We start from the raw sequence: 72,089 nt of genomic DNA on the forward strand, positions 1-72,089 counted from the left end.
TAACGAATAAATTATGGCCAATTAACGCAATTCAGAATTAAAAAACAAACAAACAGAGCCTTAGAGCCAAGCCAGGCGGGAAAAACGGCTCGGCTCGGCTCGGCTCGGCGCCGCTCAGCGCAACTCGGCGCGAGTCGGCTTAAGGGGCGGCTCGGCGCGGCTCGGCGCTCGGCTCCAGCACGCGGCGCGCGTGCGAGGCGCGGATGGCGTGCGTGTGGACAGCGCCGCTGACGCGCCCGTGATGGCGCGTGCAGGCGCGTCTGCAGGGGCGTCTGGCGCGTGAGGGCGCGTGGCAGCGCGTGGGCGCGCGTGGCTGCGGCGTGGTGGCGCGTGCATACCACGCGCCGCCTTCCAAGGTACTGACTGGTTCGATTTTTATACTGCCGGACTCTTTTTTTTCAAAATAAAACCGTTCATGGTATGAAAAAAGACATTAATGAACATAAAAAAATATTTATGCTCTTAATCTAATCAAAGTAGATTTTTTTTTTCTCCTTTACAAACATTCATGTATATAATGTAAACATACACATGTAAAAATATACACATGATTAAAAAGAAACACGAAAATATCCATCAATGGCTCTGATACCAATGTAAATCAAAGTACAAAACATGCAGCGGATAAAATGTTTAGATCATACCTCTTTGATGATAGAACCTCGTGGATAAATCACGTCCTTCCAGAGTCTGATAAACCAACCCAGCAGTGAAGTGATATCACAGATTGAATATCACCCACACAAATCACAGTGCAAATGACTTGATCGTTGTTTTTGGGAGAGAGTCAGTATATGGTTAGAAACAGATCCTACGTTGTTTCTCTCTTAATTACCCATAACCATATATCAGATATATAATATATTATTATATTTATCCATATCAGTTAAAACTGATAATATCTGTATCTTGAGTGGTTATCCTAAATAGGTTTGAATTCAATTTCAAAACCTATTTGGATAGGATTCCAAATTCAAATTCAAATGGTCATGCCACATGGGCGCCCATTACTAACATCTTTGTTTTACAAAACCAATTCCATTGGTATAAAAACCATAACTCAACTCAACTTTACATGATTAGTCTAAAACCATACCAACACCGTGGCTACTTTTCCTTTTATTTTCTTTTGATATAAACACAATTATACGACCCATATTAGCAAAATATAAAGATTATTCAACTTCCTCCCTTTTAAATCCATTATATCAATAACATTAAATTAGGGCATTCCTCCCTTTTAAATCCATTAAATCAATAATAATAAATTATGGCTTTCCTCCCTCTCTTCACAAACATAATAAATCATTTTCCCAAATAACCCAACAACAAACAACTTAACAACTCCAATCATAAATATCAAACCCTAGATCCCCTTTCATGGCTTTCAAGAAAATCCATAATGAATATGGTTTTTATACAATAAAATCTACCATATGTCTATCTATAGACGAAGTATTGGAAATGAGCAAAGAAATCCCTACCTCTTGAAGCAAAGAGATGACGACCCAAAAATCATTGGCGACGAAACCACAAACCATTCGAACCAAAAGGAAGCCCTTGATGAGATCTACACTCTTTCTCAAAGGACCAAGGTGAAAATATCACTCTAGGTGAGTAGATCTAGAGATTTAAGTGAAAAAATTTGAGTTTTAGAGAGAGATAAGAGAACTTACGGTTTGAGAGAGAGAAAAGAGAAGAAAAAGTGAAATGAAATATGTTTGGAGCCTATTTATAGTAGCAAGGTAATAATAGAATACTAGCCCCAAGGTCAAATGAAAGGAACAAGTCAAAACTCCTAAAAAGTAGGGCCCAAACCAGCTCAAAAATCTGGAAAAAAAACACGCAGGGGTCGGCCCTTCGGGCAAGGTGGTCGAACTTTCATGTAGAAAAGGCAATCTGGCAGCAAGCAAGGGCATTGACCCTTAGACAAGAGGGGGGTCGACCCTAATTTCCAGCAACTAACACACAGATTCTGCAATATAAGAGGGTCGACCCTCCCCAAACTGGTGTCAACCCTATTTTTCAGCAACACTTCCAGAAACTTCACCAACAGGTAAAAGATGACCCTTAGGAAGACTGGTGCCGACCCTAGAATAGAATTTCTATGTCTCCACGGAACTTTTGACAAGAACAAGTACAAACAACCAAACCCAACAAGTTTAAATCGATTTTCACTCATCCAAAACCAAGATACAACAACACCAAAGATCCCCAAAATAAAATAAAGGATTCAAATAAACTTCCCAAAAGTTCTAAAATGGTACAAGTGCTACATTCTGTTAGATGAAGAGGGTTGCTTTACCAAACAACAAATGCTCATGCAAGCTTAATAATATTTTCAAGGAGAAATTTATTATAGATATTTGCATATCATATGTATTTTTAGTTATATTATTATTTTTTAATTGTGATCAATTTTCTTCTTTAATTATGACATATTTTGAGATATTTGGTTATGACTTTTTTGTGTATGGTTATAATTTTTTTTTTTTTAGTTATGACTTAGAAAGTATGAAATTATACAATTTTCTTCTGTAGTTATAAAATGCATATGATACATACTTTTTAATGAGTGAGTGGATGTGTGCCATAATCTTTCCCTATTTTCAAATGATTATTATGTGCTTCCCAAGGTTAAGAACTAATTTAAAATTAGAAATGGTAGAACTTCTCTTTAACTTCAAATTTATACTTAAGAGAATTTGACAGATGGATGGAGTCTATCATGAGTGTTGTTTCAATAATTTGAGCAGTTCATTTTATAAGACTTTTAATATATATTACTTATAACAAAAATTAAGAAAAATTACTCATAAATCCCATTTTAGTAAATGTTACTCTAGTTAGTCCTAAGTGTTTTTTCTTAAACCCATTTAGTCCTTTTTATTTTTGGTATGATATATGTTTTTGATATATTGTATATAGAGCTTACATTTTTACTCATATTGATTTCATTTTGCAGGTCTCCCAATCTCTTCAACAATAAGAGAAACTTTCTAAATCTGTACTTGAGTGAATCTGTTTAGCAAGATTACTCTATCGCCATCCAATGCATGTGGTGGTTGGTAAACCAATTGAAGTTAAACAAAATTCAAAACCCACCATTGAAGAGGTATTGATGCTCATTATACCTTCTTAACCATATTGTATATGTTATTCTTGCATCTAGATTGATGTATTTGTTTTTTTCCCAACTTTTTGGAATGCAATGCCATTTCTAATGGGTTGGAAACGTCGACATGCGCATCCGCGTCAACGGCAGTGACCACACCTCCCAGATCTACGCCATCCGCCAGAGCATCGCCAAAGCACTCGTCGTTTTTTACCAGAAGCATGTTGATGAGCAGTCGAAGAAGGAGATCAAAGACAAGATGTTGCTGATGTTTGATGATTTTGATGATGTAGCTGATATTTGATGATGTTCACAATGTTGATGATGTTTGATGATGTTTGTTGATGTTTGATGATGTTGATGTTGCTGATGTTTGATGATGTTAACAATGCTTTGATGATGTTTGATGACGTTGATGATGTAGTTGATGTTGCTGATGTTTGATGATGTTGAAGATGTTGATGATGTTCACAATGTTGATGATGTTGCTGATGTTTGATAATATTGTTGATGTAGTTAATGTTGTTGATACAGTTGATGTTTGATGATGTTGTTGATGTAGGTGATGTTACTGATGTAGTTAAAGTTGCTGATGTTTGGAAAGGAGTGAAATCTAAAAAAGGCCTATAGTAAGCTTTTTTGGGTATTTTTGTCATTACAACATCAGTAAAAACTTACATTTGCCCTCCATCAAAAAAAAAATTACGTGTTAAATAAATGGGTATATACGTAATTAACATTCAAATAGGACTTATTAGTCTACAAAATAAAAGGCAGGACCAAATGGTTTAACAAATTAAAATTTGAGATTTATTAGGATTTTGTCCCAAAAATTATGTCAATTTGATAATTGTAACTTTTTTATTTTATTGTTTTTGTCTTGAAAAATATAAATAACAAGTATATTTTTCAAAATAGATCGTCTATGTTTTTTAAAACAAACATAATAAAATGAAAAGATTACAATTATCAAATCAATCCAAAAAAAAAAAAATTCATGAATGATATAAAAGAAGAGTCCTAAAAAATAACGACTAAAATCATCAAAATGAAATCCACAACAGATCTCGTTAATCCATTAAATTTTCTCAAATTTATATATTTTTTTTCTCTCCCAATTCAATGTATCTACTAAGAAAAAATGAAAAAGAAAAACATCACATGTTTTGATATTTTGAATGAAATTACTTCTTTCTTTTTTTTTTTGTCAGAGGAAATTTAAAGGAAACAAAAGAAAACAGAAAAAATTGGAAAGCAAAAAGCTATAACATCTGCCAACAAAATCGCAAGACTAGGCGGTGGATGAGACACCCAATGTAGAGGTGGGAGATCCTTGAGGTAAGCTTGGACCACCCAATGGGAGACTCTTTGTTCAAACCCATCTTGGATGTGACAAAGCTTTTCACATTTACACAATTAAAGTCAATAAATCCTGTCAAATTGTAAATCATATGACTTGGAGGACTAAGTTGTTTTAGATTATATTTGAATTATAAATTTATAGAAAGATTTATAAAAAATAAAAAGAAAAGTAAATAAAATATAAGTTAATTTGTATTCATTTTTCCTTTGTTATTCATATTTATTAGCAAATTCATTTCAAATTTATAATTTAAATACAACTTTCATGTTATCAACATGAGAAAATATAGGAACCCAATTTTTTTGACCAGGGAAGTGACAAAAAAAGTGTATGAAGTGTGTAGATGAAAACTTGATGTGTTGTGAGCCTATCTCTAACTAATTTAGTCCACATATATCAAATTTTGAATCATATGGGGAAAAAAAATTCTAAATGTTTCAACGAAAAGTTTCAATTACATGAAAGAAAATGTAGAAAAGTTATGGACTCCGTAAAAACACTCCATAAACTTGCCCAAATTATTCTTGGATGATATAGATTCAATTTTGTATAATAAAATTCATTTTTAACATGCATTTCAATCATCTAATATTTTTTTAAATAAATATTTTGAATCTCTAACATTGCTGGAGGTAATAGGACATTTCTCCTAACAATTTATTTATTTTTAAAGAGGGAATAATTATTATTATCATAAAAGAAATTCTATGACATGGTCTCCTTTGAAATTCTTAATTAAATGGTCTTCTATAAAATTCTATTTATATCGCACACTCACGACCTGAATAGCTTATTAGTAGTAATGGATTAAGAGTTTCAATCTTCACTTCTTTTGAAAACACTCTTAGATTGCGATAATGAAAATTGTATAATTGATTTAGTGAAAGACAAGATATATACAACAAATTTTATTTGTAATTTATTATTTACTAATAATAATACACAAAATGATATTTATCTTCATACTCAATAATGAATCAAAATTCCATAGATCTAACCTGAGCAATTTATGTGAATAAATTGGGCCGAGGCTGTGGGTGTAAATAGCTCGGTTATGGGCCATCTATATACCGAGCTATGAGAGATGACGCCAAGGCGTTGACCCAGCTGTTTAAATCTAAGCCCTGTGATGGACCGGGGTATTAGTAGGAAAGCAAGCTGTGCTAAGTGTAGCTCGGCAGGGCACCGTCCTGCAGTGAGGTTTAACTCGATAATGCCCAGAGCAGTAATTGGCCGTGTTAGCTCGATTGATTGGCGTACCAGCCGAGCTAAAAGAGTTGAAGTCATCTCAATTGGTTGGCAGTGAGTAAGGTGTTGTTAGGATTAGCATTATCTTTAGGAGTGTGATTCCTATGAGAACTCTGTTAAGGAGAGTTAGAGTTCTTTTAAGATTGTGCCAAGCGGAATCTATAAAAGTTCATGACAAGACCTATGCACATATATTACAATTCTTATTCTCAAATACACAGAACTTATTGTCTATTGTCTACTTGCTGAATTAGGCATCAGGCATCAAAGGAGTTTTATGGCACACACCCGCCGGCTAACTCATGTTTGTGTTTTTAGATAGTAAAGAGACGGCATTTGGAGGAATGCAAACTTGGTCAACAAAGATTATACGAGACGATTATTCTGTGCTCATACATAACCTATTGGAAAACAAATAACTAAATAATTTTGTTAAACGAGTACAAGATTTTTAAATGGGGAAAGTCTATAAACTCATAAATATGGACCATTAATTGAGCTAGAAAAAGAATGTGTTGATGAGATTTATTATTTGTGAGAGGGTAATTTATAAGTAAATTGGGCCGAGCTAAGTAATGGGCCGTTCGATGGGCCACAGTAGAAAAGGGCTTGGCAAGTGGACTGTAGTAGTAGCGCGGTCCAAGTGGAATAACAGTTACCACGGTCAGAGTGGAGTTAGTTCGGTCATAGTGTTTGAAGCCAAGGTATGATGGCTTCACACGGTGGACCTCATTGTGGTTAGCACGGTTGTAGCAGGCCGTAGATTAGCCCGGTTTCAACAGGCTACCGAGGTATAACTAAACGAGAGCCAAGCTAGTTGGCATTTTGCATTGGAGCACCATGCTTGGTTAGCTCGGTCTTAAGTTAATAGCTCGGTTGGAGTATGCATAACCAGGGTACAGGCACTGAAGGGAAGATCTGAGCTAGGTTAGCTCGGTCGTACTGCCGTCCAACCTTGGTAAAACCATCTCACTTGGTTTAAGCAGTGAGGGGGGTGTTGAAGGATAAGCATTATCTTTCAGGAGTGTGATTCCTAGGAGAACTCTGCATGGAGGAATAAGAGTCCTACTAGGATTATGCCACACGGAATCTATAAAAGCTCATAACATCACCTATGGAGAGGTAACACAACTTTGATTCCTGAATTCACAGAGCTTTTGTGTCTATTGCCTATTGTGCTGACTTAAGCATCGGAGGGGTTTCCGGCACACACCCGTCGGTTAGCTCACGTTTGTATTTTCAAGTGGAAAAGCGATGATGTAAGGAGGAGCGCAAGCTTGATCAACAGGATTATACGAGAAGAATTATTTCGTACTCGTACAATTGGCGCTGTCAGTGGGAATCACAGAAAGAACAAAACCTCTTGATCAATGTTTTCCTCGCTAGAATAGACGCAATGGCGCACAATGAAGATTTGTCGCAGTCTGCCATTGACGGACAAACCCCAAAGGGAGGTGGGAGGCGCGAAGGTTTGCCTTCCATCCCTTCCATGGCAGATTTAGAGCCCCAGCGACAGAACCCCCGGAGGGATGCAAGGGGAAGGCGGGGTAACAGCCCCCGTCACTCTCAAAGCCCCGAAAGGCAGAGACGGAGGATTGACCCTCAGGTTCTGGAGGATCACGTGAAGGAACAGGATGAGTTGATACGAAGGATGGCGGTAGACATGGAGTTGATGAAGCGCCAGATAAAAGGAAAAGGGGTGGCGACAGGAGAGGGACGCAAAGGCAGTACGCCCCATTGCCACTCGGAAAGTCGTGGTAGACACACCACACCATCACAAGCAGAGAGTAGGAGCCTTAGAACAGGCAACACTCAAACAAGAACGTCCAGAACTCGTTACCCCAGGTCTGAGAGAACGAGAACTGAGAGGTTATATACTGAAGAAAGCACCTATCGGCCCTCGCGCACGCACCAGACGTTATCCAGGCAGACGGAGCTGCCCAAATCGTCTGATTTGCGAACTGTGCTTGAAGAAAGGGCACGATGGAAGGAGGATGTTAGGGCACGCGACCCGCGCAAAGTTTCAACCCTTCAGCAGTTGGCTCCTCAGACGCATGGAAGCGTCGAGGTAGGAATGCCAATACCGCACCTTGCCTACGAACCAACAGATAAAGCGTTGGCAAGGCTACATAGCTCGCCGTTCGTTCCGGCAATTGAAAACGCACCATTACCTTCAAGCTTCATCCAGCCTAAATTTACGACTTACGAGGGGAAAACAGACCCCTACATACACCTAAGCCACTTTCGCCAGGTCATGGCAGTATACCGGCGGAACGAGACTTTAATGTGCATCCTATTCCCATCCAGCCTTGGCGACCTAGGTTTAACCTGGTTCGAAAGGCTACAGCATAGCCTCCTGGGCGCAATTAGCGGAGGCGTTCGTGACTAGGTTCCGAACGAACACCAAAACGCCAGTGGAGATCGATCAACTACTCTCCATTGACATGGGCGACAAGGAGATGCTGAGATCCTATAACAATTGCTACTGGGAAACCTTCAACTAGATAGGAGACTGTCCCACCAATCTTGCCATCGCGCAGTACAAAAGAGGGCTACCAGTCGGAAACAAGTTGAGGGACTCAATCACAATGACACTCCCCTCATAATAGAGGCCTTGATGGAAAGAGTACACTAGCATATTCGGGTGGAGGAGGACGGCATCCGTGTTAAAGTAAAATCTGGCACAACAGCAATGCCAGATATAAAAAGACTACAGCAAAAGTCAACACGGTAGAACGCCCAAGCAGGAATGGGTAAGGCAGGTAGGCCAACAGAGAGGACTCAGACAAAAGGCAGCTAAGAGTCCGCACTGCCATCACCACGGTGTTCAAAAAACCGATCTACCAAATTCTCAGTGAAATACGCGATGAACCTTTCATCAAATGGTCAGCAAAGTTGGGAGAAGCACAAAAAGACTATGACGAGAGGTCCCGGTGCACCTTTCATGATGAAAAGGGGCATCGAACTGAAAATTGCACGCCATTGTGGCAGCATTTGGAGGAGCTAGTGGCAGCTGGGCATCTGGACCAATACATAGAAGGAGGGACACAGCCAGCCCCCCATAACCACAACATCCCTGATGGGATGCCAGTCGACGCCCCACCTCAAGGCGTGATTAACGTAATACATGGAGTATTTGAACTTGAGCGAATATATGAGCTCAGAGGAACGATCAAAAAGGCTGAGCACTTAAGGGAGGTATTAAGTGCACAACCTGTCATCAAGAAGAGGAGAACAGAGGCCACGAATGTCATATCCTTTTCAAATAAGACTTGGCAAGGATATATAGCCCTCACAATGATGCTCTAGTCGTTACTCTACGCGTCAAGGATTTCGATGTCAAACGGATTTTGATTGACCAAGGGAGCTCATGTGAAATTATGTATTACGAAGCTTTCAAACAATTGAAACTGGAGGATAAAGACTTGGCACCTGCTGTATCTTCGCTGATCGAATTTAACTCAATACCAGAATGGCCAGTTGGCAAGATAATCCTCCCAGTCAAAGCAGGAAGCATGACAAAACAAGTGAAATTCTGGGTATTGAAAGTCCCTTCCGCTTACAACATAATCTTGGGAAGGACATGGCTGCATGCCATGCGATCGGTAGCGTCAACCTACCATCAAGTATTGCGATTCCCCAACGAAACCGGAGTAATTGAAGAGGTCTTTGGAGACCAAATTATGTCCAAACAATGCTTCGTCACAGTAAACGGCAGCCGCGCTGCCAAAGGGTATGTATAAATGGTGGAAGAACCTGAGAGCAATGAACTGTTTGCAGATGTTAGCAAGGCCGCTGAACAGAAGGCAGTGGAAGACTTGGTACAGATAAGGATAGATGAAAAAGACCCAGAAAAGTTCTTTCTGCTCAACTCGTCTTTGTCCAGCACTGAGAGAATAGAGGTAGTGGAATTCCTAACCTCTAACATCGAAGTGTTTGCCTGGACGCCGTATGACATGCCTGGCATTGACCCTTGTCACCAATTAAACATCCACCCAAATGCCAGACCAATTATATAGCGCACTCACAGATCGGCACTCCACCATACCGAGATAATGGCAGAAGAAGTGGGAAACTTGCTTGAGACAGGGGCTATCAGAGAGGTGCACTACCCCAAGTGGATATCCAATACAGTGGTGGTGCCAAAGAAGAATGGAAAATGACGCGTTTGCGTGGACTACAAAACAGTCAACAAGGCATGCCCAAAAGATAGCTTTCCCTTACCCAGGATAGACCAACTGGTAGATCTTACAGCAGGACACAACCGACTTAGCTTTCTTGATGCGTATAGAGGTTACCATCAGATCGCTATGTATAAGCCAAACCAGGAGGTCACATCTTTTACAACTCCTAGAGGGCTGTATTGTTATAAGGTCATGCCCTTTGGCCTAAAAAACGCAGGGGCAACATTGCAACGGATGGTCACCAAGATGTTTGAACCATTGTTAGGCAGAACAATGAAGGCTTACATCGACGACATGGTGGTCAAGAGCAAGGATGAGAAGGACCATCTCAGGGACCTAGATGAGATGTTCCAGATCCTGAAGAAGAACAAGTTGTGCCTTAATGCATCCAAGTGTGCGTTCGGCTTAGGTTCTGGCAAATTCCTAAGCTTCTTGGTGACCAACCGAGGTATCGAAGCAGACCCCTCTCAGATCAAAGCAATCCAGGATCTAGAGAGACCCAACTCAGTAAAAGAAATACAGCATCTCACCGGCATGGCAGCTGCGCTCAACCGGTTCATAAGCCAGTCGTCAAACAGATGCCGACCATTCTTCCAAGCACTAAAAGGCAAGTTTGAATGGGATGAAGAATGCGACCGTGCCCTAGAGAGCTTGAAAGAATACATGTCTTCTCCACCGTTACTGGTAACCCCAATACCTGGAGAATAGCTCTTTTTGTACCTGGCCGTTTCACAGCACGCGATCAGCGCGGTGTTGGCCAAAGCGGAAGGAATCCAACACCTGCCCATCTTTTATGTCAGCAAGACATTACTGGGCGCAGAAACCAGGTACTTACCATTGGAAAAACTGGCCTTGGCCTTGATGATGGCATCAAGGAATTTGTCGCATTACTTTCATGCCCACACCATAATCGTCCTCACAGCTTTCCCATTAAAAGCTTTGTTTGAGAAGGCGAACTTTTCCGGGCGAATCTTGAAGTGGGCGGTGGAACTGGGATAGTACGATATTAAGTTTCAACCCAGAACCGCAATAAAAGCCCAAGCATTGGCAGACTTTGTGGCAGAATTTACCCCAAGAAGCCATCACATCTGCCCAGTTGACTTGATTGGTGCAACCAAAATAGGGATGGAAAGCGCTACAGGAAGCGCACAACCCCTGAATCAGGATGCCCAGCCACACCCCAAAACAGATTGGAGTAACGACAAGCAGGAAGAGGTGAACCATGCTACACCAGGCAAAGACTCATCAGCAAACAAAAACTTGGTACAATCAGATAGTGAGGGGCAAACAGCAGGTGTTGACTCGGAAGAAAACATCAGCAACACTCACAACCCAAAGACATCATCCGACCCCTCAACTTGCTGGAAGCTATTCGTTGGAGAGATGTGGAAGTTCTTTGTGGAAGACGCATCTAACAGACACGGTGCAGGACTTGGCATAGTCCTCATTTCACCAGATGGAATATTAATGGAATAGGCAGTCAACCTTGGCTTCCCAGCATCAAACAATGAAGCGGAGTATGAAGCGCTTCTAGCAGGACTAAAATCAGCACTCTACATGAAGGCCACCGGGCTAATGGTTTACAGTGACTCACAGCTGGTGGTAAACCAAATTTCAAGCAACTACGAGGCAAAGGATGAAAGGATGGCTAAGTACCAAGAGTTAGTCAGAAAAGAGATCATGAAGTTCGAAGTAGTGCGGATAAAGTAGATTGGCAGAGAAGAAAACAGCAAAGCAGACGAACTAGCAGGCTTTGTTTCGATGGCAGATACATCCATCCCACATCTGTTGCTAATTGACTACCTACCAAGACCAAGCATTGAAGAACCCGAAGTAGAAGAGGTATGTTGCGCCGAATTAGGTCCTTCATGGATGGATCCCATTATAATATTCTTAAAAGACGGCGTCTTACCCGAAGGAAAGAAAGAAGCCAACAAGATCAGAGCAAAGTCGCAGCGATTTTGGCTCTCACTATCAATGACCTTGTACAAAAAATCCTTCACAGGACCTTACTTGAAATGCGTCCATCCCAGCAAGGTTAAGGCATTCTTGTTCGAGATACACGAAGGCATATACGGGAGCCACCAAGGGGGAAGATCATTAGCTTACAGAGCGATTTCGCAGGGATATTGGTGGCCTTACATGCAAGCGGATTCAGAGAAGTATGTCAAGAAGTGCGAGAAATGTCAGAAGTTCGCACACCAAATACATCAACCAGCCAGAGAGCTTCTACCATTAACTAGCCCATGGGCCTTCGCAATGTGGGGCTTAGACATAGTACAGTCACTTCCAACTGCACCCGGCAACAGAAAGTTCTTTCTTGCAGCAACAGACTACTTCACAAAGTGGGTGGAGGCAAAAGCACTCGCATCAATAAAGGAGAAAGATGTGAAGAAGTTCATCTGGCAGAATACCATCACTCGATTTGGCATACCCAAGGCTCTAATATCTGACAACGGCACTCAGTTCGATGGTAAAATCTTCAGACGCTTTTGTGAGGAGTACAAGATAGAATTCTACAACTCTACACTAGCATACCCCCAAGCAAACGGCCAGGCAGAAGCATCAAACAAAGTCATCTTCGATGGATTGAAGAAAAGATTAGAGAAAGCAAAAGGAAAGTAGGCCGAGAAGCTTTCTCATGTTTTATGGGCTTACCGCACCACACCTCGGCGATCAACTGGAGAAACGTCATTCTCCTTAGCCTACGGTATGGAAGCAGTAATCCCCCTAGAAATTGGCCTCCCCACCATCAGAAGCAAAAATTTTGACCCAGAGTTAAATGGAGAAGCCATAGCCTTGGAGCTCGACCTTGCAAAAGAAAGAAGAGAAAGAACACTGGTTCACATCGCCTCATACCAACAAGAGTTATATAGAAAATACAACAAGACAATACATCCAAGGCAATTCAAGATTGGAGATTGGGTACTGCACAAAGTAATGGAAAACACCCTGGTACCCGAAGATGGCAAGTTAGGGCCCAATTGGGAAGGACTATACAAAGTGATTGGATTAGCTGGAAAAGGGGCGTACCACTTGGAGGATGAAGATAACAAAGCCATTCCCAGGCCATGGAACACTGTCAATCTCAAATTATTTTATTTTTAGCTTTTTAAGTACATGTAATTTTCTTTTTTTCAATAAAACAAGTAGTTTCTTTTCAGCACAATTGTTGTCCGCTGTAAAAGTTGTTTTAGTGAGCTAGGGGCATTGTAAGCAGAGTTGGCCGGAATAACCAACTTTGCGCTCTCTTCAGCTAAGATTAAGATCTGGATTGCAGAAGTTGGCTGGAAAAACCAACACCTCTCCTGAGCCGAGGATAAGGATCTAGGCTGCAGGACGTTTTGCTGGAAAAACCAAACACTTCCCTCTACATTGGCCTGAATAACCAACCTGGAGCTCTCTTCAAGCTAAGATAAGGATCTAGGCTGAAAAAGTTGGCTGGAAAAACCAGTACCTCTCCTAAGCCGAAGATAAGGATCCAGGCTGCAGGACGTTTAGCTGGAAAAACCAAACACTTCCCTCTACGTTGGCCGGAATAACCAACTTGGAGCTCTCTTCAAGCTAAGATAAGGATCTAGGCTGAAGAAGTTGGCTAGAAAAATCAACACCTCTCCTAAGCCGAGGATAAGGATCCAAGCTGCAGAACGTTTGGTTGGAAAAACCAAACACTTCTCTCTACGTTGGCTGGAATAACCAACCTGGAGCTCTCTTCAAGCTAAGATAAGGATCTAGGCTGAAGAAGATGGCTGGAAAAACTAACATCTCTCCTAAGCCGAGGATAAGGATCCAGGCTGCAGGACGTTTAGCTGGAAAAACCAAACACTTCACTCTAAGTTGGCAGGAATAACCAACTTTGAGCTCTCTTCAGCTAAGATAAGGATCTGGGCTGAAGAGGTTGGCTGAAAAAACCAACACTTGTTACTCTTCAGCCGAGATAAAGATCAAGGCTGAAGAGTGGTTGGCTGGAAAGACCAACACTTATTGCTCTTCAGCCGAAATAAGGATCTAGCCTGAAGAGTGGTTGGCTGGAAAAACCCACTCTTAGTACTCTTCAACCAAGATAAAGATCTAGGCTAAAAGAGTGGTTGGCCGGAAAAACCAACTCTTAGTACTCTTCAACCAAGATAAGGATCTAGGCTGATGAGTGGTTGGCTGGAATAACTTTTTGTGATCTTCAGCTGAGGTAAAAACCCAGGCTGAAGAGGTTGGCAGGTATGACCAAAGATTACAAAGACAAGACCGAGATAGGTATCTCGGCTACGGAATGTTATACTTCATTCAGATTACAGTTAGAAAATAAGTACAAGCATGGCAGTAAACCGAAACAACAGTTGAAACAAAAGAAGATTTCATTGATAAATGCAGATCAGAAGTATAAAAGGTGGGGCCTTAGCCCGGTTACAAACTCTTTTGCTTGGCAAAGAAAAGAAAAATCAGGAGAAAAGATCGTCCAGGTCAGCATCCAAAACAACCCGGTCTTCATCTAAAAGTAGCTCGGTTGTGGCAAGCACATCTTGGTTAAGTTCGGTTGAAGGCACCGCATCAGACACAACAGGCAAAAGTGGGATGGAGACCACTGGCGTTGGGGAGATAGACTGGCGCCCAGGCTGGGAGTTGTCTTCTGGAGCAGAATCTTCGTCCTCCTCTTGCAGAAATTTTTGCTGTATGGCAGCAGCGTACTCCGCCATAGAGCTCAGTATGAAATACGGAGGAGGGTTAAGGAAGACCTCGGTCTCTAGGCCATGACCAAGCTACACCGCAACTGTCATCCATCCACATTTGAAGAATAGATCTTTTGCAACTTCATATTGCTTGATGTAAATGGCCTCTCCCTCCTTGTAACCGCAGTCTTTCGCGTCCTCAACCTTCTTCTCGAGTTCGGTTATCTCGACGTTCTTTTTTCTCTCGAGCTTGGCCAGCTCACACAGATATCTATCTTTTATCACGACCGCCGCCTTTTGCTTGTCTGCTTCAGCCGAGCTGACAAGACCGATCAGACGAACCCTCTCGATTTGTAGCTTGGCTATTTGCTTCTTCGCCTCTCCTAGCTCGGCGGTTTTGGCATTGGCCTCTGCCATGGCCTGCCTTGTTGACTTGCGCAGTTCCAACACACGCTTGTGAGCGATGTGATTTTTCTGCATGGCCTGTAAAAGGGTGGTAAGAAACTTTTTAGTAAAACCGAACAGAAAGATGAACAAATTGGAAAGACAAACAAAGGGGCAACTTACCAGCACCATTGATTTTGTGGCCGAGCGAATGGCCTTCAGCTCGGTAAGATGGTTGTGGTGCTCCATATCGGCTAAAAGGCAAACGTTTTTAGCAAGATTGAATGCCATCAAATGGTCTTTTTCGGCGACCACTGAATCGGAATCAGTGATAGCACGGTTCTGGAATGTAATCTTTGGTGCCCACTTAGAAGAGCTAGCTCGCTGGGAGCGCTCAGGTTGTGGGCTCGGTGGAATGGTTTGGGAAAGCACTGTTTCATCCTTGTCGACAAGACGTGGCTCGGTTGTGGAAGTCTGAGCACGCTTGCTTGCCCGAGATGATGAAGGCTGATGGGTTGGCAGGGCTACCACGGTCTCTTGAGTTTGGGCGGCTGGTGGTACCTCGACCTGGTTTGTTTCGGTAAGGAGGGCCCTTACTGCTCTTTTCTTGACCATCTCTTGCTCCGCTGCCAATGGGATCAAGTTGACTTGAGGAAGTATTGGATCAGGATCAGGCTCAGGCGAGGGCTCCAATAAGAAATCGGTCGCCCTGGTCTTCCTGCGGCTGTTGTATCTGTATGTCGGTTCAAAATTTAGTAGCTCGGCCCAACTTCTATTGGGATATCGCAGTGCGGCGCGAAATGCGTTTAAGTTGGGGTAGCTATATTGTGACTTTAGAAAATTCAAATCTGCATGAAGTAAAAAGGACAATAGCTAGTACGGTTCAAGATATGAAAATCGAGGTAAAAGAAAACAGAAAACTGAGCCGAGGTAATTATACCGGCGACTCCTTTATTCCAGTTTATTCGGTCGCCCGGGATCTGGGCTTCTTGATCTTCGAAGTTCCCAGAAACCCAGAAGAAATCATCGTCGTTTACATCCTTGTCTGGGGTATTCTTTATTATCTTTTCACGCCGGAGCCTTATTCTTAAATAGTAAACCCAGCCATCTTCATTTGAACCTATGGAATATTGGTGGAAGAGCTCGGCTAAACCGAGGTTAAGGCCAGCCCGACGGTTTAGCTCAGCGATGCCATTTATTATGCGGTATGAATTTGTGGAAAGCTGGGAAGGGCAGAGGTTAGTTTGTCTAAGGAACTCGCAAAGAAGAGGCTGTACAGGGAATCTAAGTCTGGTTTCTACAATAGAAAGAAGGGTAAAGGGAACAAAGCCAGGGTTTCCCCAAGGTGTGGTATCTAGTTCGGCTAAAATGAGATGGACATCATCAGAGATATGGTAGTCCCTTCGGAACTCGGCCATGGCACCTGGTGAGTTTACTAAAAACCTATATTTACCCATGTGGAAATAAATTATGTATAAATTAGCCTCAAGTGCTAGCTCGGTGCTGAGATGAGGTCGGTTATCTCAGTCGGACGGTCAGAGGAGTGCCTGGGCAACCTAGTCAAAGTCTGCAAGTGAAAAAGAAAAGTATTAAGCATAGATCGTTAGACCGTGCTAAAAGAAACAAAGGCAAGATAAATGAAGTCCTAGCTCGGCTACGTGGGATACTGTCTATTCTTAGCCCGGTTTGAACAAGGGTCTTGAGCCCAGTTGAGCATTTGGGGCAGCATTCTTAGTTCGGTTTTGACTAAGGGAGCTGGTTTAGCCCCAAGTTGTGGCTCGGTCGGTAGATAGGGCTTTCTAGCGCGGTATTATGCAAACCTAAGGCAGATCGCTAGCTCGGCTAAAGTGTGGCAAAAGGTACTTAGATCTATTGTAACCACAGGTTTTAGTTCGGTTGATTAAGTTTGGCTAAGCTTACGCCTAAATACAAATAGTATCCTAGTTCGGTTGGAGTGAAATTTTAGATCAAAGGGAAAATTGTTCGGATTGTTCATGTATACGGTGGTCATGTCACAAGGTTTTTTTTCTAGGAAACACAAGGCTAAAGCAAAAATAGGAATATGTGTTTTTGCCAAAACATACAAATACGCATACTATGTTGTACAAAATAAATATGAAATCAACAAAGAGGAAAGAGGATTAAGTTACTTACAAGTATGAAGATGAAGGAGCTGGAGATGGAAACAGTGGCAACAACGAACACGAGCTTTGCAAAAAATAGTGGTTGCAGAAATCGAGGCTCAAGCAAGAGAGAGAGAAGGTGAATAGTGAAACGATGGATTCGAAGCTTTAGGGTTTGTTTTGTGAAAAGGGAAGGAAAAAATGCGGGACTGTTCAAATTACGCGAAGTACGAAGACGACTATGACAGTTGTATTCAGCCAGTGAGGGCTCGACACGTGTTTTTGGAAGAATAAGCGATTCAGATGACAACGTGACTGAAGAGACGTTTTTCGACCGAACCAATCGGTAGCCCGGCAGCATTTTATCTCGGTTGAAAAACTAAAGTTTTTAGCTCGGTTGATAACAGTTAATCCTAATCATGCTATGCAGATGGAATTAAGGGGCAATTGAGAGGGTAATTTATAAGTAAATTGGGTCGAGCTGAGTAATGGGTCGTTCGATGGGCTACGGTAGAAAAGGGCTTGGCAAGTGGACTGTAGTAGCAGGGCGGTCCAAGTGGAATAACAGTTACCACGGTCGGAGTGGAGTTAGTTCGGTCATAGTGTTTGAAGCCAAGGTATGATGGCTTCACACGGTGGACCTCGCTATGGTTAGCAGGGTCATAGCAGGCCGTAGATTAGCCCAGTTTCAACTAAGCTACTGAGATACATTGTACATGGGTAAATTTGTCACATAAATATTGCCAATCACTCTCAATTTGTGACTTCTAACACTACACGTCTTGAATGTGAGTTCCGATTTGTTCCTAATTTCCCATTTGTTCCCAGACTTCACATATGTAAGGAAGAGACTTGCTCATTCAGTTTGTTTCAATTGATAGCCTGAGTTATATTGATTGATTTTATATCAAGATTATTGTGATTATTGAAAAATTGAAATATTGGGGGAAATTAAAATTTAAATGTCATTATCACCCTGACTTATCCAAAAAATAACATTTTTTTTAGATGTTTCGGAAAGAAATACAAAGGAGCTACAAGATAAAACAGAGGGCTAACCCCTTACAAAAAGGGTTCCAACTATATTAGTGGCTCCTCAAACACTTCTTAATCTCCTTCTTGTTCTGTTCCTATCTTGGCAAGGGCATCCGCGTAGTTGTTGGCCTCGCCGAGGGCATGAGTGAAACTGGATGTCTTGCTTTAACACCTTGAAAGGAAAATTTTTCACTTGATCCTCATGAGTTGCGATTGATATGATGACGGTAGATTATCCCTTTTTGCTTGGAGTTTTCAAATCAAATTTTGAGAGCCCAAAATTGAATTATTTGTTTAGAATTTTTCCAAAACTATTTCAAATTTATCACTCTTCCCAGCAACTAGGGTTTCTACTCCTCCATTCCAAAAACCCCACTCTTCCAATCTCATTACCATGCTCTTGTCTTTCCCATTCTTCCCTCCAGACTAAGCTCCAATACAACCCCTTCTCTCTCCCAAATTTCAAAACTCTTTATCTCTCCAGATATAACACCTTCTCTCTACCAAATTCCAGAACTCTTTATCTCTCTACATATTCATGGCAAAGACCAAACCTAACAAGAAAGACTTTAACAAGAAAGACTTGGGCTGCGTTTGGTAGAGCTTTAAAATTATGATTTGATAATAGAGTTGTATTTTGAGTTTATGAGTTTTGAAATTATGATTTAAGTGTAAAAAATTTGTTTGGTTATGAGTTTTAAAAAGAGTTTGAATTGAGTAATGTAACATAATATTAAAAAGTGAATGTTTTGAAAAGTGTTTTGAAAAATGGGTGTGGAATTAATTTTTTAAAGTTGCAACCAAACAATACGCTCAAACTAAGGGATAGAATTAAACTTTAAAAGCTATACCAAACAGAACCTTGGATTCTTACTCCATCAAAGGCACCAACAAAATCGTCAAATGTACCCCTTCTCTCTCTCTCAAATCTTTTTTTTTTTTTTTGAAGTTTTTTGAATTTTTTTTCTAATATTGTGTTCATGGATGTTTTTGGCAGCTAGAGATCGTGTGTTGATACAGCCATCGGACTCCCATAAGCCTCCATACGCGGCACGAAGATCGAGGCCGATCACTGGAACAACGTCAAGGTTCAGGTCCAGTGGTACTACCAGCCCGAAGAGTGACAATTTCACGGAACAAAAAAATTATTTTTGTCCACCCATTTATTCTAAATTTATCTCTATTCCCAAAAGCTATTTTCAATCAAATTTATCTCTATTCTCAAACAGTAGTGATTGGGGGCCCGAAAACGGGACCCCCGAATGCCCCGAATTTTTTTTTTTTTTCTTCAGCAGACGAAGAAGAGAAGGAGGGGAGGGGAGGGGAGGGGAGGGGGAGGGGGAAGGGGGAGGAGGAGGAGGGGGAGGAAGGACTGGAGGGGGCCTAAAAAATGGAGGAAGAAGACGGAGGAAGAAGAGGTGGCGATCGGCTACAGAGGCGGAGGCGCGGCGACGAGCAGAGGCGGCGATCGGCGACGGAGGCGGAGGCACGGCGACGAGCAGAGGCGGCGATCGGCGACGGAGGCGCGGCGACGCGATCGGCGACCGGCGACCTGTCTTCCCTCTCTCTCTCTTTCTCTCTTCTCTTTCTCTCCCTCTCCCTCTCTGTCTCTGCGAAGAAGACGAAGAAGAAGAAAATGGCGGAAGAAAAGAAAAAAAAAAAAAATCAAAACCCAAAACGACGTCGTTTTGGGTTTTGAGCCAAATTCGACCCACGAATTTCGGGCCCTCAAACATTACTCATTCTCAAAATACATTAATTGAAGCGATATCTATGCTGAAGTATGTGGTACATTTATTTTGTGAAGTTAATCAATGTTTTTTTGGATAAAACTTTGTAAAGAACTTATTTGCAACTTCATATAAAAATTTAAAATAAAATGAATTTATATTTCAAATTAATAAAAAATATTTTTCAAAATAGTGAAAAAAAATGTGTTAAATTTAAATTTGGAGAACCATCGTGGAATGAGTAAATAATTTTAAAAAACTTTGTTAGGTTTTGAAGTTTTCAAAAATAATTTTTGAGTTTTTAATCCTTTTTTTTTTATATTTATAGTAAATTTTTTTTCATATATTGGCCAATTTTTAAAATACATCTAATCTAGATTTACTTACAAAGTAAAAAAGAAATGTGAAAAAATCTTTACAAAATTCAATAAATACAAGACACATATGAAAATATATGAAATATTAGTGCATTTTTTTTCATATTTATTACTATTTAGTAATTTTTTAAAAGATTTCTTCATAAATTTTTTATTTAGATTGGGTTGATCTAAAAACTTAAAAACATTAATTAAAATATTTAAAAATTTCGCTAAAAACAAATAAGTTTTGGACCTTTAATTTTTTTAAAAACAATTTTCAAAATGTACAATCAGATAAATATTCAGATTTTGTCAACTTTCCAAAAAATTATCTAAATTATCTTTCAAAATTGATTTTGAAAACTAGACCAAACAAGGCCATTTTTGAAATTCAAACTATGCGATAACAACAATGATAGATGACCCGAAAATTTATGACTCGAATGGCTCGAAACACCCAAAGCGACGTAGTTTTGACACATTCAAGCCACACAAATTCGGGCCACCAAATATTTTTGATGCAATAATGTTAATGGAGTTGTTTTATGTTTTTTTAATTTTATTTTATCAGCGGAGTGGTTTTATGTCGTGTGGCAATTTATCATACTAATAATTGAATGTTTATTCATTAGGTAACTAACTTAAACAGACATGAAAAAAAAACAAAACAAAACAAAACAAAACAAAAATGCAGAGCTATGAACACTCCACAATACCTTCTCTCAATTCTATTTTCCAATCCTGATTTGCCTCCATTTCTCAGTCCACTAACAAAACCTAACAAACACAACCACATAGAAGAAATGCCAAAAAATTGAACTTTTTCTATCCTAAACAGAGACATGGCAAACCTATATCACAACGCTACCTTGAAGAATTAGACCTTTACAAATCCAATATGTATATCTGAACATGCTTTGTAATTTGTGTAAATCAGAGCAGAGCACTATTTAAAAGTAAAGACACTGTTTTTAATAAGTGCTAAACCTAACACATTTTTCACCACGAAGATCAAGACTCAATGCCATGGTGGCTGCATCAATCGGTTTCCAGAACACAATTGTTTTTCTTCCAAAGTACCGAATCACTCACTAAACTGTTAGTTGGCAATACTGGCCTTGTTCATTGATCGCAAATATCTAACTTTCTAAACGGCAGTACTCTCTCAACAACCAACTCATGAATTGTAGATCTGTTAATTTGTTTAGTGAAAATAGAAAAAATGTGATAAGTGGGAACATTTGGAGTGATTCAAAGATTTACGCGAGTGTTACATTTACTTAGAAGACAGAAAGATAAGAGCAATATGTTGAATTCAGCATGGTCAATGTATAGAACCAAGAAAATAGCGGTTCATTAAGAAGTAGCATACCTCATTTACCCAAAAACACACACATATATATGTATATATTCATCGGAATACATCTACTACTACTACTCATACATTCTCCGCTTGTTGGAGTGGCGGGGAGGGGTTTTACAGTAATGTCCGGTGAGGGGTGGCAGAGGCAGTTGAGAGTTACAAAGGGAAGAGGAGGGGTACTTCTGTCTACAGGACTAAAGATTCCATCCATTGAATTTTTTCCCCTCATCCCACTTCTATTACATTTTTAAAAAGTTTCCCACTGAATTATAATAATTACTTGCCCCACTTCCCACTATTTTGTTATTTCCCCTATATATTATTCAAAAGTGATTTTTAAAATAAAATAAAAAAATACATTGCATTACACTATTGGTGCTTCATCTCCTAATTCAATACAAGTCCTACCATATATTTCATTTCCTCATCTCTAATAACCACCAAATCCGACTATTCTCTCCAACTTCCAAACGTAATGGGTCGCCTCCAAACCTTTAAACTAATTTTATGAGTTTTGTTTTTGATTAAAAAAAAATGGCATTAAACTATTGATGCATTAGACTTGTATTTTTATCACTTTATACAACTCCTCTATTGGTGGGTTAAACTTTTTCTTTAATTTTCTCTATTTGTGCATCAAACTTATTCTTTAATTATCTTATCTCTAACCACATAATCCCGCTATTCTCTCCTCAATTTGCCAAACAAAATAAGTTTGGGTGGGCAGGGACAAAAATAACTAATTTTGTAACATTTACAAAATCAAAAAATGGTGTGGCATTAAACTATTTGTGCATTGAACTCCTAAAGTTTCAAAATATATATATATATATATATTTATGAGAGAAAAAATGGCAACAAAAAATAAAAATGTGTAATATTTTATATATCTTATTTTACTAACAATGTAATATTTTATCCCGTGCATAGCATAGGTCAACTGCTAGTTTAACTATTATAGTCTCCAAATATGTTTTGATTTGATGCAAGTCAATCACCAAGAAGATCCCAACCAATGCATTGCCGACTCTAGTCACACACACACAAACACAAACAGAGTCGATAACGTGGAATTTAAACATATGGCAATTTACACGAACAATGAACTTGACAGTATCTCTGCTTTAACCAATATGTGAACTGATTTAAGCCATTTAGCACATTAAAAACAAAAGCAAAAGCAATTTAAAGCACAATAGCATCTAATATATGATATCTGAAGACTAACCTTCCAAAACTAAAATAAAATGATCTTTTTGTGTTGCCCTGTGCCAAGCCTTCTATAAATATTGGATTAGCTCTACTGCAAACTTTCCCTTCTTTGTTGAATTTATTTCTCCTATCTGAACCAAAATAAAATAGAGTTGTGATGATGTGTTGCCCAATGCATTAACGGGATAGAAATGTTTCACAGATTCTAAATCTCACCTTCAGTCTTCCTTTTCCGCTAACTGAGATGATATCTCCGGTCTTGATTGTGGTATTACTTTTTGTGACAGTGGTCCAATTAACCCGCACATCCCCGTTACTAGGAAGAAGAAATTTGGTTACTTAGGTTCTACAACAAATGAGGGTAAGCAACATATACCTTAACTCATAGTTAATAGTACACAAATCATTATAGATATATCCACATATATGTACACACACCTCGAGGGGCAGGATCAAATTATTGCCCATGTAACAACTGTGTTATTCCTACAACCCTCGTACTATGATAATAATGAATATTCCTTGGAATAAATAATTTCAACCATGAAGAGGATAAGAAAATGAATATATCAACAAAAAATCATGGAGCAATCTAATCTAAAATAAAAGGGTGTACCTGATTAAATCAACTAGCTTTGTTCGTGAAATTCTGAATCCTGCACTGGCTATAGCATCAACCCTCAGTGACGCTTCCACGGTTTTGAAACTCTTAGTTCTGCAAAGTGTAAGCATTACATGTAGCGTATGACTGATGCCAGATGAAAAGTGCCAACAAACGATCGACAACGCAAAGACTTGCTACCTTGGTGGCTCATATTCAACAGCAACCAATGGTATCTTTTTACAAGTGACCGGAACATTACCAACCTGCAAAGGGAAAATATATAATGGCTTCTTCTTCAATTTGTATTTGAGGCACATTCTATTCTTATCATAACGAAGTTGCACCATGTAAACTAAGACATGTCTCCTTTCCTAGCTCAATCTTCTACAAGACTACAACCAAAAAAAAATTGAAAAAATTGGCAAAGAACAGGAATGCTATATATAAGAAAGCATCACTACCTTGTCCAATGCTGCTGTGATGAAGTCAACAAGTTCTGGAACAATAAGAACCTGAGCTCCCCTTTCTCCCTGGGCATAGCAGATGTATATTAAACCAAACTGACAATCATTAAACATCAACCTAAACATAATTCATAGGAGTACATTAAGGATGATAATAATTTCTTGATTATAAAAATCAAAAGATGCAAGGTAATAAAAAAGGAATCTCAAAAACTGAGGAAAATTATAATTAAAACATCCTCTACCAACCTAGTTTCTAGCAAGGATTATCGTACTAGGGATCCATTGTCCATTACAGGTATCAGTGACCAGTTTAAATGAAATAAAAAATCTTTACAAGTGTTATTTTGTTCTGATGATGACGATGATGATGATGAATGCATATCTCGAATTAATTGGAGATGATACCTGCAAGATAATATCCCCCAACTTCTCCCTAGCAATCCCTGTACCAAGAATTGTGCCAAGGAAGTCACCATGAGAACAAGGGTGAAACCCAAAGTTTCCTGTGATACTGGCAAGAGTTACCATTTAACAAACAAGGTTTTTTATTTCAAATAATAATAATAATAATAAATAAATATGTATTGCTACTACACTCAAAGAATGATGCACATTCAATGACTTGCCTTAATGCCGCAACAATATCTGGATCGGTTGTAAATGCTTGTGGATGCCCAACTGAAAGCCGACAACGCTCAGCCTGGAAGACTTGAAAGATATTTAACGTATAAGTGTGGAAAATATTTACTGAAAGAAAATCCAACAGAAATTCTTGATTCAATTTAACCTGTGGGTATCCTCCCTGAGCCACTGCTTTGATGTCAGCTAACTTTCCCAATACTATAATAGATTCATTCAGGATGGGTGGTGTGAGAAAATCAGTATGAAGGACTTCTCTCCTAGATGATGCCCGTCTTGCCTAAGAGGCAGAGGTAGATCAATAAATCAGACCTATCGTTCATGCATATCAAACAGCCAGAAATTATTCAACTTTTTCCTCCTCCTACAGTGCTCAGTGTAGTTGTCTTTGCAAGGCAATATATACAGAAATTATTAGTTGTCTTCGCAAGGCAATATGTACAGAAATTATTGAAACTAAGTAAAGCAAATACCAATTCGACGATATGCTTCACAGCTTCAATGGCACCCTTGTCTCTCACTCCTCCAAGCAAGCTGTCAACATCGCCTTTGATAGCTTGTGGCAAGCGACACGTACCTGCAGCTGTGTCACAAGAAGTATCAAAAAGGTGCAAATCAAAGACTCTATGGCGTATAGGATTTCTGCAATCATAATTTCTGTTTGGTGGTAGCCATTGTTACAGTGACGAAACATATCAGTGACACAAGTCAGGGCATCACCAATTGTCATTTCTGATAGTGTAGTTCCAACTGGGGGTGAGAACAGGTGAGAAATTTCTCATTTTGTTGCCCCGTAGGGATCAATTCACAATGTCTACAGCCAAAAATGGGGCTAAAAATGACCCAATATGTAAAAAATTTTGTAATGCTTATCAGCTACAAATTCTAACATAATTATCAGTACATAACTCAGTTCCACACACCATAACATCACATAATTTTCTACAATTCAGCACATGGGTATTCAACAATGCACATATTTAAACACAGTACTTGACTGGTAGCAGATGGGAGCAAGAACAGGTGAAATTTCACATTTGCGTCCCATAGGCTAAAAGTGACCTAACATATAAATTAAATCACATAATTTTCTACAATTCAGCACATGGGTATTCAACAATGCACATATTTAAACACAGTACTTGATTGGTAGCAAATGGGGGCAAGATCAGGTGAAATTTCACGTTTGTGTCCTATAGGCTAAAAGTGACCTAACATATAAAATTTTTGTAATGCACATCAGGTATAGATTCTAACTAACCTCCAACCCTTCACCAATTTTTTCATCTAATTTGATTCCAAATTTGAGAAAAAACCTTGATTTGATATGATGAACTACTCCAATCCTTTCATCAAAATCTATTTAAAAATTCCCCTCTTATCCCAAATTTCCCTTTTCATTAAATCTGATGAAAATATATATATATCATCCCCAATGCTTCATCCTTTCAAATTTTTAACAAATTCAAATTTGATAAAGGATATGATAATTTCTCAATTTGATGGAGAAAAAAAAATGACACTCCCACATACCAAAAAATCACATATTTTTCTACAAATCAGCCCATGGGTCTTCAATAACACACAAATTAACCATTAAAAAATCACAATTCTTGAATGGAAAGATATTAAATTGATAAAAACACAAGAACCTGAAGAACTGAGAGGAAGAGAGAGAAGGGTAGTGTAGTGAGAGAGTTTGTTGCTGGTGATGACAAGTGGACGAGGAGTGACAAATGAATGAAGGGTTCTTCTTAGAACCGAATGCGAAGCGAAGCTGATGGCTGCCATGGCAGGTGTGCGTACTGCGCACATGCTATGGCTCGGCTAGGAATTGGGGTTTCAGGTGCGCATTGTGCAGGCTCGGATCAAACCGAGGTCCATATGGTCCGGACTTCAAACCCGACCACCCAAAACCAACATTCGGATTGCAATTTGGGTCAATTTAACCCGAGTGCAACCCGGATTTATTATTATTTTGTCTTTTTACCAGCTTGTCCCAATAATTAAAGTCTATTTTGAGAAGATGGTGAAAAGTAATTTTTTTTGTTTTTAACCAAGCTTTTGACTTTTTTAAACAAATATTTGGAAAGTTAGTAAAAAGTTGTTTTTGACTTTTTTTATTAATATTTGTTTATGATGTCAAATCACAATAAAATGACCAAACTATCTCCATTAATTTAAAATATTTACAACTTCAATCATGTAGTACATTTTGACTCATGAGGGGTAGAATTGTAATTTTACTTGTAGCTAAAAATCAACTTCCCAAATGAAAAAAAAATGCAAAAAAGCCAACTTTTGGCTTTTGCTAGAAACCAAAAAAAGTTGCTAAAAGCCAACTTCCCAAAATAGCACTAAATCTATTACCCATTAGATTCTAAGTTTCTATCTCTTGCACAAGCAAATCCTGTTATATTTTTTTTATCCCAACTTTGTCCCTATTGTTATACTTTTGCCCTTTTGTTTTTTTTTTTTTTTTTTTCTTCTTTTTTTCCTATTTGTTTTCTAACTCCAAATTGTAAACCTCCAATTAGGAGGGTAAAAATAGTCCGCAGATTGTGGGCTACCCGAAGCCCGCCCACGGCCTAGGGTGGGCCCAATCCGTTTAGGCTCATTTGGGTCTGGGCCCAAGCCTAGCCCGAGATCTTAGGCCTGGGCTTGAGCCATCATTTTGAAACCCGTTCCGCCATGGGCCTGCTTAAGGCCCACTCAACGCCTGGTCTGCTCGAGGCTCAATGTTTTTTTTTAGTGAAAAATAATTAAATTTTGATAGAAAAAATATAAAACAAAAAACAAAAAATTTGTTCAAGCATGAGCCTAAGCCCATGCCCGAGGCCTGAATACTCTCTAGGCCTGGGCCTAATTTTCTGGCCTGTGGGTCGGGCCGGCCCAAATTTTGGTAGGAGCTAGCAAGGCGCGACATGGGTCGGCTCGGGCCTGGGCCGGCCAAATTTACACCCCTACCTCCGACAATATTTTTTTTGGCCATTTTTCATCTCCAACACGTCACTAACACATCCTCTTCCTCAGATTTGATGGTGATAGAAGAAAAAGAGGGAAAAAAAAAATGAAGAGAATGAAGGAGAGAGATGAGAGGCCATTACCAGAGAATAATTCTTATCATTTTACGCTGTCACAAATCAAGACAAAGAATCAAAAGTCTAATTCAGTGATAAATTTATCCTGCAACAAATCTCAGGCAGAGTTGTAGTGATAAATTTATCACTGTTGAATTTGTTAAAAAATTTACAAATAGCAAACTTGATTTAAGAGAAAGAAGGGCATCATAACAAATTTATCACTGAATTAATTAACAAATTTATCATTCATAAATTAAGTAACAAATTTATCACTGAATTAAGTAACAAATTTATCAAATTAGTTACACGTCTGTAGAAGATCAACAACACCTTTCAATGCACTGATTAGATACTTTGCATCCCAAACCAATGATGGTGGCAACAACAATGTCGAAGATGGTAGATCAGTGATGGAGGAAGATGGTGGCAACGACGATGTCGAAGATGATAGATCGATGATGGAGGATTGCGATGTTAAAGCTATCAAACAAATGATAAGAGGGGAAGCAAAGGTGATGGCAACGAAGGAGAAGAACGGTGGTGGTTGAAGTGTGTGAGGTTGAGCCGAGCGACATATATGGTGATGGAGAATGAGGAGATGGTATGCCAGTGATAGAAATAGGAGAGTGAGAGAAAGAGAGAAGAGAGAAAAATACAGATAGGAATGTGTTTGGGTTTAGGTTAAAAACACTCAACTGAATAAGGGGTAAAATTTTGGGTCAAGACTTCCTGAAAATTAAGTCCAGCCCAAAGGACCGGCCTGTAACTCCCCCTTATTATTTTTATATATGTAGTTGGTAGAATAATCAATAATTTGAAAAATTGTATACAAGTTCATTTTATAGACCCACTTTGTAGACTTAATGATGGGTAGAATAATCAATAATTTCAAAAATTGTATATAAGTTCACTTTATAGACCCACTTTGTAGACTTAATGATGTGTAAATAAAAGAATTAAAAAGTTATATGATTATAATATTTTTTATTATTAGCATAAAAATTTTATAAATAAGTTGTAAATTTGCTTGGAACAACTTTTCATAATTTGTAAAAAAAAATGTTTAGCTAATAAATTGTCACGTACCGTAACTTTTTTGTTGTGTAAAATATCCACCATGCCCTAAAAAATTAAATGCAAAAAAATATGAGACTATTTCATCCATATTTAAGGGTTTCAAACAAGTTTAAAAAAATTATAAATTATAACTTAAGAAAATCTTCATTTTTTTTTTAAAGAAAATTGTTAAAAAGTCCAAACTAAAGGTATTTTTTGATGGTGAGAGATTCACACTTTATGAATTAATTTGGTGAGAAACCTTTTTGTTTGTTTTGAAAGATATTTTGGGTTCGTTTGGTTTGTATTTCTGAAAAATTTTTGGGAAATTTTCTCTACAAATAAGTTTTTAAAAGTAATCAAATCAAACAAATTTTCCCAAAAAAATTTCTCAAAACTTGTAAACCAAACAAGTTTTCCAAACAAATCTCTCTCTCACACACATCAAATCAATCACTTTTTTCAAAACTCTCTCTCAAAATAATTTTCCAAAACATCTTTTGAAAAAAACCAAACCAAATAACTTTTCGTACTTTTTATCTCTAAAACACATCTCTCAAACACAAACAAAACATACCCTTTGTTTTTAATTTTGCCCTTAATTATTTTGTTGACTTTTTTTTTATCTGTTTAATTTTTTTCTACATGTTCAAATTTATATCTATCTGTTTAATTTTTTCCCTTATCTGTCAAAATTTTATTATCTACTTATTTTTTTTATTTTTTTTATCTGTTGAAATACCAAGCCAAATCAAATTCTATCTATTGAAATAAAGAGCCAAACCAACCCTTATCTGTTGCAATATCAAGCACCTATTTGTATATATCAAAATCCTATTATCTGTTCAAAATAGATATGTCTTATCTATTAATTTTTTTAATATCTTGTTACAATCTATTTCATCATCATCATCATCATCAACAACAAAAGCAAAAACAAAAACAAAAACAAAAACAACAAACAAGAAGAAAAAAATCCAAAAAATATATATGTTTCACTACTACATACATAGCAACAACAGACAGGAAATAAAAAATATCCGAAAAAAATCTGTTTCACCACTATATATACACACAGAAATTTTGAATAGATTTGAGGCTAAGTTCAAGCAGATCTGAGGCGATTTCCAGGAGTTCGATCAGATCACCATTGTGAAACCATTTTCTAACCAAGATCAAGACCAAATTTGGATTTATACAAGCATACAAGCGCGTGTGAGCGCACACTCACACTCACACTCACACATATATAACACCAATAAAACACTAGATCTGACCTCATATCTGAAATCTAAGGCCCCTGTGGCAGGGGAGAGAAAGAAGAGAAGGAGGGATATATATGCATACATACATATCTGCGTGTATCGTCAGAGCTATGCACCATCGTGTCGAAATGGCGGTGGCGAAAAAAGAGATCGGCAGAAATAAATGAACTGATAGAGTTTCTAGCGTTCTCTACCTCATAATTGCCTTTTTGAGCTCTCTATCTGATTTTCGAAACCGCTCGTCCCTTTGCAGCAGTTTCTGTTGATCGTTGCCAATCGGTATTAACTGAGGTTCCGTAAGGCAGCGGTGACCACCAAAGAGAGGAGGAAGAGGAGGAGGAGATCGGCAGAAGTGAAGAGAGAGCTCAATAGAGAGCACCAGACGGCTGCGGTGACCACCAAAGAGAGAAAGATGAAGAGGAGATTAGCGGAAGTAGAGAGAGAGAGAGAGAGAGAGAGAGAGCTCGACGTAGAACACCAGATGACTACAGTGTCGTATGGCGGTGGTGACCACTAGAGAGAAGAGGAGGAGATCGACGGAAGTGAGAGAGATCGACGGAGAGATCTACTTTAACTTGGCATGCTACAGTGACCACTAGACAGCGGCGAAGAAGAGCTGAGAGAGAGAGAAGAGGAGGAGAGCAGAGAGAGAGACAATGAAGGAGAGCACAGAGAGAAATGTTTTGGTTTGGGCAGAGCATCTCCGATGGCGTTTGTTAAAATAACATTATTCAGTGCGTTTAGTTTGAATTTTTTAATTAAATTTTTTGAAAATTGAATTGTTTAATTTTTGTATTTTTTTTGTTTTTAGTAAATATCTTTTAAATTTTAAATATTTTTTTTACTTTTTTAGATGCGCCTTAGTTACATGTATCTAAAAAATAAAAAATTTGTGAAAAAATATTTTAAAAAATTAATAAATACATAAAAATATAAAAAATATACTAAATTCTTATATTTTTTTTGTATTTTTGGTATTTAGTGAATTTTTAAAAGTTTTTTTTTACAAATTTTTTACTTTTTAAGTGTATTTATGTTAGGTGTGTCTAAAAAGTAAAAAAATTATTTAAAATATTATAAAAATTCAGTAAAAACAAAAAAAATATGGAAAATAAGAAAGTAGAATTTTCTGAAAAGAGTTTTCTGAAAACTCAAACCAAGCATGGTGATTATTATTATAATTTAGTAATGAATAATAGTAAGTTGTCAAATTATAATAATGGTGTTTTAATGGTCACATGCTATTTTAACAAATCTCAATTAACTTTCCTTTTAAATTTGTAGGTGTTGTTTGGACATAGGTTTTTTTAGTGAATTTTTTTTTTTTTTTTTTTTTTTGTCTATTGTGATATTTTTTCATCTGTTTGTAAAAAAATTATATATTTACATTATACCTGACTAGACAAATATAAAAAATAAAAAAAAATTAAAAATTTAAAGAAAAAAGTTAAATATAATTCATCTCACCAAAAAACATACCACTAAAAAAAAAAATTATTAACTACATTAAAAAATAAACAATCACTAACTATCCACCAACAACCATCCATTATTCACCCAGCATTCATGCACCAACAACCACCCAAGAATTCATTCACCAATAACCACCTACCCAACAATCATCCATTATTCATCCACCATTCACTTACCAATAACCACCCACCAACAACTACCCATCATTCACCTACCCACAATTTTCTCTATAAATTATAACATAAGGTTTTTTATAATTTTCATATTCACCAACCAACAATTTTCATATCTTCTAAACTCTCTGTGCCCACCTACAAGATTTTCTATAATTTTCATATTCACCCACCTACCCACCCACGATGAACAATTTCACTAAAGCCTTCTTCAAATGAGATTTTGATAAATCTTCATCATCTGATGATGATATAATGATGATGCAACTGTTAACAACACAACAACAAAGAATACAAGCATTAACCCTAAACCAACCAAGTAGACATGTTAGTTCCGCAAGTGGTCGTCGATACATTAATCGTGAGAAGGTCAAAGGTGACGAACAAATTTATAAAGATTACTTTATAGATAATCATGTCTACCCTGTAGAATACTTCAAAAAACATTTTCGAATGAGGCAGTCATTATTTCTTAGTATCTTATATGATATTCAACAAGTCAATGAGTACTTCATCCAAACCCATGATGTCACTGGTGCTCCTGGATTATCCGGTGTACAGAAGATGACTGTTGTACTTCGGATCCTACAATATGGCGTACCTACTGATGATGTAGACATGTACATTAGAATTGGAAAAACTTCTGTGATTGTCGCATTGAAGTTCTTTATCAGAACGATTGTTGCTATCTATGAATGCATTTACTTAAGATCCCCAAATGAGTCAGATGCTGCCAAATTATTGCAAGTAGGAGAGTAACGCAAGTTTCTTGGAATGTTAGGGAGTTTGGATTGTATGCATTGGCGTTGGGATAAATGTCCAACAACCCAAGCTGGTGCTTGCACTAGACACTACCACAAACTAACAGTTATACTCGAGACATTCACTTCATACGACTTGTGGATTTAGCATGTTTTATTTGGCATGTCTGACTCTCTGAATGATATTACTGTTCTTGACAGGTTACTTTTATTTTCTAAATTAACTAGAGGACATGCCTATGTTGCTAACTATACCATCAATAATCACGCATACACCATAGGATATTATCTTGGCAATGGTATCTATCCTTGTTGGGCAACAATTGTGAAAACAATATCTCAACCTCAAGGTTTAAAAAGACAACTATTTGCAAGGACGTACGAGACATGTCGAAAGGATGTCAAAAGGGCATTTGGAGCACTCCAAGCACATTTTAATATTGTTAGAGTTCCGGTGAGAGGTTAGAGTGATGAAGATCTATACTACATCGTGAAAACGTGCATTATTTTGCATAATATGATCATTGAAGATGAGCGTAATATTCTAGAAAATGAATGCAATGTAGCACTACTGCAAACTGTTACCACTAATACCCCATGTCAAGCGTCACACGATCCAAATCAAGAGTATGCTAAATTTATGTTGAATTGCCAGAGGATTAAATCTACTGAAACCCATAATACAATTCGTAATGATCTAATTGAACACTTGTGGTCTTGATCTAGAGAGTTAGATTAAGTTTTTATTTTAATATTAAGTTTTTATTTTATTTTTTTTAATGGCACTTACTGTCATTTAATGTCTTTTTATTTTAATAAAATTGTCTTCATTTGTAACTTTATTGCCTTCATTTCAATAATATATGTATTTTTTCATAGTAACATTGAAAAATTAAAATTATACTAAAAAATAATTAACATTACATTGCAAAAATAAAATTGCATTGAAACATAAAAAATACTCAAATTACATTGAAAAATAAATGACAAATACCAGTAATTGCAAAATTAAAAAATATATTCTCCCGTAATTATTCATCAGGAGGCATGGGAAAATAGTAATTTGGGTTGCTGATATGTGCGGACCACTTAGCCAAAATCTCATTTTTGCTCATTATGTAATACACTTTCGTCTGAGGGTCAAAATAAGAAATGTCTGTAGTCATTATCAAACGTTCTTTCTTTTTATCTTAAGTTCTCTCATCTCGTGAAAATGTTCTTCCTTTTTTATCTCAAATTCTTTCATCTCGTGCAATGCTGAAATCTTTTTTTTTTTCTTCTCTTTCAGTTTTTTTTCATTTCCTTCTCGGTAAGATGTTGGTTAAATGTCTCCAACAAATTGTTAAATTTGTGGACTTCAGTTTGAACAATTTCACTCTTCCGAAGCAATTCTTTTGTAGATTTCCTACCCATAGGCCTTTTACTCCTTGCAGAGACATTACCCTCACCGATTGAATTATTACCAACAGTTGGATTGTTACCAACACTTGGATTGTTGTCGTCTTCAAGAGAAATGCAGTTATCCATAGGGGATTTGGAAGCTGAATTAGGGGGAAACGGTGTATGTATCCTTGACTTTATTGTATTCATAAGAGTTACATCTTGCCACCTGATATTGTTTTGCAAGATTGACCAACAATGTTCAAAAGTAAAATGTTTGTTTTCATCTTGATTGTATAAAAGTTTTGCTTAAAGCATCTATATCAATAAAATATTAAATTAATTAATTAGTTAATTTTTATATGAGACAAAATTAAAAAAAAAAACAAAAAAAAACTAACATAATAAATAAAGATTAAATCTTATTATATTAACTTGAGACATCCCACTTGGGTGTAGATTTTCGACTTGCGCCAAACACTCACGAAATTTGTTGCAACATTTCATGATTACACCCCATCGAGATAAGATAGACACTTGTGTTCTTGCATGAGCTTGTGAATTCCCAACAACTGGGTCTTCAGTAATGTGACACCAAGCTCTACAAATTGCCACATCTTCTTGAGTAGTGAATGATTTTCCTCTCTTTGTTTTTGATGAACCTTCCATACTGATTGTGTTAAAAAACAAACAAACAAAAAAATTATGTAGATTAAAAGTTGTGTATTTAAATTGAGATTGGTTATTTATTTTTATAGGGAGTAAAACTATGGCCCTTTTTTTATCCATTTAATTTATAACCGTCAAAAATCAGTTGTTTCAAACTTTTCTGAATTGGAAGGAAAAAAAAGAGTCGTTGCTCAATTTGTATATTCCAATGATAAAAGAGCACTGTTGGATTAAATAATCTAACGATTCACGTTGTTGCCTCTCTTTGTCTCTCTTATCACTCAGTCTCTCTTCATTCTTGTTCATCTCCCAACTCTGCTCTCTCTCTCTCTCTACCCAACACTCTATCTATCTTATCTCTCCAATGCCTCTCCAGAACCAATTTTCATCTGTCTCCCTCGCCCTCACCATCTCCATTCTTCCTCACTCACTCTCTTCCTCTATGTCTCATCTTCTTCATCACTATAACCACAGGAACCACCAATACACCCACTGACGATCTCCAACCCTCAAACCCTAAATGTCCTTCTCTCTTCTCCAACCCTCTTTTCCTTCTGTCTCTCACCTTCTTCATCACTGCAACCACCACCATAACCACAAAAACCATCACCACCACAACCAATAGAACCACCACCACACCCGTCGTCGATCTCCAACTCTCAAACCCTTCGGATCCTTCTCTCTTCTTCAACCCTCTTCTCCACCACAACCCTCCATCTCTCACATTCTTCCTCTTCAATCTCTCTCTTCCTCTATTCTAAACCGCCAATCCCCAACGATTGAAATCCTAACCCTAACCAAAATGATCCTCTTTCTCCCTCTATTCTAAACCTCTTCTCCAACGATCCTTCTCTATCAGTGATGATCCAAACCCGAAACCCTAATGAAGACCATCCAAAGAACACAAAGAAGATCAACCTTCTCTGTCAGGTATGTTTTTTGATTCTGAAATATTGCTTAAATTTATTTATTTATTTATTTGGCTTAAAATTGCTAAAATTGCTATGTTTTTATTGTTTGGTGGTTTTTGGGTGAATTTTGCTTCTGTGTTTGGAACTGTTTGCTGGGAAGGATGATGAGAAAGAAAGGAATGGGCTAATCTCTAACCCTCAAACCCTTTGAATCCTTCTCTCTTCTCCAACCCTCTTCTCCACCACAACCTCTTATCTCTCACATTCTTTCTCTTTGATCTCTCTCTCACTCCGTTCTAAACCGCCGATCTCCAACGATTGAAACCCTAACCCTAACCAAAATGATCCTCTCTCACCCTCTTCGATCTATCTCTCCCTATAGTCTAAACCTCTTCTCCAACAATCCCTCTCTGTCAGTGATAATCCAAACCCAAAACCCTAATGAAGACCATCCAAAGAACACAAAAAAGATCAACCTTCTCTATCAGGTATGTTTTTTTTTTTCTGAAATCTTGCTATTTCATTCTTTTTTTTTCTTTTTTTTGGGCTTGAAATTGCTAAAATTGCTGAAATTTTGTTTTTGTGTTTGCTTTTGAAATTTTGCTTATGTTTTTATTGTTTGGTGGTTTTGGGGTGAATTTTGCTTCTGTGTTTGGAACTGTTTGCTAGGAAGGATGATGAGAAAGAAAGGGATGGGCCGATCTCCAACCTCAAACCCTTCGAATCATTCTCTTTTCTTAAACCCTCTTCTCCACCACAACTCTCCATCTCTCACCTTTTTTCTCTTCGATCTCTCTGTCACTCCGTTTCAAACCGTCGATCTCCAACGATTAAAACCCTAACCCTAACCAAAATGATCCTCTCTCTCCCTCTTCGATCTATCTCTCCCTCTATTCTAAACCTCTTATTCAACGATCCCTCTCTGTCAGTGATGATCCAAACCCAAAACCCTAATGAAGACCATCCAAAGAACACAAAAAAAATCAACCTTCTCTATCAGGTATGTTTTTTTATTCTGAAATCTTGCTGAAATTTCATTCCTTTTTTTTTTTTGGCTTGAAATTGCTAAAATTGCTAAAATTTTGTTTTTGTGTTTGCTGTTGAAATTTTGCTTATGTTTTTATTGTTTGGTGGTTTTGGGGTGAATTTTGCTTCTGTGTTTGGAACTGTTTGCTAGGAAGGATGATAAGAAAGAAAGGAATAGGCCGATCTCCAACCCTCAAACCCTTCGGATCCTTCTCGCTTCTCAAAACCCTCTTCTCCACCATAAACTCTCCATCTCTTACCTTCTTCCTCTTCGATCTCGCTCTCACTCCATTCTAAACTGTCGATCTCCAACGATTGAAACCCTAACCCTAACCAAAATGATCCTCTCTCTCCCTCTTCGATCTATCTCTCCCTCTAGCCTAAACCTCTTCTTCAACGATCCCTCTCTGTCAGTGATAATCCAAACCCGAAACCCTAATGAAGACCATCCAAAGAACATTAAAAAGATCAACCTTCTCTGTTAGGTATGTTTTTTGATTCTGAAATCTTGCTGAAATTTATTTATTTATTTTTTTTGGGCTTGAAATTGCTAAATTACTGAAATTTTGCTTCTATGTTTGCTTCTAAAATTTTGCTTATGTTTTTATTGTTTGGTGGTTTTTGGGTGAATTTCGCTTCTGTGTTTGGAACTGTTTGCTGGGAAGGATGATGAGAAAGGAAGGAATGGAGGAAGGAAACGGTTGGTTTTGGTGACTTGGCAAAGCTTGTGCCATATTTGACACAAGCTTTGGCATTTGCTAAAGATAGTAGCTGCCAAAACTTACCATTGAAGGTGAATTTCTATGAACTATTGCCATAATTAGGTAATAATAGCTTCAACAACTTGTTATTGGAGATGCTCTTAGGGTTTGAGAAATAATATATATACTTAGGTAGTTGGGTCATTTTACAAGAGGTTGTCCTTATAGATAAAGTATTTTAGAATGTGAATGCTTAACTAAAGAAAATCCAAAATTGAATTTATGAATAGAGTACTCTTTTGGGGGGTCATTTTACAAGAGGTTGTCCTTATGAATAAAATATTTTAGAATGTGAATCTTTAACTAAAAAAAAATCCAAGGGGCAAATAAGCCAAATAAGTCAAATAAATTATAATATAAAATTGCAATCAAATATCACTAAGACTTTTTTTAGTTAAACAAATTAAATAAGTTGACTTCTAAATGCTACCACATACACTAGTTGTAAAGTAGTTGTTGTTTTTTTTGTTTTTTTAATTTTTTGAGGCCTATGGTCAAAAACTTAGGGCTCATGCCATATTTAATGGGCTTGACTCAAAGGCAATTCATTTTTTGTTGACAAAAAAGAAAAAAAAAAATTTTGGCTAACCAAAAATAGAAAATAAAAAATATATATTTTCTTTAAAACAAACGGAGCTTTAACAAAGAAGTGAGGAAGATGAGTAATAGTCTTTAACCCATCGTCTAAAGGTTATTATAAAAAATTTATAAAGAAAATGATATTTACTGTAAATATAACAACCCGACCCTCATATATGCTTGTGATATACGTCCGTCCTTTATTCTGTGCTATTAAATGTCTAAACTGAAATTGTCCAAGGGAATAAGGTCAAGTAACTATGTTGTGATGCCTTATGAAATGAATTGTATCTATTAAGAAAGAACTGTATCTGTTATTACTAGAACGATAAAGTAGGAATTGAAGGCCTTACCGGCTCAATAAGCCAAAATTGATCATATATTTAGAACCAGCATAATTTTTAGGTAATATTAAGCACTTTTGTGAAATTTCAATTTTCGGATGTGTAAACGATTGATTTTCGTCTCATTCTCTCCATAAGGATATATATATATATATATATGTGACCTTAGCCATTTGACAAATCAAGGAACTCATAACATAACTTTAGACTTGAGAAGTGAAGGGATAGAGAAAGAAGTCCTCAAGAAGGTGAAGATTGGGCTTAAGGTATGTGAATGTTTGTCTAATGTCCACCTATAACCCTTCTTGTCATAAATTATGTGAAGATGTTTCTATGATCTTATTCCTAAGAGTTGGAATTGTGATGTTGTAAGTTTGAGAAGTAAATGGATAAAATGACCTTACCCTGCATGTTTGATTCAATTTGTAGTCCCTAAGAGAGACCTCACTCTATGTCTTCAATTGACTTGTTTGAATTCAAGGATGTGATATACTTTTATGTTATGAATTGAGATGTGAGAACAAGTAGGAGTCTTGTGAATTGGAGTAGATTTAAGTTGTGGATTTATGATTGGATTTGTTTTTACTCAAATGAAAGATGTAATTTGACCTTGGTTCACATGTATTTACATGCTTTGAACTTATATATTGGTAATTTAAAGCTAGATTTTGAGGCCCTAAACATGTCTACTAGGGGAAGAAATGATGCAAAAATTTCGGACTTTTAGTGCAGAATCGCCGCACGTGCGGGAACCTCAGCCGCACGTGCGGGAGTCACTGCCGCACGTGCGGGAAAATGGCAAAAATTTGGCTTTCAACACTGCAAAAAAAGCACGTGCGGGGCCTCAATGCCGCACGTGCGGGAGGTGTGCCGCACGTGCGGGAGATCCTAGCCCGCACGTTCGGCTCAAGCCAGAAAAATCGGGATGCTCCGTTTTGCATGTTGGGTTCTCTAATGTTGTCAAAACCTGCAATTTATGTTGTTTGAATGTTCGTTAATGTAATCAAAGTAAGTGAATCGAATGATTGGTTAACAAGGAAAAAGAAACTAATGTGATTTTCATGTGTACATGTGTGTAGGGAACACCTCAAAAGGAAGCGCACCGCCACAACACAGTGAGTAATAGTACTTCAATGTATCCCTATTCAGCATGTATTATTTATGATGATTGTGACCTTGTAGAAAGTATTATCGTACTACATTGATGTTATATCTTGACGTTACGAATTCCACTATTAAACTTGTGTTGGCATGAAATGATTGGTATGAAATGATATGTTTGCCATAAGTGATTTGATACGAAATTGTGGTTGTGAAGGGATACACACCTTATATGAAAACTTGTGACTAATGGAATGTAACAAGGCAAGTATAAATTTGTGAACCAATGTGGCTTAGTGCCATTGTGAATCAATGTGGCTTAGAGCCATTTGTGAACCAATGTGGCTTAGTGCCATTGTGAATCAATGTGGCTTACGACCATTTGTGAGCTAATGTGGCTAAGAGCCCCAATGTGAAATTATGAGGCCAAGGGCCGTTTGTGAACAATGAAATTATGAGGCCAAGGGCCGATGTGTGAAATATGAATAGCACTATGATGAGCTTGTGACTTAAACAGAACCAAAGGTTTATGTGATAAATTGTGAATTGTGAATCCAAGGACTCTTTCCGAATGTGTGGAGTTCTTAGGCTAGGGGCCACATTATGACAATTATAAACCGATTATGTTGTCCCAATAAGCCGTACAGAGACAGACTAATTACATGCGTTCAGCATTAAATATGTTTACAAGCATACTAGTACTATTATTCACTGAGCTTGGCTCACCCTATGTTATGTCTGTTTCTGTAGGTAATCAACCAGGAGGTCGATCCTAGCTCGGCATCGTCATACTTTTGTCAGCCTAGGCACAGTCAAACCTGGAGTCGGGACCCTACTTTTGTGGAAGTTGTTAGATGTTGACTCACACTTTTGTTATTGGCTTAAGTGATATGTACCTAATGACTCTGTTGTACCCCATCTCGGGGTTAGTTCTGTCTATGTCTGTAAATAACTAACTCTTAAATGTATTTTAGCTTTTGATGTACTTGCCCTGTAAAATGTTTTGATCCTGGCATGATTCAGTGGCTCAATGGATGTCATACTTTTTAGTTTTTATTAATTATGTTTTATAGCTTCCGGGCAGGCCCCTCTATGGATCCAGGCTACGTGTTATCTTCTGTCCAGGTCATGCCCAAACTTTTAGGGGCAAGTTTGGGGCGTGACAGTAAAAAACTCCAATTGTTCAAAACTGGTAAAATAAGGTCTCATTGGAACATTTGAAATGGGAAATTTCAATTCAACTATGTTTCACAACAGAATGAAAGCAATTTTACCCCTATTTCCAAATATTTTTCAAGTGGAATTGACCTTTGATAGATTTCAAGGAAAATTAAGCAGCTTTACAATTCATCCTTCGTTTGGAATTTTTTCCAGATAGTACCCTTTCTGCTTTCTGTGGAACTTAACCTGCAATGAAAATCTATCACAGTTTTTTTTTATTATTATTATTAAAAAAAAAAAGACGCTTCGTGAAGACATCATAGCATCTGTGAATCCTGACGTTAAAGTAACCAGTTGCCAACTATATTTAACCCAACCCAAATGAAAGGACCCATCACCGGGGCAAGATAGGAATGCACCATCCTTCAACACAAGAAACAAAGCCACAATCGGAGTGCACCATAGTCAGTTTCATCATCTGAAAAATAAGCTGCTAATCACGTCCCTCAGCAGTCGAGCCTTGCTCAACTGTGTGGAAGGAAGGCACCTTTTCACCCCATCACCACCCCGGTGGTAAAATCTATCACAGTTTGAACCATGGTTTCAGATGAATCCCAGTAGGGTTATTTTTCTACAATACAATAATAATAATAATTAAAAGAATCCTCTAAATTAAAAGCGTACACCCCTTTTTCTACTATGTACAATTTTCTTTGCAACTATTTATTTGGAGCACATACCATAGCTTGGATTATGGAGAAAACGACAGCCATAGACTCGCGATGCTAAACGACACATGCTAAAACTAAAACACACACTAGAAAGTGCATAGAAAACAACAAGAGGTGTTCATGCCACCCCCTAATCCAATCAAGACCCAATTCTACTCTCCCTCCACAAGTCTATGAAATTCCTTATGAACAACTGCCCTAGTTGTGCTGTACACCATACCTCTCTAAGACTTCTGGGATTTAAGCCTTCTGAGATAGTCTGAGGATACCTCTGGAAATGTCTTTGTGAACGAGCAACTAGAAGCTTGCAACCTTACCTGGACTTTATTCTGGTGGACACAAAGGGTTTCACACCAACGAGGACAACACAAAACTTGTTCAGTGTTTTTTGCCAGCTGAAAATTGATAACAGGAAAGCATAAGCTAAAAACGCCCATCCCTCAACTTCTCAATAATCAGCCTTTTTAAACTATTTACACTTCATATAAGTAGAAAATACATCAAACACTCACACGCACAAACAAACAAACAAAATAACCACCACTATAAAAGGCACCAAACAGGGAGACAACTTATGCCTAGGTAGTATTGTGAACAGACAATAGAGCACACTCAACAATGCTAATGTGCCAACAAAAGTTGCTCAAACAGTGGTCAGAAAATTAAGTGTAGACCATATTCTTCCATATATAACCCACATCCCACTAAATTTGTTATTTTTTCCTACATTACGTTTTCTAACTCTCTAGCATTTCCTTAACCCTAGAAATTGGTGCATATGAACAAGAATCACATTTGTCTCACGTGCAACTCAAGATAATGAAGCCTCATGTATACCTTGAAACAATGTTTCGAATCATGTGGTATAATATAACATAACCCACATATCCCATCAATCTCATCAGCATCCAAGTAAAATCTGACCCTATATATATATCACAATTTCCTGTAAAAGCAAAGACTTGAATAAAATTTGTTCCAGTAAAAGTCAAAATTTGAAATTACACCAACCAAGCAAAATGTATATAGTTGCTTCCCCTGCAAATATCTCATACTGCCTGACCTACCAAGAACATTATGAGTTGTCCCGAGTCCAGTGCTTGACACGGGTAACAAATACATACCTAGTCACTCGACGAAGTTTGTCAAAAAAGAAAGTTTGGTCCATTAGTTCTTTCACTGAATTCTAGTTTTGTGTCATCTTCAGAAAAAATACTTGTATCCAAACACTAAAAGCACCATAACAGACAAACCAGCAGGAGCAGCCCATACCCAGTAGTTGGTAGATTTTTTCCGCTTGAGAATGTCACGTGGAACCGACACTGGGCCTTTAGGTCGGTTTCTGTACCTGACCAGATTCTCCTTTCGGTCCTTGCTCTTTGATGGAGCTGACGCTTCAACTTTTTCATCAGCCTTTTCTGGTTCGGTAACCTCTGCATCTGCTTCAGTTGGTTGTTCCTCTGGTTCAGAAGCAGGTGCCGAAGCTCCAGCCTTCTTCTTTGCCTTCTTTTCACGATCCTGAGGTAAATTAAAAAGAAATCCCATTAGTTCAAAATTTGGACAAAATTGCTAGTTTACATAGGCCTTGTTTGGTGCAGCTTATGGGGTTCCTTATAGCTTTTTTTATTTTGAAAATTTTTAGTGTTTTTGGTGCAACTTCTGTTTACTGCTTATAAGGCAGAAATAGCTTAAATAAGTTCTAAAAAACTGATTATTGAAAAGTAGGGAAGGGTGTTTTTGGCTCTCTTTCTGATATCAATTTTTAACTTGCAAAAAGATGCTCCAAACAGGCCCATAATCTGGAAATTGAATAAATTGAACTATAATTTCCTTGAGCTTCTTTTCAGCCTCTTTCTGAGCTTTTATAACTGCTTTCGCAGCCGCTTTCTCTGCCAATTTCTTCTTCCTCTCCAACGCTTGCTTAGCTTTTGCAATCTCCTCTTCTCGTCTTATCTCCTTCAACTTCGCTTCATCAACTTCATCCCGCTTAGGTTTCGAATCTTTTTGTGGTTTTTCAGACACAGAGATTATCCCTTTGCCTTCCACGTCAATAGGCAGCTCCAAAGTAGTTCCCGTTGCTTTATCCTTCACTTCTTTCTGGATTTTGTTTTTCACTTCTTTCTGGACTTTTTCAGCAAGTGAGGTATTGTGTTTTGGAGCGGAAGTAGAATCTTCTTTTGGTTGTTTTACATTGGTTTTCGTGGCTGTCTCGGTTACAGAGGAAGACGGTGGTGCTTCCCGTATCACCAATGGCTTCTCATCAGGGTTCCTCATGCGTCCATCCCTGCTCAACTGCCGATTGTCCAATGATGCCAAAATTCTCCTCTCGTAATCATCCCTAAAAGCCTTATTATTGTTCCAGAGTGACATAAATTTGTCGACCTAATCAGTATAAGATAGAGAGGATAAGTAAATAAGTTAACCAAAACATAAAATAGCAATCTCATATCTGTCTTATTGATAAAGGACAGTTTGGGTCCAACAAACCTCCATATTGACAATTTCTTTAAGGGCTTCAATATCCTTCCTCGCAGCAAGGTCTCTGACCTTGGTCAAGAGTGTGCGACTTTGATAAAAGCAATCATTCTGAGAAACAGGAAGACATTAAGTAAAGATATGATCATTTATAATTTTTTTGAATTATAAATCATTTTACCAAAGCAAGCTTGAAATATAATACAAAAATGCTTCCCCATCTTAAATTGTCAAGAATCAAAGCAGAATGAAACAAACTGGGAACATGGAGGCAATATCATAAAAGAGAGAAAGTAATTAAATAACGATAACATGATACATATCAGTACCGGCAAAACGGTCATACATCAGTAAATAACGGCAGCATTGGAAATACAACATCCCAAAACATATTGACCGATATAATACGTAAAGATCAATATTTAAAACCGTATCATTAACATTCAAGTACCTCACAAAAAGATGAACCTTACTCTTTACAATGCAACCAACCAATGTAACAATGCAAGCTGTTACAGAATTTTACGAAAATCATAAAAGAATCTGTTTTTGTATGTCAGTGGTCCTATTGTGCATGGAGTGATCCTACTGTTAAGAGTTTCTCTGTCAAAATGACTTCCATCAAAATACAAACTCTGGTTCTACTCTTGCATTTTATTGTTTTGCTTATTTAAATCAACTTATAAGCAAAATTTTAGTTCCCAATTCTTCTCTCCAAATATCAATGCAATATCTCATTAATTTTCAAATTGGGTGTCCTTCATGAATTCCAGAAAACAACAAATTAAAAAAATATATGTTGTCTGATGGCAATAAGAATGTAATAGATAAAAATTAACAATTCCTTGCAGTTGAATACAGAGAAACTTACAGCTATGGGGTCTTTAATGTCATAAGCATTGTAAAGAAGTCAATTACATTATTACAGTACAATTTTCTTCATCTCCATTTCTACTATTTCTATATGATGAAGCAACAAATAGGTATACCTAGCAAAAATAATCTAACCAGCAATAAGCCCCAAAACCAAAAGTGTATACCCATTTGTTGAAGTGTATGGTGCTTCGTAGCTAAGTAATCACTTATCCAACTGTTCTGGGATTTCATGGTCTTTAATCTTTATTACAATCCCTTCTCACATGCTTGTTTATCGTATTTTTTAAGGTAATTTGTTAAACAAAATTAGAGAAGAGTTGACTCCAAGATGAGTACTTTCCACAAGGACTAAATTAAGGTACTAAACACCATAATAAGATACCATCCATCAGATTTTTTTTCTCTTTTTTTTTTCACTTGTTTCCTCAGTTTTCACACCCTTTTTTTTTTTCTTCTTATACTGGACGCCATACTAGGATACCACTCATCACTCGTTTTCTCACTAACTTTTATCATATTTTTTTCTTTTGTTTCCTCATTGCCAATTTGAACCTTCCCTTTCGATGTCACTGGCAAAGATTAGTTCATCAGTTCTGAAGAACCTGATATACTGTTCAAATATTAAGGTGTAGACACCCCATTTTTGACCGCCTTTAAGACTTGGACGCGACTGATGGTTTTGAAAGTTGTGAGGGTCGATTTCTTCGGCAAGAGGAGAGTCAAATCTCAACTTCGTACCCCTTTTTGGACCAAAACAATCTTGATCAAAAGATTTTAGATCTTAAAACCCTCTCTTTCAAAACGTTTTTGAAATAAAATTTTTACGATGTTCCGAGGCTCGCATTTTGTCAAATGTTGCGCTTTTCGGTAAACCGAGCAAGGACAAAGTGGAAATGAACGAAAGAGAGACGAAATCTTTGAAAAAACTTTCAAAACACCTTGCCTAGGGGTTTGGAGTTGAAGAAAAGAGGAGAAGAGAAAGCAAAACTAGTTTGGGAGAAGTTCGGCATGAATCCGGATAGAACCAAATCTACGCGGCTTCACCGAAACGGGCATAACTCTTTGCACAGGAGGAATTTTAATGCGAGGTTGGCGCCATTGGAAAGCTAACTTCTGGGGTTTCAATGTGGCTACATGGCAAACCAGAAAATCAGATGGCCGACCAGCTTTTTTGGTCAAAAGTGGTTCAGCATGAATCCGGGAAGGAGAGAAAACATCTGCGCGGTTTCACCGAAACGGGCATAACTCTTTGCACAGGAGGAATTAAGATATGAGGCTACCACCGTTGGAAAGCTTACTTCCGGGGCTTCATTTTTCACTCAAGAATCTCCTAAGAACAAGTCCGGGTGGGGGAGGTTGAAGTACGTTTGGACCGAATCTGCATGGCTTCACCAAAACTGGCATTACTTTTTGCACAGGAGGAATTTTAATGCAAGGTTTGCGGCATTGGAAAGCTAACTTCAAGGGCTTCATGGACGACCAGCTTTGGAGCTTAAACCTTTTGACCCCTGGTCGGCCGACCAGGGGGAGTGGCCGGCCGGCCACTTGAACTGGCCGGCTTGCTTCTTGCTTTTTGCCCTCTCTGAATACTTTACAGCTGTGCCAGTTGGGGGGCATTTGGTGCATCCTCCATACCCGTGTATGGAGGATCTTTGAAGCTTCCAAGAGAAGCTTTGACCTCTCTTCTCTATAAGAGAGGCCCTCCTCTTCATATCTAATGGTTAGACATTTTTGCTTAAGGCTTATAACCTCCCTCCTCCATTGTCACTATTCCAAGCTCCAAACCATAATCTTCTTGGTCCATTTGTACTACAACCCTTAGCACCACACCTCCATCATCCATTTCAGCACCTTGGAAATCATTTGCAGAGGTTGAAAGCTCACCAACTTGGTCCAAAAGCTGCTGGTGGTCGGCTCTTCAAGGGTAAGTGTCTAAATCCCTTAAACTTGCATTTTTTTGCTTCATTACTGTTAAAATCCACCTACTCTCCACCTACTTCACCCACTTAAACCTACTCCACTAAACCTAACCCACTACACCACTACCACCTCACCTACTCCACTAAACCTAACCCACTACACCACTACCACCTCCACTTCACCTACTCCTTACCTACTACACACTCACCCTCTTCTATATATAGGAATCATGAATCATTGTAATAGATATCAATATAAATCAATCAATAATACAATTCTCTATTTCTCTTTATACATTAAATTTCTACATGGTATCAGAGCAAGGTTAAGCACTTAGTATTTTTCGTTTCACCGGCGGGCGGCAACCTCGCCTTGGCCGCCCGCCGGACCTCAACCTATTCTGCTTATTTTCTACACATACCTTCCCATCACTGCCTAAATCCTCTCTCTTGAGGCCAATGTGAATTCCTCTTCTTCATAATCTGCACTAACTGTGGCATCTTTTCCTGGGGCAAACTCTGTAACCCAACACTCAATCTATGCTTCTCCTCCATGCTCATTTGCCTCTTGTTAGGATCCTTCGCCTTCGGCTTTGGTTTGGGCTTCGCCACAGCCTTGAGCTTCACTGCAGCTTTCAGCTTCACTGCAGCCTTCGGTTTCAAAGCAGCTTTTGTCTTAGCCGGAGCCTTCTTTTCCTTTTTCGCTTTTACAGCCTTCGGCTTTGCAGCAGCCTTCGGCTTTGCTTCCCTCTGGTGGCTCCCCAGGTTCCACCTGAGCTGCATGATTCATTTATAGCTGCAATTGATAAGGGAAGTATTAGAACAATGCCCAATAGAAGTATGCCAGCTGCTCCTTACCCTACTCCTGGAGCACTATTAATAGGTGATGCTTTCAACATGCGTCATCCTTTAACTGGTGGAGGAATGACTGGAGCCCTATATAAGGTGTTTTGTGCATCTCCTGATCAAGCAAGGAAGGAAATGCGTGAAGCATGTTTTGATTATTTGAGCCTTGGAGGTGTGTGTTCAACAGGACCAGTGGCTTTACTCTCTGGTCTAAATCCTAGCCCATTGAACTTGATACTCCATTTCTTTGCTATAGCCATATATGGTGTTGGCCGTCTCTTGCTACCATTTCCTTCCCCTAAGCGCCTGTGGATAGCAGCTAGATTATTTTTGGGTGCATCGGCTATCATTTTTCCCCTCTTTCTCTCACATGGGCTTGTCCCCTCTCTCTCCTCCGTTTGATTTCAAAATCCATTATTTTTATTTATTTTCTCCAAACCACTTTCCTTATTTCCCCCATCTTTCATTTTGATTTCAAATATATTTTTATTATTTCTTTCTTTATTTTTCTTTCACATTATTTTTTAATCTTTTTCAAATTCCATTCATACCATATAGCTTTGCACACCAAACCATCTTTTATTCATCTCAGGGATCAACCCCGATCACATTTTTAACAAAAAAAAAAAAAAAAAAAACAACCACAACAACACAAACCACAACACCACAAGATTTGTTTTCTTTTCTGCAGACGGCCACCCACCGACCTCACTTTTTCGCCTATTCCGCCGGTCTTTTCTTCTTGCCTCCGTCCTGGGCGGCCCTTGACGGTGTTGCCTCCGTGTTTCCCACTCCACTGGGCACGATCACTCCACCCTGCTCCTCCACTACAGCATATGGCGGACCTCCAAATCGGAACATAACGGTGGCCTTCCGCTTCAGCTCCTTATTTTCCGCCTTTAGCACACTTATCTCTGCTCGCGCATCCTTATACATGCGTTGGAGCAGAGCCAGTTGGGCGTTTAACTGCTGCACCTCATTTGTCCTACTCTGCAGCCGGTGCGACAAGTTTGTGACCGCAGTCATAGTTTCAACACAGGACTTCAATGTATACTGATTAGCTTCAATATCTGTTTGCACTGCCATTTTTTGCTCCACCGACCGCATCGGAAAGTTCAACGGAGCAAAACCAGAGGTGTTTGGTTGAGGTTCACAGGCCACCGCACCAGTTATCTCTTTTGTTGACTCGTTGAGGTCGGGAAAGAGAGTGAGCAGACCACGGGAAGAAGAGGCTATGTTCTGGGTAGCTGAACGGGAAGAAGAAGCCATGTTTTTGGGTTGCTGAGTGTTTCAGAGAAGGGTTGGTTACAGAATGTTACAGAGAACGAAGAGGTTTCAACTGGTTTGTTATGCTTCCAAGCCTCAGACTTCGCTTTGGTTTATAAAGACAGAGACGACGAGGCCGACACGCGCTCTGTCAATCACGTGCATCGCCGCGTGTCAGGCGCCCCTTTTGATGGCTCGACGCTTTCTGTCGGGCACGTCTTTTGATGAAGTGGGCGCGCCTTTTGATGGCACGCCTTTTTATGGATTGGGCACGCCTTTTGATGGCACGCCTTTTGAAAGAATGGGCACACCTTTTGAGGGTGCGACTTTTTAAGGGTCCGACAAGACTCTGTAAACTGTCCCGACATTGATTCCGGTTAGCTCCTTCATGGGTCCGACAAGACTCTGTAAACTGTCCCGACATTGATTCCGGTTAGTTTCTACAAGGGTCCAGCAAGACTCCGTAAACTGTCACCACAACTGTCACAACATTGTCTGCTACAACGGTCCGACATGACCCCATAAACTGTCTTCTACATCGGTCTGACACCGCCATCCAGTGTCCTCTACACCGTTATGACACCACCATACAGTGTCCTCTACATGGTTATGACACCCCCATACAGTGTCCTCTACAATGTTATGACACCACCATCCAGTGTCTTCACCAATGGTCTGACACGACCATACAGTGTCTCTTATCCTCTTTTATTTTTATGTATTTTCTTGTTTTGTTATTCTCTCCAAACTCAAGTTGGTTAGTTCCTATCCCCCTTGAGTTTGCGGGGGGCTGTTAAAATCCACCTACTCTCCACCTACTTCACCCACTTAAACCTACTCCACTAAACCTAACCCACTACACCACTACCACCTCACCTACTCCACTAAACCTAACCCACTACACCACTACCACCTCCACTTCACCTACTCCTTACCTACTACACACTCACCCTCTACTATATATAGGAATCATGAATCATTGTAATAGATATCAATATAAATCAATCAATAATACAATTCTCTATTTCTCTTTATACATTAAATTTCTACAATTACTTAGCTTCACTTGCAAGTATTTCTGGGCTTTGTCATAAACTATAAAGTGTCATATTTTGAGCTCCTCTTAAACTTTGTTTAAGGGCACTTTGCTGTTTGAGGTCATCTACTTCCCCTTACCCTCTATCTCTCTTTTAGGGCTATTTTTTACATCATACTTTAGCCTTACTTGTGAACATTTTCGAGATTTGTTATAAACTGGAAAAAGTCTTGTTTTGAGCTCCTCTTCAAGTTTGGTTAAGGTCCCATTTCTGTTTAGGGTCATCTTCCCCCTATGCATGCTTCATCTCTTCATGATTAAGGCTATGCATTAGAGCACTTGCATTGGCCATGGTTTGGCCTCTTAGCCACTGAAATCCAGTGGATTTTCAGTGGCTTAGATGCATTTTTGAGGGTCAAAATTAGAGGGGGGTGACCCCCTCTCTCCTTGTCTTGTTTGGGGGTCTTTTGGGCCTTCCAAAGGGACCCTATTTTGCATGCATCGAAGTCATGTTTCAGGCCTCATTCTGTGAGTTTTGGGGTCTGCCTTGGGTCTGTCCGGGGCCCTTTTAATCATATTTTATATCTATAGTGTATGTGTAGAACAATTCCATTCAAGGCCTTTTGAGGGGGCCTTTCATCGTATGCTTCCTTGACTGATTTCAGGGCCAATTTTGTGAGTTTTAGGGTTGTCATAACTCATTTCCAGAATTTGTTTAGTCATGATAAGTGTCTATCTTGTATGTGCTTAACAACCCCTTGAATGGCCTTCCAAAGAAGCCCCTCATTTTTGCATGCGTTGGCTGCATTTCAATGATTATTTGGGCATATTTTGGCATGTTTTGTTCACTGTTTTTGGCTAGTTTGATGAGATCTCATGCGCATCATATAGTTGTAATGCAACCCATACTTACTAACCAATGTTGCATGCTATTTTAGTCCATCATGTTAGCATCTTTTGGCCATGCTTTAAACTGAAAATGTACATGTTTTGAGACTGCCTTGGCTCTGTCTTTAGACTTCATGATCAAATAATGCTTGCTTTGTATACTTGTGGTTCAATGCATTGGACTAGTTTTGAGTTTCGGGGCTTATTCCATGCATCGGGTGCCATATTTCTATGTTTCGGGATCATTTAGCATCATATTTTAGTGCTGAAAATTACATGTTCATAGGCCATCTTTCATCCCTTGCCATGCTTTGGTAAAGTGGCATTTGATGCCTTAAGTTCGGTCCTCGGTATGCGTGCATGTGTGCACGCATTTCGATTGTCTCATTTTCATCTAATGGCCACTGATGTGAGTGTGGCTGAGGTCCACTCATGTTGGTGTAAGTCCATCGTGCATTGTGTATGCCATTTCAATCCATAGCATTGCGTATGCTAGGTTGCATCTTAGAGCATTGTGTATGCCATGTTACATCGAGCATTGTGTATGCCATTTCATAGCATTGCGTATGCTAGGTTGCATCTTAGAGCATTGTGTATGCCATCTCATTTGCATTGTGTTTGGGATAAGAGTTAGCCCGAGCACGGAAAACGATGGACGTTTCATACTCCGAGTGACAGAACGTGTCTCAATTCCCCGTCACCGATACTCCGGATTACCCGTGATGGAGTTTAGGTTTTGTTGTGTTTTCATGTGCATTCATCTCATATTGAGTCGTGCAATTCGGCTCCTCGGCCATTATGCATCAATATGCGTGATTGGTGGCACGAGGATCGAGGACTACACTCCCTGAAGAGTAGTCATGCATACATATGTGAAATACTTTGCCATGCCCCTTTGTTGCTCTCTGTTGCAGTAAATCAGAAATCAGCGGCCTTCTGGAGCGTTGCGCAATATTCCGAAAACAATTGCAAACAGAGGCGAATCGGGATATCGCAATGGATTTCTGCGCTAGGCAACTCAAGCATGCATCTCCCATCATTCGGAACAGAGCTGAGGCAGTCCATAGGCTTGTATGCTAATTTACTCGCTTTCCTAGATTAATTTGTTAATTAATTAGGGTTTTGTAATATTTAATTATTCATTTCGGACTGTACTATTTATTCGGACTGTATTATTCTTTCGGACCCTCCGAGCGAGGGCACAATTGTAATAAGTGTGCGTGCGTGTGATGTATGTCTTCCAACCCCACGTCTTTCTCTCTTTTATTTACCAGCTTATGATGGTTAGATTAGGGCATGTTTCAATTAACATACAGTATGATAGCATGTTTGCATCATTCATCTGTCTTACATCCACCGGGCTTGGCGCACCATACTAACTGCATTTGTATTTCAATTCCAAGTTGAATACGTGTTAGCTGTAGCATTTCATATGCCATCTTAGAATAGCCGAGCCTATCTTAGTTGCATTTTGCATGTGTTGCATTAGGCACTTCTATATATTTAGGATCATACATGATTTCTAATCAGCTTCTGTTTTGGCTTGGAGTACCAGGTAAACTTTTATGCTTTAGCATCCTTGCATGTGTGTGAGTGACTGCCATGATAGCATGCTTACCATGAGACTATGTGCTTATATGATGTAACTGCCTGAATGCCTGTGGTGAAGGTTGGGTTATTTGGATTGGAACAATTCATTAAATACGAGTTTTAAGCACACTTGATAGTGACAAAATCATGTTTTTCTAAGCCCACCCGAGGGTGGCAAATCCACGTCTTAGCCTACTTACGAGTAGCACCATCAAACCATTTTCAAATAAACAAACATGAGATGTTTTGTTCCAATTCAGGCAACCCAGTCTATACTTGTATGATGTGCGCATCACATAGTAAATCTAGGCTAATAACCGGAATAAGAACACATAATGTTTTCAAAATTAGATATCATGGTTAGTAGAGGCCGATCTTTGATCGGGCGAGCGGGGGTGCTCACTAAGTGACCTTCCCCAATCGTACCCAAGTTCCCGAGCCGAGGCAACTTTGGTGATGACGGACACGTGGCCTTAGGCAACGAGTCAGGGTTTCTTAAATTTCCCAAAATAAAATATTTAGGTGGCGACTTTGTATTTGGCAAAGCGGTCCATTTTGACACTTCTTTCAAAAAATATGTTTTCAAAAACGATTTGCCGGATTTGGACTCTTTGATGATTCATCGGTCTTGCATTGCACTCTGCGAGATTAGATACAGGACCGTGACATTGAGTCCTGAACTATAGTGAGCCCAATGAACAAAACGGGGGGGATTTCCTCCCGGGACGTTCGGGGACGTTCTACATAAGGGAAGGAGAAAAAATTATGAAAATAAAATAAAATAACATATAGGTTCTTTCCACCACATGCTTGAGAAACTTAATAGTAAAAAAAAAAAATTAAAATAACTTCATTTTGTATCCAGGATTTATGAACTGCTAATAATCTTCAAAATCCAAATAAATCATTAAGTGTATCCCCTTGCAAATTGCAAAATCTTACTTGGGTCTGTGGTCATATGCATCAATTATACATAACGAATTGGACAAGAAGAAAAAAATTTATTCTACCAATTCAAGTCAAATTTAGTTAAATTACCCATAAGGAATTGAACCAGGAATGCATGTGAAGGATCAATAGTCCATAGGTACTGCATTTGCAATTGGTGTTAACATAACTTGACTAAATGGATGGTTAATTTTTTCTTTTTTTGGATTTTTGGCATTCACTTAATCCCGTCCCTATAAAATTTATTATTTATCAAAAAAGATTAAAAATGTAGGGAAAGAATGAGTTCCCATACGGTTAGTGCCACTTTAAAGTGGGATGGAAGACAATCAAAGATCCTCATAAATTTCCAAAGTATCTAGTATATGCTACCATCATGTTACTTCCATCATTTTCTTAGCTGTCACAATTTTCCTTGGGCAAAAAGTCATAATGACATCCACTCCCATCTTTCCCATTTAACAACTCTCTCATATAAACATATTTGATATTCCTTGATTTTTTAGTATTTTAAATTAATCTAAGGAAAGACAAGACCTGGTTATCATAAAACGTGATGAAACTTAGTCCATATAACTATGAAAAATCAGTGGGCAATACCCAAGTAGCAGGGGAAAAGGCTGTCACTGACTCACTGGGCAATGAGCCAAAGGAAGAAAAAAAGGGCTAATCTCAGCATCAACCACAAATCCCCCCCCCCCCCCCCCAAAAAAAAAAAAAAAAAAAACATTGATGATGATAAGGAAGTTACATAACAGCTCAGTATGGAGTTTTGTAATGGGAGGTAGGGCAACAACTCCCATTACAAAATGTCTTTAATCACGCACCTAGGAGACTTGAAAAATAAATTCTCTTGATTTGTATCGAACATATTTATTAACATATACATGCAAATACCTATACATATACCAGTGGCCAAAAGAAACAAATAAATAAAAGTAAATAAAAAAAATAAAAGCAGAACAGAGAAATAAGAACTTTCATATAGCTGACTAAAAATGCCTCAGCCGCAACATCAATACTTGCATTTGATAAACTACAATAGCTTATTTATTGTGAGGATGATTACTCAACCAAATGCAGATTTCCTAACACAAAAGTGCCCAAGGATCCCTGGTTATTTCAAAATTGTTGTCTAGGCATTGGTCAGAAACAAGCATCACTGAAGAGGTAATCTTATCCCTGACTATTTTGAAGAAACAATTAGGGCTGCAAAACAAACCAAGTACTCAAGCTTGACTCATGTTCGGCTCAAAAACTCATTCGAGATCAGCTTGTTATGTAAGCAAGTAAACTGGGAACACATTTTAAAACTCGTTAAGTTTTCAAGGTAAGCTTGAACAACCTACTATTTGGCTCAATAAGCATATATGCACTATAAAAGATAAATAAATAAATAAACAAACTACTCGAGCTCAACTCATATTCGGCTTGATAAAAGCTTGTTTGAAACTGACTCGTTATATAAACAAGACAAGCTTCAACATGTTTCGAAACTCATTAAGTTTTCAAGCCAAGTTTGAACAACTTACTACTCGACTTGTTTGCAGCCCTGGAAACAATTTAACTATCCCCACTACCCCAACACTAAGGAAAATTAACAAACAGATATTCCACAAGATAGTAACACAAATTTAACAAAATCAATATTTGTAATAATATTAAACATTGACAAATAAACCATAAAGCAGTTCTAAGTCCAAACCAAAGAAAACGACAAAAAGTTGTATTAGAAAATAAACCAACATACCCCCGCATTAAGCTGTTGCTTCAAATCAGAAAAAGTTTTATAAGCAGTTTTATATTTCTCTGTTGCCGCATCCAGCTCATCGGCTAGAGAATTAATTTCTTTTTCTAAGACCTCCTTTTCGTCAGTAAGTTGCTTAATCTTGGCCTTAACTACCTGCTGTTCCTTTCTAACTCCATCCAGATCAACTCCCATAAGCTACAATGCAGCCACTATTAGCAATAGCAGATATGAGAGTAAAGGGAGTAGGATGACATGAATAAAGAGAATTGTCTTACTTTAACCTGGTCCTGAATGACATCTTTTTCACCCATCGAGTCTTGAATCTTTGCCCTCATAGCAGCATTAGCAAGTACTTTTTCCCTTGTCCCTTCAAGCTGTTTAATTTCCTTAAGGATTTTCTTTTCCTCGGAAAGTGGAATACTTTCATGTTGAATACGGTATTCCAAGCTCTTGATCTGCATTTAACAATTACCAAGGAAGGATATAAAAGCAAATACAACGAAACACTACAGCTTTAAATATGTAATGGTAATTTTTCATTTGAAAATTAGAAAAGAAAGGCAAGGAGTCCCTGCAGCACAAAACTTGCAAATGAGTTCAAACGATCCAAAAAGCTAAATATTAGAAGCTTACAAGATAATTAAGCTCTTCCTCAGATGAACATATACCAACACCTTTCTCACGATTGACACTGTTTGTGTTACGCAACTTGCCCAGTGCCTCATGCAGAGGTTCCATCTCTTTTCTCTTCCCATTCACGATATTCCAGTACTGCCTATTCTCATCGTTCAGAGGCCTCATTAGCTCAATCACCCGACTTCTCTCTGCCTACAGAAGACAGAAAATAAATGCAGTAAAGTCAAACAATTTATAGATATAAGAATGATTGTTGGCCAGGGCTTCATTCAATTAACTCACACGTTATTTTGATCAAATGTTGACTCCAAATTCTGATAAAGAAATATTAATTAATAAAAAACAATACTCAGACAACAGATATCGCATCACAAAAGCAACTTTAATGTTGGTATTTCAGAAAGAAAAATATTAGACTCAGAAGTTAAGTGATTAGACTGCCAATTAGCAAAGACCTAGCTGCATGATCCAAGCCAACTAATTGAAGATAAATATTTGTTATAGTTTCCAATTAATCATATAGTAAGTTCATGGTTGTTTTAATTGTACAAATAAAAGATCAAACTTTTTTGTGAACAATGTTCAATTTTGTCATTTTTTATTTCTTAACAGCTAGTCATTCAAAATGGAATTGGAAAAAGCTCTTGAGCTTTGAATGTGTTAACCATGCTTAACCTGTTTAAGTGCATATACATATGTGTGTGTGTGTAAGATTGTCCTACATTGATCTCCACTAGATGCATGCATATATAGAATTAAAATGAAAAGATACTATTTTTCTTTGAAAACCAACAAAAAAAATTGCATACAATTAACACACTCCAATAAACCATTCTATCATCTATCACCAGCTTGATTATTATGAGCTTCATTCAAGGATAACAAATGTTACAAAATTAGTTTAAAATAAAGTTCAGCATACCTTTTTAGCCCAGAATTTGTCACTAATCTGAAACTTTGCTTGATTCTTCTTTTGCTGGTCCTTATCGGCCAGCTCCACTTTGGCTTTCAGTTTTGGGTCCTCATATGTTCGATACTTGACCAAATAAAAAGAATGGATCTGCTTAGGTTCAGGCCATTCATCACCCACATCCTTTGGGAAGTCAGCCACAGGGATGTTGCTTCCTTCTCTATCAACCGGCTCATCCATGCCATGTGAACCAAATTTTATGGGTTCATTAAGCCCGGTTTCCTGATTCAATGTCCCATTTTCCTTCTCATGCAACAAAGAGCTGTTTTCTTCACTCCCAGATTCCACAGAAACTGGCACCAACTCAGATTTCACAACCTCCACGTCCATATTTTTCCACCAGAAGTTAACCCACAAACACCCTTACAAGATCCCGATTCCTTAAAAAACACACAAATCAAGAAAACAAAGAAAAGAAAAACGCATTCAATCAATCAAAAACAGTTTGAAAATCCACCAACAATTAAACAACTGTAAACTGTTGGGACCCATTTTTTCACTGCGAACAAATGATCGAGCAGGATCTATGCCAATCGCCTTCAAACTAAATCAAGAAATATAACAGGCCAAGAAGCTCTAGATTTTTTTAATCTTTCATCTAATCACAGATCTTAGCTCAGAAAAACCGAACAGGTTGATCTACAAACCATTTACTAATACAAGATTCAAGATATCATTCAAAACTATGAAAGAAATAAAGAAAACACAAGCCAATTTAGACGAGATTGCACCGTGATTAAACAAATACCAACAACCATTCAAAAAAATTCAAGAGTACATACACAAGTAGATAACGATTGATAGAGATATATAATTGCACATGCATTGCATATATCTGATAAACCGATTGACTATCAAAAATGATTAGCGATGTGAAAAATTGATCTATCGCTATCCTTATCACCCAACATCAATACAGTCAAAACAACCAATCAAAAAGATCAAATCTTTCTACAAACAAGACCAAGTTTTTCAAAACCCAGCTCAAATTACTCAAAAAACAATTAATTATCATCTACCTCGAAGCTGATATACCGCAATCCAAATCACCCAACATCAATACAATCAAAACAAACCCCATCAAAAAGATCAAATCTTTATACAAAACAATACCAAGATTTCAAAAACCCAGCTCAAATTGATCGAAAACAATTGATTAGAATCTACCTCGTGAAGGATCGAGATCGGGAATGGATCGAACAAGAAAACAGAGAGCAAAGGGGCAAAATGTCAAAAGAAAGGAGAGAGAAATGGGAAAGAATTGAGGATAAGAAAGAGAGGCAAAAATGGAGGAAACTATAAATGGGGAAAAAACAGAGTGGGAGGAGATTTTCAGGAGACCCGTTTGACAGAGAAGAGGTAAAAATATGGGTCAGATCTCAGAAACGACTCTCTTTCCCATTTAGAGAGAACGGTATTTGCTGCAGCTTAACGATTTTGACAAAGTAGGAAATGTTGACTTTCTCCACCTTAATTATATACTTATTTATTAAGTATATTTATTTTTAATAAAATTTAAAGTAACAAAATAAATTTATTTATTTATATATAATTTATTTATAAAACACATTTTCCGCCTATTTTTTCACAAACAAATGTAATAAATTGAAACGGTTATGATCAATGGATCAATTTAATTTTTTTTAGAATAATGTTTGGGATCCCCTTTTGGGGTCACCCCCTCACCCCCCTTTGCCACGTGGCAGGTGGTGATTGGAGGAGCAGGAAAAAAAAGAAAAAGAAAAAGAAAAAGTAACCAATGAGAGAGAGAGGGGGTCAAAGGGGGTGGGGGAAAAGGGATGATGAATCATTACTCTTTTTTTTTATAAATGATATAAAAAATATTTTGAATTATCAAAGCATGACTTATGATAGAGTCAATGAGCCTAAATATGACGCTGAATTTTAAATTTGAACTTAAAATAAATCTAAACTGGCAATTTATATATAAGGTGGTAAATGAGACAATGGAATTTGATAACAGATTTAGAAAGAGAAAGAGAAAATGTGTGTGAAATAAAATAAAATGTTAATATATTTTATTCATATTTCATTTATTTTTTTCATTGTCCTTTTTAAATTCATTCTTAAATCTCTCAATCAAACATAACATGAGGTTAGATTTCATATACTAAATGGCCGTCAACAGTTGAATCTAGTAGTGAGATTTTTGCAGATGGTTTGAAAATTTATATAAATGAGCAGTGCTACACTTTATTTTATATCATATTATGTTTATTATTTTATACGTTGACATTATATTATAATTAATATATGAGTGGTGAAATTTATTACACGAATGTTATACTGATACATAAAATTATAAAACATAATATAATTTAAAAATAAAATAAAAGTAGATTTTTATCAACACACCCATAAATTTTGCATAGGTCTCACATCAAATGATGGCTAAGAAAATATATTTTTTAAGTAATTTTTTAATTTTTTAATTTTTTTTATGACGTGAAAAATAGTATGTGTGATTTTTTTGTTGACTTTTTTGGTTGTGCAAGAAAATTCAAAAAATTGGCGTAATATTTTTTCTTTTTATTTGAAATTCTCATTTTATCCTTTTTAGTTGTATGAAAAAAGTTAATGTTAAGGTATGTTGGTTTTTTTTATATTGGTAAAAATTACTTTTTTTAGATACATGCCGAACATGTTGATTTATCTTTTTTTAGATAAAGTATGTCAGTTTTTTTACCCTTTTCTAGATAAAGTATATTGGTTTTCTTTATAGTGTATAGATATTTATCCAGCCATGTAATAAATTGTTTAAATATAAATTTAAGAAATTTATAAACTTTAAAATGTATTAAAATTTAATTTTATTTATTTATTTAACGAGCTAATATCAAATAAAATTTTAATAAACTGAACTCAACTAACTCAATTTTTGCAACTAGTGAATCTACAAAAATCAAAATAATAATAAGGAAAAATTACTCATAAATCCTATTTTAGTAAATGTTACACTAATTAGACCTGAATGTTTTTTATTAAACCATTTAGTCCTGATTATTTTTGGTATAATATTGTTATTAAATTTATTATATATCATGTTTACCTTTTTGCCCATATTTTGTTTTGGTTTTGATGTTTTCCTAGCGTTTGTTTATTAAGGATATATTGTAACATTCCTTTTTATTAGGAGGGAATTTCGTGGAAGGCGTGGACTCGTATGGAAGTGTAGGATGTTTCTGTTATGGTGTTCTTGCTGAGAACGTTGTTTTTGGATCTTTGATGGTTCGTTTTATTGGTGTGTTGTTCGCGTGCTGCGGTTTGATTCTTAGAGTTTTTTTTCCGATTGACGTTCGTCCAGGTTCTGGTGATGTTAGTGTTTGTGTGACATCCCTGGTCTGTATTATGCTAATTGGTCCTTAAGTTGTTTATGGTTATGTATTTAGCATGGTTTTGTATGCCATTATGTGAAAATATGTGGTTTTGAATTTCTATCTGTTCACCGTAGGAATATCTGTTTGATTTTACCGCTTCGGAAATTAAATTGGAGGCCTTATCGGCCACAGAACCCGAAATTGATTACGCCGTTGTGATTGGCATAATTTTTAGAGCCTACGGTGAAATTTAATTGAAAAATTGATTCGGGTTAGATTAAACCGATTAAATTGATGAATTAGAGCCCAACTACTTTATTATTATAATCTTGGCTTTAGTGGATTTTGTTGTCAAGCTTTAAACACTCAATCTCTCCCTCCCTAGCCTCATTTTGACTGATATTAAACTCAAAGAAGAGAAGAGAGGGCCGGTGGTAGAGAGAGAAAGGGAGAGACTTGTGTAATTTGGGCTCAAGACTTGGGAATTTGAAGATCTAGCTCAAGATTTGGCTAGAGCTTGAGGGTTGAAGCTCTTAAGTAAGTGAATTCATGGACTCTTGTTTGTAATTTGTAAGTTCAAAGTTGATAGAATGTTAAAGAGCATGTAATAAGTTGATTTTTGTTAAGTTTGAAGTCTTGGAACTCATGCATGTAAGAAATTACTTCGAATCTGCATGTTTGAGCTTGAAACACATGATTCATGTAGAGTTTTGGTTGAAACTCATGTTGTAATCGCCATTTGTACCATCTAAGTTGAGAATGATGAGCATCTCCCACATGCATGTACAAATCATGGGAGTATAAGTCTTGAATGTTTGAATTTGAGCATGTTGGTGATGGGTTTGGGATATTTTGAGACATGCAAATAGATAAATCTTGAAATTGAGCTTCCTGGTGTTGTAATCTTGTATTAGTAGCATGTTAGCATGTGTAAATGTGTAATTTGAGCCATTGCATGCAAGTATTGTAGCTGGAAAACCGATTTGGAGCTCAAGAACACAATCTGGGAAACCCAGAATTTTGATGTCCGCTCGAGCGGGGTAATTGACGCTCGAGCGGGAAAATCGTGCTCCCAGCACTTTTGCAGAGTTGGATGTCCGCTCGAGCGGGACACCTCACGCTCGAGCGTGGAGTTTTGTAGACAGGCCTTCAGCTCGAGCGCTCTATTCCACGCTCGAGCGCATTTTTCATGCAACCAGTACTTTTGCAGGCCTTAAGGGTCCGCTCGAGCGGGTAAGTACACGCTCGAGCGGGGACCCTATTTTCTGAAATTTTGTTCATGCATCCTGTGTTTCGTTTTCCGTTCTCTTTCACTTGTAATCACTCTTAGGCATGTGTTAAGCGTTACAAATGAGTTAATGAGATAGGAATAAAGCCTAAAGAGGAATATGTGAATTAAGGAACGGATTGAATTGTTAATGACCCCTCTGTGTTCATGGAATGTGTAGGGTCAAGCTCCAGGGCGAATCCACAAGCCGATCACTGTGAGTAATATCAATATTTGAAAGCTTGTCAATGTCCAATTGTTTATTCCCTTATAAACTTTATAGGTTGTTAATTGGGATTGTGGACAAAAGTCTGACAGGAACGAATGAATGGACCAAAGGTCGTTTTGATGTAAATGAATGGACCAAAGGTCGTTTTGATGTGAATGAATGGACCAAAGGTCGTTTTGATATAAATGAATGGACCAAAGGTCGTTTTGATATAAATGAACGGACCAAAGGTCGTTTTGATGTAAATGAATGGACCAAAGGTCGTTTTGATGTGAATGAATGGACCAAAGGTCATTTTGATGTGAATGAACGGACCAAAGGTCGTTTTGATATAAATGAATGGACCAAAGGTCGTTTTGATGTAAATGAATGGACCAAAGGTCGTTTTGATGTAAATGAATGGACCAAAGGTCGTTTTGACATGAATGAGTAGGCCGAAGGCCGTTTTGACATAAATGAGTAGGCCGAAGGCCGTTTTGACATGAACGAGTGGGCCAAAGGCCGTTTCGACATAAGTGAATGGGCCGAAGGCCGTTTTGCCATGAATGGAAACCCGAATGGGTCAAGGGCTAGAAAGTTCGGAACTACAGTTACTCGATTTGCAATTCGTATAGTCATATATATTTGATATTATTCACTGGGCTATCGCTCACACTCATTCATGTGGTTGTAGGTGAGCCAAGGGAAGTCCAAACCCAGTCCCAGTGAAGTCTGCTAGGAAAAATCCGAGTTTTGAGGAAGTCAGCCTTGCGTCTCACTCTTGAGACCTACCCTTGCCTTTTGCTATGTAATTATATTTTGTCTTGCCGGCAAGGACTTTATGTATATCTGTAAATAGTCTGTCATAGGTTGACTCGTTTTTGGATGATCCTATCTGTAATGAATTTTGTGAAACTGTACTTTGGATGTGAGTTATTAACGTATCTGAGTATGGTTTGTTTGATGTGCATATAAGCACGGCTCTATGGACAAAGTTTTAAATTTTTGCTTCCGTTTGGCCCCTTTACTCTGACAATTCTTCTTCTTGTTTCGGTCTGAGGCCGTAGGTAATCACAAGATTATTGGCCGGTCATGTCCTTAACCTATAGGGGCGGGCTAGGGTCGTGACAGAGTGGTATCAGAGCACGAGTTAATAACTCACACACTTGTCCAAAAGAGCAATAAGCGTCTAGATAAGATCTAGGATGCATTCATGTGATAAGTACGAGTTTGGAAGCATATATATATGCTTAAATGTTTTGTTATGAATAATTATATGTGTAAGTTGTGAACTACTAGCATTGCAAATTATCTGGAAATATGTGCTCCTTAGTGTATGCATACTTGTGTACCTTTTTATGAAATATAATGCAAGTTTAATCAGATGGTGAGAACCAGAGGTGATGAGTTAGAGGAATCCTCTACTGCCAGACTGGACAGAATGGAAAGACTGATCCAAGAAATGGCAGAAGCTTTGAGACAGCAGCAGGAGTGGCAACAACAGTGGCAGCAACCACACCCGCCACCTCCACCTCCGGCACCACCCGTGCCAGATAATCAAAATGATGATCGGATAATCGCCCTCACCAAGGAGTTTAAGAAGATGAAACCACCCCAGTTCCATGGCGGACTAGACCCTCTAAAAGCCGAAGCTTGGGTACTTGGGATCGAAAAACTGTTTGAGGTGTTTCCGTGCTCGGATACACAGAAAGTGCTTCTAGCCACCTTTATGCTAGAAGATGAAGCAAGAAGATGGTGGATGTTGATGAGGGAAAATCACAGAGATGTTGATTGGGCGAAATTTTTGGAAATCTTCTATGACAAGTACTTCCCGCAGTGTGTCCGGGACAGGAAAGTGGCAGAGTTCATGGAACTCAAGCAAGACAGCATGACTGTAGCTGAGTATGAGGCCAAATTTACTGAGTTGGCCAGGTTTGCACCACACGTAATCGACACTGATTATAAGAAGGCAAGGCATTTTGAGGGAGGGCTCCGAAGTGACATCCTAGAGCGGGTGAATGTCCTGAAGTTGGAGACCTACATCGGGGTGCTTGACCGGGCCATCATATCAGAGGCTAACATAGCTAGACAAGCTAAGCCAACAACAGAATAGAAAGGCAACAAAAGACAAGGCTTCTTTTCGAAGAAGAAATTTTTGAAAAAGCAAAACACGGGCTCCTCAACTACTTCAAGTTCTTCCCGAGACACAGCTCCCATGTGCAACATTTGTAGCAAAAGGCACCGTGGAGTCTGTTACCGTGCATCGGGAGCCTGTTTTAAGTGTGGAAAACAAGGGCATATAGCCCGAGATTGTAATCAGAATGGTGGGAAGATAGCTGCTAGCTCCACTGCATCGATCCCAAAGCCGGGAAACACTTTGAGATCTGCTATTACTGGGGATACAGTGAGACAGGGGAGAGTTTTTGCACTCGTTCCGGGCGATACACGGAACGCCAATGCCGTTGTCTCAGGTACTATTTCAATATGTAATCAGGATGCCTTTGTATTAATTGATTCTGGATCGACGCACTCATTTGTGACATATGCATTTGCATCTAGACTGAAAAGACCCCTAGAATTGTTGCCATATTTGTTATGTGTGTCTGCTCCATCGGGGGAATCTGTGTTATGTGACTATATATATCGGTTTTGTGACATGTATATTGAGGATGCTACCCTATATGTAGATTTGTTGCCCTTAAACTTTAGGCACTTCGATGTAATTTTGGGCATGGATTGGTTGACCAAATATTGTGCCACTATAGATTGTGTGACTAAGAGGGTTGTGTTTAAACCACCAGAACAGAAAGAGATTGTGTTTGTGGAAAATGGGGTAGTGCCTCCACCATATTTGATATCTGCAATGAAAGCATGTAAATTGATCAGGAAGGGGTGCCAGGGTTATTTGTGTTATGTATTGACTGAACAATCCGTGAATGTTGAATTGAATAATATTCCTATTGTTAGAGAATTTCCGGACGTGTTTCCAAATGAATTACCAGGGGAATTGGTAGACAGGGAGATAGAGTTTACTATTAAGACCGTGCCAGGCACCCAGCCTATTTCTAAAACCCCCTATAGAATGGCTACTGCCGAAATGAAAGAATTGAAGGAACAGTTGCAAGACCTTCTTGATAAAGGGTTTATCCGGCCTAGCACTTCGCCTTGGGGTGCACCAGTGTTATTTGTAAAGAAGAAAGATGGTACTTTATGCCTATGTATTGATTACCGGGAATTGAACAAGGTAACGATAAAGAACAAATATCTCTTACCCCGTATTGATGACTTGTTTGATCAGTTGCAGGGATCACAGGTGTTTTCTAAGGTTGATTTGAGATTCGGGTATCATCAGCTGAAGGTTAAAGCAGAGGATGTTGAGAAAACCGCATTCAGAACGAGGTATGGTCATTTTGAGTTTCTTGTTATGCCATTTGGAGTGACTAATGCTCCGGCAGCATTTATGGACTTAATGAATAGAATTTTTAAAACCTACCTTGATGAGTTTGTTGTTGTCTTCATCGATAATATTTTAATATACTCTAAAGATAGACTTGAACATGAACATCATTTGAGGACTGTTCTACAAATACTTCGGGAAAGAAAACTATTTGCTAAATTAAAGAAATGTGAATTTTGGTTGGATGAGGTTGTTTTCTTAGGGCATGTGATTAACAAGGAAGGAATTTCAGTGGACCCGCAGAAAATAGAAGCAATTGTGAAATGGCCTACACCAACTAATGTGACAGAAGTTCGCAGTTTCATGGGCTTGGCTGGGTACTACAGGAGGTTTGTAAAGGACTTTTCGAAATTAACTGTGCCTCTTACCCAATTGACACGTAAAGGACAACCATTTAAGTGGAATAGTGAAAGAGAATCAGCCTTTCAGGAATTGAAGACAAGATTAACCACTGTACCAATTTTGACACTGCCTTCAGGTACGGAAAATTTTGTGATTTTCAGTGACGCATCTTATAAGGGTTTGGGTTGTGTGTTAATGCAGAACGGAAAGGTTATTGCTTACGCCTCCCGACAGTTGAGGCCACATGAGAAGAACTATCCAACACATGACTTAGAATTGGCCGCAGTTGTTTTTGCCTTGAAAATTTGGCGGCATTATCTGTATGGGGCAAAGTGTGAAGTCTACACGGATCATAAGAGCCCGAAATACTTCTTCACGCAGAAGGAGTTGAATATGCGTCAGAGAAGATGGCTGGAACTGATAAAGGACTACGATCTAGAGATTCAGTATCATCCCGGGAAAGCTAATACAGTGGCGGATGCCTTAAGCAGAAAATCAACCGGGAGTATCGCTTGTTTGCTTACTGAACAAAGGGAGATTTTGCAAGACTTTGAAAAGTCTGAAATTGAAGTGGTGGTGTGTGAACAGGACGGATTGATAGCCGTCATTACAACCGAACTGACAATTGTTGACGAAATCAAGCAGAAACAGAAAGAGGATGAGTTCCTCAGAAAGGTAATTGATGAATTTGAAGTAAGCCCAAAAGCGGAGTTCAGTGTCGAGAATGGAATGTTGAAATTTCGAAACCGAATATGTGTCCCAGATATTCCGGAGCTAAGGAAGAGGGTTTTAGATGAAGCCCACAGATCCGTATTTGTTATGCATCCGGGTAACAATAAAATGTATCGGGATTTGAAACAAACCTATTGGTGGCCTAAAATGAAGAAAGAGATTGCAGAATATGTGTCCAAGTGCCTCCGGTGTCAGCAAGTTAAGGCTGAACATCAGAAACCAGGCGGTCTACTTCAATTTTTCCCTATCCCTGAGTGGAAGTGGGAACATGTGACTATGGATTTTGTTGTTGGCCTACCTCGGACTTCTCGAGGTATGGATTCTGTTTGGGTTATAGTTGATAGACTGACTAAATCTGCACATTTTCTGCCTGTCAAAACTACATTTACTGCTTATAGATTGGCTACTATTTATGTTGATGAAATTGTCCGTTTACACGGGGTCCCGGTGTCCATTGTGTCAGATAGGGATTTGAAATTTGTATCTAGATTATGGAAAAGTTTGCAGGAAGCTATGGGAACAGAACTAAGGTTCAGTACTGCATTCCACCCACAGACAGATGGCCAGTCAGAACGAACGATACAAACCTTGGAAGATATGCTTCGCATGTGTGCTTTGGATTTCCAGGGGAGTTGGGAAGATTACTTGCCACTTGCAGAATTTGCTTATAATAATAGCTTCCACTCCAGCATCGGTATGGCACCATACGAGGCTTTGTATGGTAGGAGGTGTAGATCACCTATTTGTTGGACAGAGGTCGGAGACAGAGCTTTGCTTGGGCCTGAAATTGTACAAGACACCTCTGAAAAGATCAAAACTATTCGGTAAAGGCTCAAAACAGCCCAAGACCGACAGAAGAGTTATGCAGACGTCCGGAGAAGACCTCTTGAGTATGAGGTTGGCGACCATGTGTTCATTCGTGTTTCTCCAATGAAAAGCCAAGTCAGGTTTGGGAAAAAGGGCAAGTTGTCGCCCCGTTACATTGGGCCGTTTCAAATTTTGGAGAAACTTGGTCCAGTTGCTTATAGAGTTGCTGTGCCACCGGGATTCGAGCAAATCCATAACGTGTTTCATGTGTCGATGTTGAGGGGTTACCTCCGAGACCCGTTACATGTGATTGATTATCATCGGGTAGCTATTGATGAGAATATGGAATACGCTGAATGGCCGGAAAGAATCGTTGACCGACAAGTGAAAGAATTGAGAAACAAGTCCATCCCAATGGTGAAAGTAGAATGGAAGGAACACTATGGGGCGGATGCTACGTGGGAAAAAGAGGAGGAAATGCGACTACGCTATCCACATTTGTTTCCCGACGAAGGTGAATTAAGTTTGGAGGACCAAACTTCCTAAAGGGGGGAAGACTGTGACATCCCTGGTCTGTATTATGCTAATTGGTCCTTAAGTTGTTTATGGTTATGTATTTAGCATGGTTTTGTATGCCATTATGTGAAAATATGTGGTTTTGAATTTCTATCTGTTCACCGTAGGAATATCTGTTTGATTTTACCGCTTCGGAAATTAAATTGGAGGCCTTATCGGCCACAGAACCCGAAATTGATTACGCCGTTGTGATTGGCATAATTTTTAGAGCCTACGGTGAAATTTAATTGAAAAATTGATTCGGGTTAGATTAAACCGATTAAATTGATGAATTAGAGCCCAACTACTTTATTATTATAATCTTGGCTTTAGTGGATTTTGTTGTCAAGCTTTAAACACTCAATCTCTCCCTCCCTAGCCTCATTTTGACTGATATTAAACTCAAAGAAGAGAAGAGAGGGCCGGTGTAGAGAGAGAAAGGGAGAGACTTGTGTAATTTGGGCTCAAGACTTGGGAATTTGAAGATCTAGCTCAAGATTTGGCTAGAGCTTGAGGGTTGAAGCTTTTAAGTAAGTGAATTCATGGACTCTTGTTTGTAATTTGTAAGTTCAAAGTTGATAGAATGTTAAAGAGCATGTAATAAGTTGATTTTTGTTAAGTTTGAAGTCTTGGAACTCATGCATGTAAGAAATTACTTCGAATCTGCATGTTTGAGCTTGAAACACATGATTCATGTAGAGTTTTGGTTGAAACTCATGTTGTAATCGCCATTTGTACCATCTAAGTTGAGAATGATGAGCATCTCCCACATGCATGTACAAATCATGGGAGTATAAGTCTTGAATGTTTGAATTTGAGCATGTTGGTGATGGGTTTGGGATATTTTGAGACATGCAAATAGATAAATCTTGAAATTGAGCTTCCTGGTGTTGTAATCTTGTATTAGTAGCATGTTAGCATGTGTAAATGTGTAATTTGAGCCATTGCATGCAAGTATTGTAGCTGGAAAACCGATTTGGAGCTCAAGAACACAATCTGGGAAACCCAGAATTTTGATGTCCGCTCGAGCGGGGTAATTGACGCTCGAGCGGGAAAATCGTGCTCCCAGCACTTTTGCAGAGTTGGATGTCCGCTCGAGCGGGACACCTCACGCTCGAGCGTGGAGTTTTGTAGACAGGCCTTCAGCTCGAGCGCTCTATTCCACGCTCGAGCGCATTTTTCATGCAACCAGTACTTTTGCAGGCCTTAAGGGTCCGCTCGAGCGGGTAAGTACACGCTCGAGCGGGGACCCTATTTTCTGAAATTTTGTTCATGCATCCTGTGTTTCGTTTTCCGTTCTCTTTCACTTGTAATCACTCTTAGGCATGTGTTAAGCGTTACAAATGAGTTAATGAGATAGGAATAAAGCCTAAAGAGGAATATGTGAATTAAGGAACGGATTGAATTGTTAATGACCCCTCTGTGTTCATGGAATGCGTAGGGTCAAGCTCCAGGGCGAATCCACAAGCCGATCACTGTGAGTAATATCAATATTTGAAAGCTTGTCAATGTCCAATTGTTTATTCCCTTATAAACTTTATAGGTTGTTAATTGGGATTGTGGACAAAAGTCTGACAGGAACGAATGAATGGACCAAAGGTCGTTTTGATGTAAATGAATGGACCAAAGGTCGTTTTGATGTGAATGAATGGACCAAAGGTCGTTTTGATGTAAATGAACGGACCAAAGGTCGTTTTGATGTAAATGAATGGACCAAAGGTCGTTTTGATGTGAATGAATGGACCAAAGGTCGTTTTGATATAAATGAATGGACCAAAGGTCGTTTTGATGTAAATGAACGGACCAAATGTCGTTTTGATGTAAATGAATGGACCAAAGGTCGTTTTGACATGAATGAGTAGGCCGAAGGCCGTTTTGACATAAATGAGTAGGCCGAAGGCCGTTTTGACATGAGCGAGTGGGCCAAAGGCCGTTTCGACATAAGTGAATGGGCCGAAGGCCGTTTTGCCATGAATGGAAACCCGAATGGGTCAAGGGCTAGAAAGTTCGGAACTACAGTTACTCGATTTGCAATTCGTATAGTCGTATATATTTGATATTATTCACTGGGCTATCGCTCACGCTCATTCATGTGATTGTAGGTGAGCCAAGGGAAGTCCAAACCCAGCCCCAGTGAAGTCTGCTAGGAAAAATTCGAGTTTTGAGGAAGTCAGCCTTGCGTCTCACTCTTGAGACCTACCCTTGCCTTTTGCTATGTAATTATATTTTGTCTTGCCGGCAAGGACTTTATGTATATCTGTAAATAGTCTGTCATAGGTTGACTCGTTTTTGGATGATCCTGTCTGTAATGAATTTTGTGAAACTGTACTTTGGATGTGAGTTATTAACGTATCTGAGTATGGTTTGTTTGATGTGCATATAAGCACGGCTCTATGGACAAAGTTTTAAATTTTTACTTCCGTTTGGCCCCTTTACTCTGACAAGTCTTCTTCTTGTTTTGGTCTGAGGCCGTAGGTAATCACAGGATTATTGGCCGGTCATGTCCTTAACCCATAGGGGCGGGCTAAGGTCGTGACAGTTTGTGTTATTATATTTGCGATGGATTTCTGATGGTGTTTGGGTGTGTTTTGTTGGAGCATTGTATGTACGATGTTTGTTTGTGGGTTTATGTTGTTTTATATGCTTTATTATTATTATTTCTCGCATTGCCGTTTCTGCGTTTTGTATAAGGGTGTTTCGAATTTTTTTTGGGGGTATATGCAGGGGATTTGTTCTTTCGGTATTGAATTGTTGATGGCATGTATAGACGGTGTGTTGGTGGGGCTGTGTTATTGTAACTTCCCTTCATCATGAACAGTTCGGGTGGGTATATTTGGGGGAATTGGTGTTTTCATAATGTCTGTTTTGATGTTGGTTTGTGGGTCGCATGTATGGGGCGATGTTCCGACCGCAAGTGTGTATGTGAGAGTTTGTCCGTGTTGATGTTAATCTTGATGGAATAGGATTTTATTAGCATATCCTGATGCAGTGTTAAAACATATGACAGTGCAATTTGTTGCATCACGAAGCATGGGCTTTAACGTCTTTAACATTGGAATGGGATCTATTAGGGATAATTCTATTTCCACACACCAAAATATCTCACTCCACATTCTCTCTCAATACACACACCAATTAATTTTGAATTTTGTAATTTTACTCAATGCACAACTTTTTTTTGCCAAAAATATCCCTCTATGTAGTCCGGATGAAAAAATTATCGACAATGAATAATAACTATTAAGACTGTAGCTTGGAAATAGATTCCCTCTACCATCTCTTTGCCATTTTAATAAATGAATAAAATATAAATAAATGATACACGAAACTTGATTTTTTTCCCAATATTTTCAGAAGTTCCTTTTTTTTTCTTTTTCTTTTTTTTTTTCTATTGGATAAGTAAAAGGCATCACTTCAAAGCTCCAAGACAAGGCAAAAATCTTTAGAAACAAAATTGCTTAAATATAAGTTCGTACTTAAAACATGTGCCTATTCAAACACGTTAATGAATCAATACACAGACCACAAAGAAGTTGTAGCCGAATTGATGGCGGTGGCAATAGCGTGGGCAATGAACGGTGGCTAAGGTTAGGGTTAAGAAATTAAGGTTTTAATGGAGAAGATAATGATACTTTAGTAATTTTATTTTAGGATAAAACTGTAATAAAAAAATAAATTATTAAGTGCGTGCACAGAACTAAGTAAGTGTGCGGAAATAGAATTTCCCATCTATTAATGTTTCAAAATAAACACAGGACTAAATGGTGTAACATTTACTAATTTAGGATTTATTGGTATTTTGTCCTCATAATAAGGAAAAATAATAAAGAAATTTATCCAAGATAATCTAAGATTGAGGTTCATTTAAGGAGAGTGGGCTACAAGTTAATTTGGAAAGTGATTTTTTTTTTAATTAAATTGGAATTAAAAATATGAATATGTTTTTTTTATAACTTTTTTACTCTTTTTTTTTTAGTGATTTTTTACATTTTAAGTAAATTTATATGGAAGAATTACAGTACAATAAAATAAGAAAAAAAATTATAAAATTATATGAATTATAAGTTATTTTATGGTGAAATATAAGTAAAAAGTTACGAAAATACAAAATGTCACTTACAACTTTTCATGTAATAAAAGAATGGGCTTGGCTTCTGTCCAGTCCTTAATCGGATTGGACCGTACTGTTAGGTCTGTGGAGGCCTATCACGGGTCTCGTTTTGATAATCTGAACCGTTCAATATGTAGAACTTGTCGAGTACTATAAGCTTGTAAAAAATCACGTTAATCGGATATTGGTAGCTATGTGATCAAATCAGATTTTTGTCAACCGTTAATTTATTCACCGTTCATTTTTTTTATACAAAATTGATTTGATCACATAGTTACCGATATCCGATTAACGTGATTTTTTATAGATTTATAGTACTTGACGGTTCTACACATTGAACAGTTCAAATTATCAAAACGAGACCCGTGATGAGCCTTCACAGATTTAATAGCACGATTCAATCCGATTAAAGACTGAAGAGAAGCCAACGCTTAAAAGAATCATGTCTAAGTGGATGTAATTCTCTTTATAGTATATATTTTCTCGAATCCGGATCCTCAGCCGCCCTTCTCGGCGGCCGTTCCCAGCAGCCCCCCAAAACGACGTCGTTTTGGGGGTTTTCTATTTTTTTTTTTCTTTCTTCTTCCTTCTCCGTAGAACCAGAGCAGAGGGGAGGGGAGGGGAAGAAGAGAGAGAGGAAGGGGAGGGGAGGGGGTCCGGATTCGCCGAAGACTCGCCGTCGCAGGTTGTCCGATCGTCGCCTCCCCTCGCCTCGCCTCCGCCGTCGCAGGTCGTCCAGCCGTCCGATCGTCGCCTCGCCTCCGCCTCCGGCCCGCCTTCACCTCCTCCTCCTCCTCCTCCTTCCCGGTGATTATGGCCCCCTCCAGTCCGGCCCACCGGCGGCTCCCCTCCCCTCCCCCTCTCTCTCTTCTTCCCCTCCCCTCCCCTCCCCTCTGGTTCGTTCGAGCGAGGAAGAAGAAAGAAAAAAAAAATCAAAAAAACCCTCAAAACGACGTCATTTTGGAGGCTGCTGGGACGGCCGCCGAGAAGGGCGGCCGAGAATCCAGACTCTATTTTCTCAGCATTAAGTGCTGTTTTGGGAAGTGGCTAAAAACGCCACGTTTTTATTGCTGCACAAAAAAGCTGAGGCAAGCATTTTGGGCAATTC

At 38.4% G+C, this 72,089-nt stretch overlaps 3 protein-coding genes and 1 long non-coding RNA gene across 8 annotated transcripts; 2 read left to right on the top strand and 2 right to left on the bottom strand.

The window, feature by feature from the left end:
• Window positions 1-22,614: 22,614 nt before the first annotated feature.
• On the bottom strand, window positions 22,615-26,409 carry LOC114299673 (RNA-binding S4 domain-containing protein). 3 transcript variants are annotated; one of them, XM_082879889.1, is made up of 11 exons: window positions 26,143-26,405; window positions 25,211-25,304; window positions 24,964-25,073; window positions 24,639-24,770; window positions 24,478-24,551; window positions 24,257-24,362; window positions 23,846-23,914; window positions 23,583-23,647; window positions 23,397-23,495; window positions 22,997-23,096; window positions 22,615-22,911 (listed from the first exon to the last, which is right to left on the bottom strand). In XM_082879889.1, the coding sequence occupies exons 2-11, from the start codon at window positions 25,218-25,220 to the stop codon at window positions 22,849-22,851; spliced, it is 828 nt and encodes a 275-aa protein (XP_082736015.1). In that variant the 5' UTR covers window positions 25,221-25,304; window positions 26,143-26,405; the 3' UTR covers window positions 22,615-22,848. The 3 variants fall into 3 exon arrangements, with proteins under 3 accessions (XP_082736015.1, XP_028100277.2, XP_082736014.1); XM_028244476.2 differs by lacking the exon at window positions 25,211-25,304 and having other exon boundaries at window positions 26,143-26,409; XM_082879888.1 differs by lacking the exon at window positions 25,211-25,304 and having other exon boundaries at window positions 24,964-25,067; window positions 26,143-26,407.
• Window positions 26,410-27,983: 1,574 nt separating this feature from the next.
• Window positions 27,984-32,299, top strand: LOC114308028 (uncharacterized). The gene is made up of 2 exons (XM_082881383.1): window positions 27,984-28,110; window positions 31,971-32,299. The coding sequence occupies exons 1-2, from the start codon at window positions 27,984-27,986 to the stop codon at window positions 32,297-32,299; spliced, it is 456 nt and encodes a 151-aa protein (XP_082737509.1).
• Window positions 32,300-34,563: 2,264 nt separating this feature from the next.
• LOC114299665 (uncharacterized) lies at window positions 34,564-40,132 on the top strand. Of its 2 annotated transcripts, XR_014336442.1 has the most exons (7): window positions 34,564-35,280; window positions 35,422-35,749; window positions 35,931-36,261; window positions 36,439-36,772; window positions 36,953-37,080; window positions 39,051-39,086; window positions 39,823-40,132. It is a non-coding gene; the product is annotated as an uncharacterized LOC114299665 (long non-coding RNA). The 2 variants fall into 2 exon arrangements; XR_014336441.1 differs by lacking the exon at window positions 36,953-37,080.
• Window positions 40,133-41,906: 1,774 nt separating this feature from the next.
• On the bottom strand, window positions 41,907-57,644 carry LOC114299655 (proton pump-interactor 1). Of its 2 annotated transcripts, none has more exons than XM_082879891.1 (7): window positions 57,332-57,644; window positions 56,117-56,544; window positions 55,192-55,386; window positions 54,834-55,013; window positions 54,559-54,753; window positions 43,452-43,550; window positions 41,907-43,346 (listed from the first exon to the last, which is right to left on the bottom strand). In XM_082879891.1, exons 2-7 carry the CDS (start codon window positions 56,492-56,494, stop codon window positions 42,720-42,722), a joined length of 1,674 nt encoding a protein of 557 aa, XP_082736017.1. In that variant the 5' UTR covers window positions 56,495-56,544; window positions 57,332-57,644; the 3' UTR covers window positions 41,907-42,719. The 2 variants fall into 2 exon arrangements, with proteins under 2 accessions (XP_082736017.1, XP_082736018.1); XM_082879892.1 differs by having other exon boundaries at window positions 57,184-57,608.
• Between the last annotated feature and the right edge of the window lie 14,445 nt (window positions 57,645-72,089).

Source organism: Camellia sinensis, chromosome 7, assembly GCF_055761805.1.
Source record: "Camellia sinensis isolate YWXY chromosome 7, ASM5576180v1, whole genome shotgun sequence".
NCBI lineage: Eukaryota > Viridiplantae > Streptophyta > Magnoliopsida > Ericales > Theaceae > Camellia > Camellia sinensis.

Coding starts and splice junctions, on each gene's coding strand:
- LOC114299673 (XM_028244476.2), bottom strand. CDS start 26,305: ATGTGCGCAGTACGCACACCTGCCATGGCAGCCATCAGCTTCGCTTCG. Junction 23,915..24,256: donor TGGGGGATATTATCTTGCAG/GTATCATCTCCA, acceptor TGCTATGCCCAG/GGAGAAAGGGGAGCTCAGGT. Junction 22,912..22,996: donor GCGGAAAAGGAAGACTGAAG/GTGAGATTTAGA, acceptor ATTTTGGTTCAG/ATAGGAGAAATAAATTCAAC.
- LOC114299655 (XM_082879891.1), bottom strand. CDS start 56,494: ATGGACGTGGAGGTTGTGAAATCTGAGTTGGTGCCAGTTTCTGTGGAA. Junction 55,014..55,191: donor AGGAAGAGCTTAATTATCTT/GTAAGCTTCTAA, acceptor TGTTAAATGCAG/ATCAAGAGCTTGGAATACCG. Junction 54,754..54,833: donor TCATTCAGGACCAGGTTAAA/GTAAGACAATTC, acceptor GCTGCATTGTAG/CTTATGGGAGTTGATCTGGA.
- LOC114308028 (XM_082881383.1), top strand. CDS start 27,984: ATGGAGGAAGATGGTGGCAACGACGATGTCGAAGATGATAGATCGATG. Junction 28,111..31,970: donor GGCAACGAAGGAGAAGAACG/GTGGTGGTTGAA, acceptor TCTACCCTGTAG/AATACTTCAAAAAACATTTT.